Genomic DNA, 65,000 nt, shown 5'->3' on the forward strand with positions numbered 1-65,000 from the left:
ACACACATAAGCACACACACAACACAAACATCATTGATCTTCTGCATGGGCGGGGGGTGACTAAAATCTTCTGTAAGTAAAGTATTTATTCATATGTTAAGGTTGTTTTGGGAGGAATTTGCCGCCAGCAGCTACAACAACACACTGATACATCACTATCAGATAAAGCGGCGCAAGTTCTTTCACGCACATCAGGGTGCCGACGCTGCATTTGCACCGAATGCTGGGGATGTTTCAGAATCCATTGATAAACATTTGCCCAAAGGCCGACAATCATCAGCATCGTCTGGTGGAGGCTTCCATTGCATTCCGTAGCGGCAGAAGCCAAACAACATCACACTTACAGCGTCTCCTCCAGACAAAATGGTGTTAAGGCCAATCCAAAGCTACCCATTTATAAACATTTCTTTACAGCTTATTATTTATATTCTCCTGTTGCAACACAGCCTGAAATTGCTCATTAATAGAATGCGATTGGTTGAGTTGACCTCTGTTATGTCTCTTAGTTTTACCCAGGTGCTGTCTGCTGGTCCGGTTCTCTCCCTCGTTCAGGTTCATTGGAAACACCTGGGAGAAAGTGGAATTGATGAATTGATTTCTGTGTATCCGGATGTATAAGTTACTGCTGATTCTCTTTGCCTCTACAGATGTAAGTAGAGTGATTTATGTGGTTTCCATATTATTGGTATTGTGTTAAGTCGTAGCTGTGCTCTTCTGAAATGTCAGTCGTTGAGTCATTTGTTGATAATCCTGCTGAGGAATTAGTCTACTCTTATACAAAGGGCCATTTGTTGTAAGAGGCAGAGTATTATCTAAGTGAGATTAGCAGTCATAAGACACAGCTTAAAGAAAATATTATAGAAACTTTGAAGGCCATTTTGACTGATATGAGGGTGCTTAAAGTTAAACAGGAGCAAGAGGAGGGGCCCTGAGGAGCTGGATGCTCCTCCCTCAGACTCTCTCAGTCCACTTTGAGGCTGTAGGATGAGTTAACATAAAGTTGGAGTTATTAAACACGAAGAAGCAGAAAGAGTTGAGTAAATGTAACTGTGTCTCGTTACGGGGCGCTTCATCAGCTTGTAAGCTCAGGTAGAAGCGTCCATGTCAGTCGACGCATTCCGATGCTTTGTACTGAACATCTCTCCCTTTGTGATGAGGGAGACAAACTGTTGGAAATGGTAGTGACACTGATTACACCCCGTTCCCATTCTCATTCCAATTCCCATTCCATTCCACGGTTCAGTATCAGTCCCAGGCCTGAAGGAACACAGGTCAGTTAGGGTCCTGGGACAGTGTTATTGATGCCATCTGAACACTGGAATGGCTGTGAAAGCATTGGTAAGGCCTTTCTCCATTTTTGGGCTTCCCAAAGTCCTCCAGAGTGATCAGGGGTCTGACTTAACCCTGCGTGTCTTTGCTTGAGTCCTTCAGCAGCTCCACATTCTCTAGCGTGCATCAGCCAGAGCATCAGGGTGTTTTGGAGAGGTTCCAGCAAACTCTTATGTTCATGTTCTGTGCTTATTGTTTGAAGTTGGGGAAGGACAGGGGAGAGGGTGTGCCATGGTTGCTCTTTGCTGCATGAGAGGTTGTTCAGGAGTCTGCTGGGTTGGTCTTCAGTCTTTACTCTCTTTACTCTAGTCTGGAAACCGTTGTCACTTTGAGCGAGGCGACAAAGCCTGCAGGCTCGTTATCTTGGCTCATTTCTTGTAGAAGACAAAGTGTCCTAGCGTGACTCTCTCATTGCTGCTGATGGGAGGCGGCGTTCAAGATTGTGCCATGTTAACCTGCTCAGGGCAGATCAGGAGAGAGGTTCCACCGCTGAGCCCCATCTGTTCCTCCTCAAAGACGTCTAACTAAAACCACTGGGGTTATTCCACCATGGAGTCCTGGCACCACAGCACACAGAGGTTTATGTTGGGTCGGCGTCAGGCTCGGTGAAAATCTTCACAGATCATAACACTTCAGCGTTCCTCCACCAAATGAAGAACAAACTCCAACAGATAATGTGTCTGAGTTTGTTTCTACAAGCCTTTGACCTCAGAATTCAGCACATTGAAGGATGGGATAATGTGTGTTCAACGCACTTTCCCACGTCAAAGAGTCGCCTTGGCTGTAGATGATCATTTGTACTAAGAAATAAGTGCTCTTTTTGTGGTTTTTTGGTGTTTGTTTGGTGACTTTCAGCCTAGTGGTGTGTGCTGGTATTGCTCTCCTGTTCTCTGTCTCCCTCAGTCAGATTCATTGGAAACACCTGGGAAGCTTTAGCAGGAGCTCTTCTCCAGCCATCCTCTCTCCTCCGCCGCCTTGGCAACCGCTGGCCCCTTGGCAACCGCTGCCCTCTTTGACCTTATTTTCCCCGATTTTCCTCATCCCCTTAATTCTGTAAATAAATATGATTTTGCCTTCAAACTATTCCTTTTATATTTCATCTTTAACAACTTCCAAACTGCTCTACTAGTCTTGGCAGCGCTCTCGGTCTACATCTTGTTAAAGTGTGATTTGTGCTCTCCTCTAGCCAGCATGGATGACATCATCTGCATCGTGTAATCTCATCCAGGCATTTTTGAAGCGCTCTACGCTCGATACTCGCTATAAAAACGTATGATACATGGATGGAATTAATAGGATCCTGCCTTTGTGAAATTGATGTGACTCACTGCTTTATTCGGGGGAGCTCGACTTCTGACAACAGCTTATTCCAACTATCAGCTGCCGGATCGTTTACATGCTCGAGTAAATCGACTTATAATCACAACACGTACGGTCACACCAACGCCGATTGAGACGTGATCGTGGTGTTTAGATGATGTTGGGGGGGGAAAAAATCCATTTATTGCCTCGGTTGGAGCCGAGTCAAAAGTTTTAACGTGTGTATAAACATTATGAGCGAGTATCCTGGCGTTTGCTTGCAGGGAAATATTTGACATTTGCAGTCTGAGATCACAGCCGGTCGGGTTTTTGTTTACAACACACTGCAGATGAAAGTCGAGCTGAGGATTTCTCCCACAGTTCCTCAGAATGTATGAGCTGTTCAACAACTCAGCGTGATCTATCTCCTTCTCGTCGTCCCTGTTGTTGTACAGTTCCACAGCTGCATCCAGTTTGATATATACTGTACATTAGAGTGTGTGTTTGCGTGTCTGTGTGTGTGTGTGTGTGAGTCACGTTCGGCTGCGTGACCTTTGTAAGTGTCGGCTATAGCGAGGCCAGCTGTGCCGTTGTCTGTGTATGAAAGGTTTTTGGGAACCGTCGGCTGTGGCTGTAGAAGTGAAACTCCCAGTCAAGTGTGCTGAGGTTCAGCCAGCTCGGCCCAGCCATGTGAGGACAGCCAAGGGCATGCTGGGAAATGTAAAGCCTTCCTATGGAAAACCTCTTCCTACAGCGTCAACGTAATGGCTTCTCCATCAGGGGGCCGTGCATTTAATGACACTCTGGGACAACCTGGCTTTGAGGCTGTAAAAAGGGTGTTTATTATATGATCTGGCGTACAAGATTAGTATTTTGGGGGCGGGGGGGAGGGGGGTGAACTCAGAGAGTGTGTTTCAGCGTATTCTGTGGAGATAAATGCGTTGTATATGTAACAGGCTTTGCCAAATGTGTCATAGCGCATTAGGATCTTATTTATAACCACTTAATCCGCTGGGAAAAACTCGGACTCTGTTTTGAATTATATTTGATACATTGTTCTGCCGCAGCGTTCCCCCCTGTTCTCCAGGACACAACACCGTGCATATGGGACATGTATCGGCGTTACCTTAGAAACCCCCGCGAAAAACATTCTGGTGATTATATGTCAAAGAATAATAGGATGAGAGTGAAATGATGTACGAGGAGGGATGCAAACAGATGTAAGGGACACTCTGCAATTGCTTAAGCAGACGCGAGCAGCAGCTGACGTATAAACTGCAGCCAGAATACAGCAGAAGTGGCCCACACACACAGCATATACGTCTGTGAGGAGATGGTGCGTGACTTAGCGCGCCGCTGAGCTCAGATTGTTCAGCGAGGACACGCAGGGTCTGTGAATGTTTTCATCAGGAATAAAAAAACATGCAAGGGGCCAAAAATGTATGTCACTCTATACAGAGCGGCGGCAGAATTGAGGAATATGATGTATGGGGAGGACGGAGCCAAAGAAATGTAGGGTAATCCTCTGCAGTTTCAGCATCTGTCTCATGTGTTACTGTCACTGATGTTACACTGACGATGTTGACTACCAGACCTCAAAAGCTTTCCGTGCCTCCTACTGATTCCCAGGAATTTGTGTGTAAGCAAAGCAAAACACACACAGACAGACAGATGGACTAACACACACACACACACACACACAAACACACACACACACACACACACACACACACACACACTCACACATGTGCGTTGGCCTAATGAACATAGCAGAGCAGCAAGCCATTACACATACCTCATTCATTTCCCTGCACTGTTTGCTCCATGCACATGTACAGCTGCAGAGACGCAGACACATACGCGCATGCCCACATGTGCATCCTCTCAGACACGCAGCCTATCGCACACACACGTACACACACACACACTCAGGCACATAGCATCTCACGTAGTCACATAACCGGCAAACTTCCGCGCCGTTCCATATCTGCTTGTGACACTGCGTGAGCGGGAAGCCCGGCTGTGAGCTAACCCCACCATGTTTTTCTCGTCTCCTCTGTTATGCTTGGCACCTGTTGTGAGCCCCCCGCCCTCCTCTTCCCCCACCCCTCGAACCTCACTTGCACACACTCACACACACACACACTTTTTCTTCTTCTTCTTCTTCACCATGTGCTATTAATAAATCGAAAGAATCAAGAACAACATGTCTGCAGTCCTTTCTCTTTCTCTTTGTTTCATTGCACTTCTCCATTATTGGTGTTTTTCCTTTTCTCCTGAAGTTCCCATTGGTGTGTGTGCATGTGTGTGTGTGTGTGTGTGTGTGTGTGTGTGTGTGTGTGTGTGTGTGTGCGTGTGTGAATCTGGGCCTTTTTTTAGCTAGGGGAATGAAAAGCGAGACACTAGAACTCTGACAGATGGTGAAAAATGTGCGCTAAAAGTAGAGGCGTCACTTTTTTCCACGTGTTTCTCAGCTGCTCTGCCGGTAAGGAGGAGGAGGAGAAGGAGAAGGTTTTCTTCCTTGGAGTTTACATTAGGGGATAAGCAGCGCTGCATAAAAGAACGCACGTCCCCGTCGGTGTTGTTGTCTGCCAGCTCTCGTTTCCAGATAACTTTCCATGTAAGCAAAGCGTGACAGTAAAAAGTGTCTCTGTCGCTGTCACGCTTTAATCTCCCTGTTTTCCTGCTGCCGTCCTCTCCGCCCATCCCCCGCTCGGCAAAACCCTGCAATGATGACATGGGAGGCCGAGCTGAGCCGGGAGACGCATCATCCCTTTATTATCAGACTGTCAGAAAAGCCTGGTGGACGCTGTGGGCTGTCTGACCTCCGCCACCCCCCCCAACCTTAGCCCCGCCCACCATCACGGGCGAGGTCACGGGCGAGCAGGTGAAAGTGTTGGAACGCAGCCCAGGACAGGTGGAGAGGGAACGTTTCAGGGGGGGAAGAAAGAGGCCACGGTGCCGTCATCCTCCTCTCTCTCTCTCTCTCTCTCTCTCTCTCTCTCTCTCTTTGTCTCTCTCTCTCTCTCTCTCCCTCCAGAGTAGCTTCCTTCAAGAGTGTCTGCTGGCAAACACTCAGCGGCGACAAACAACTCTGGATCCTGCGCTGGGTGTTTTGCTTGGCCGCCTGGCTTATTTTCACAGAAAGAACATCTTTATTGATAAAACTTTGAGTGTTCGGACCGTCCGGAGATGTTTTGCTGGCTCTCTTGTTTGCTTTACCAGCCCGTGGCAGGAACACCGGCTCCCTCCTGACTTTGTGTGATAGACGCACGATTGAAACAATGATAGCTTTTGTTTTTTGGAAGAATGCGAGCAATTATCGCCACGCAAAACAACAAAAACAAGCAAAAGCACTACAAGATGTTCCTGGTTTCAGTTCAGTGGATGTATTTTAGAGGGGCTTCACTTCACTTTGTCCTCCATTTACTGTATGTGCTCAGAAATCAATGATATTTACTGTCAGCAAACATAACTGTTCTCTCTCTCTCTCTCTCTCTCTCTCTCTCTCTCTCTCTCTCTCTCTCTCTCTCTCCCTCTCTCTCTGTCTCTCTCCAGCTGTCAGAGCAGATCCAGGTGTTAAATCAAAGAGTGCTGAGCGGACGGTGATGGTGCAGGTACAGTTCGTCCCACACGGAGCCTCACAGTAACCTCTCACTGCCCTCTTTGTTTACGGGCCCTGAGGTTTGCAGGTGGCCAATCCCTCGGGATTAATAACTGACATGACTAATTAAGACGCAGGCCACAGCCGCAGCTCTTCCCCGCAACCCCCCTGACCAGAGTAGCTACGAAACACACAACCTTTCATTTTCGATCTTTAAAAAATTTGTCAAGTCAAATCAAGACAAATTGGTATTTGCAATAAGGGCCTGGCGGTAATTGCTACTAGGCAGCGGTTGATTCGCAGAGCACACGCGTGACAAACAGGAGGCTTGTAAGCATTAGTTTGTCTGGAGGAGCATCTCGCTGTTCCTCCCGGCCCTCAGACAGCAAAGCTAACTCTCGCTTTAATGATAATAATAAGACTAACATGGTATAGCCTCTCTCCCTCCGAGCCCACAATTACTAGCCTGGCACGCTGCGTACGCACACAGTCTGTCTGGGGAGCAAGCCGCTGGATAATACCTACTTACCTGTCACAGACGCCGCTCACAAACACGGTTTACATACAAATAACCCTGGAAAAATGTTTTTACGGCCACGAACACGTGCGTTCCACACATGTATGCAGAGCAGAAGAGTGATTTGTAGCTTAGTCTGACACCCAAAAGCTTCTAGTTAGGGTGAAACCACAGCTGTTACCTCATCTCAGGGATCATTCAAGAACGCCTGCAGGTTTTTTGCTTCCATTGTGCAACAGGAAATGACTGGTGATGTTTGGAGTTAATTGCCAATAAAACCCAGGCGGTTTTTGGGTGTTTCGTGGCTTTGTGTTTCTCACATTATTGCTCCTTTAATACATAATGGGGAGTCTAAATGTGATGCTTTTAAAGCTCTGCCTCTCCAGCGCTCATACTTAATACTCACTGGAAGGAGTATCGGTTAAAATATACAGTTTGATGTTGTATAATTAGAACATTTTTTGGCTTTTAGAAGGAGGAATTTCACACTAATCAGCCCTAAAGTGCGATACTGAGTCCAAGCAGGGAAGTGTAACAGGCCTGCATACATTTATCTCTCTGTCACACGCGCCTGTGCAGAGTACACACTAACACCAAAGGACCATAAATTCAAATCATTATCTGCCTCTTTGCCACTTTTATTGCTCAGCCTCATCCTGTCTAATTTGGTATTATCTGACTGAACATTAATCAGGCCCTTCCTCATTGCACACTTGCCCTATTTATCTCAAAGTCACCGGTTGCTGTTCCCCAGCCGGCGAGGGGTAGTGCCTTTTTGTACCATGGACTGGTGTCCGGTGAGGTCGCTGGCCGCGTGCCGTTGCACTTTGGTGCTCAATAATCCAGTGTGGGCAATCCAACCAGAGCAGGCTGCTTTAAAGAGCCACGTGGCACACACACACACACACACACACACACACACACACACACACACACACACACGCACACACGCACACACACACACACACACACACACACACACACACGTGCACACACACACACGCACACGCACACGCACACGCACACGCACATGCACACGCACACGCACACACACGCACACACACGCACACACACATACAGAGCGCATTTGTGACAAACTCAAATTCCAGGCAAAAGGTTGTGCATATCTCAGTAATATTTGGGACTTTTTGTGTCCAAAGTTCAAATTAAACAGATCTGTTTACTGTGACTCTTATTCAATCATAAGCAGAAGAAGCTACACTGAAGCAACTTATATTACTAATAAAGGAATCGAAGCTTAACCTCCAATTTTCACCATAATGAAACATATTCATCTCTGTAAATGTCATTTCAGTTGTGACTTTCAGCATTTGTAGAGCCTTAAAGGGATAAATCCAGGTGAATACTTATAAAATCTATAATATTATGGTTTATGCTGATCATAGACCATTGAACGTCACTCGGCTGATCCTACTTTCCTCTGCGTGTGTCTCACTCTGCTTGAGTCTTATTTCCATGTCATATCAGCTGTTCTTTTCCATTGTCTTTTGCATGCTTGTGCATATGTTCTCCACTGTGGCACAGTTTACTGGTCTCCCATAGGCAGACCATTAATTGCTTGGCGCCTCTCAAGAAAAAACAGGAAAAAAGAAAACAAAGAAACAGTTTTGTTAATAGCCTGCTGCAGTTGGCTGCTGATTTGGTCCTAGTAGTAATGCCAAATCTTTTGGAACACACACAAACATCATACTGCCACCCATCATTAGCAGAGCTCCGTGTACACAAACGTGTGTGTGGATGTGGATGTGTATAGCTGAGTGTGTGTGTGTGGGTGTGTGCAAGTGTCGGTGTTCGCATTTGTGTTTATATGTGTATGCTTGTTTTAGTGTATGTATGTGTGTGTGGATACGTTGATGTGTGTGTGCGCATGGGTGTGTACATGGGTGTGTGTGAGTTTCTAAGAAAAACGGAAACTTAGTCATCAACTGTGTCTGCCGGTACTGCCACTGTATTTAGAGGCACACACACACACGCACGCACGCACACACACACACACACACACACACAAACACACACACACACACACACACACACACACACACACACACACACACACACACACACAAGCTTAGATGCAGATTCAGTCACATATGCTGCATGTCGTCTTTGAGCTGAGGCGTTTCTGGACGTCCTCCAATCTGCATTACTGAAGCATGAGAATGAAAGTGACGGTCTTGGGGCTGAATGATGGTCGCATCAGAAACAAACAAGTGCTGCCAGCTTCCATGGCAGGTCGTGGGGGACAAAGGCTTAAGGCGGCCAAATGGCAACGCTTGGGCGTCCCTCTCAAGCAATTTCCCCACAAATATTTGCACTCTTCAATCGTGGTTTTGTTTGTGTGTTTGGTTTTAGTGTGCTGGTCTACAACAATGTCCCTGAGGTGTCTGTCATGTCCAGAAAAATAGACTTGTTTTCTGTATAAAGAAAGAAGGAAACGTAATCAAGAAAGTATTTTACGGTGAAACGTCCAGGGAATCGTTTGGATTTATTAGCTGATGAAAATTTTATCGTGAGCCAAGAGACAAATCCCTCTGATTCCCCCGTGAAGTGCACCGGGTTTTCACATTTTCAATCCTGCAGGCATCTTTATAGCAGCGAAAACAGGAGCTGCTTGAAAAAACAAAAGGGGGGAAAAAGGTCGAGGAGAGGAAGAGAAAAAGAGCAAAATAAAGAAAGAACTCTGTAACCCCGGGCCCTGGTGGAGAGGGCGAAAGAAACCCAGCTTATCTTGTTTATGTGGTGGAGGGGAGATAACTCCAATGCTCATCTGGCTGAGGAGAACATCGAAACATCCGCCGAGGCTGTATGCTGATACTGTTCACTGGAGAATCAGTGTGTGTGAGAGAGAGAGAGACACACACAGAGAGTATGTGTGAGCGAGGCAGCTGGACACACACTCTGGCACCGGCTCAATTGTTGCACAAAACTCCAACTCAACACTTGTCATTCATATTCCCATAATAACATCCATTGGGATCTGCGGACGGTTCTGTAGAAATGACAAAACGCGCAGTGAGCAGAGGTCGCTCTTCCCACACGACTGTTTGTCCCTTGTCAATCTGTTTTCTTTAATAAACTCTACAAGATTGCAGTTGCAAAACAAAAAACCAGCTGACATACAGGAGGAACAGTACATGCGGTGCTTTGCTGAGGTTTCTGCCGGTGTTTTAGGTCCCTGCTTGTATTTCTCTACCTGAACAGAAATGATTTTTGCCAGCCAGCCCAACAGAGTTATTTGAAGTGATGGATAGGTATGGATCACAGACTGCCTTGTAATTAAGAGAGATTGCTATTTTCCCCTCAGAATGGGCTCTCCTATCCTGATCTGTAATTATATGTTGTTCAAACATAGAGGGGAGTGTCCCTGGTTATTGTGCAGCACTGCTTTATACCAGCCTCTGCAACAGCCTCTACCACCAAGTGCCAGCATCACCGATTTTATGTATTTGGCACGGGAGTGTTCCATTCTGTGCTTCATCTATTTTAGTTAACAGTGAAGTATAACCACCCTGCAGAATGAGCGAATCAGCCACACTTTTGTAAGCGTCTTTGTTTTCGACGATTAGGTGACTGATGGGGCATGGCAGGAAGGCAGCATGCGTGTGTGTGTGTGCGCGCGTGTGTGTGTGTAGTCCCAGGTAGTGCCCCGGTGACCTTCACATAGTGACACCGATGTGCAATAATGATGAATGCCCTGAGAAAGTGAAGTAAGGACCCACCTGGATAATGTTAAAAACTCAGAAACCTTAAACGTTACAAGATGCTGACCTCGTTTAATTAAGTGCAGCATTTTGCTTTTAAACATTTACTGCCACCCACTTCACTCTTCCCACAACACATTCAATTAAATTTAGCTTTGAAAAAACATCCATGAATATTTCAACCATCCGGACCGTGATATAGGTCACCACGCCTGACAAATCCGTCCTTACTGACATTTTACTTTTGCACACGTTCTTTGCTCCAAGCCGAGAGCCCACAGAGGCTCATGTTTGACCCCTGTGAGTAAGTATAGCCCGGCCTGGCTCTGAACCACACACAGAGGAGTATATTTCTGTGTTAAGTTGTGACCCCCTTGTTTTCCAGTAAGAGGAAATTGTCATGCAACGGCCCACTGACCACACTGGAAACCACTTCCCTCTTTGTTATGATTTTCTATGGCTTAACTGCCTCATTTCCCATATTCTGCTTCTCTGGAATACAGTCTACACACATTTTTGTCACATTCATAGCCCTGTGTTTCTGTCATCTCTAACCTTGCAGTGGTATGTTGACAAAGACACCAAAAGCCTCAGAATTGCAAAACTGCAAAACTTCACAAATGGAACATCAACAGCGCTCTATTTCCATACCTGAGTGGGTTGTGTGTTTCCTTGCTTTTTAGGAAACAATTAGATATGGAGCCAAAACAACAACTGGCATTTGGATGTTCAACATACTGTATTTATGTGTCTCCATAAATAGTGATAAAAGTATATTGCAGTATATATAGAGAGAGAACATACTGTATAAATGGATGCTGTGTCGTTACGAGCAAAAATAAACGTGTTTAAGGAGAAACATGAATACTTTGAGCCTCTCCTCTTTCCTTTCCCTCCTTTACTTTGTTCCATAAAGACATTAAACTTTCGCCCTATTGTTTAAATGTCAGAAACTATGGTTACATAATTAGGAAAGCCTCCTCGCAGCTCTTGGTTGATTAGGAATCGACAATTAGGTAGTTTTGTGGGCCGCTGAAAAAGCACAATCCCCTCTTTATGCTGCAGCCCTGCAGTAAACGCTGTAGTAAAGCCCATGCAAGGATTGGGAATGAAACATATTTAACATTATGAAATGAAGCTCTTTTTTTGGGGGGTGGGCAGTGTCAGTGTGTGTTATTAATGAGAGGGAATGCAGGACGCATCACACACAGGAGTTTTGACCATTCCAGGGGGCTGGTACAGTTTGTCCCGGCCATGGTTTTTTTGTGTTATGACCCCCTTTTCTCTCCGATTCTCTCCCCTTCTCTCCCTCGCTCTCTCTCCCTCTCCCTCTCTGTCTTTCTCTCTCCCTCTCTCTCTTTTTCCCCCCATTCTCATTCCCTTCCCTCCATCCCTCTTTTGAGTCCAGAGCAATTAGAGGCAAAGTGGGAAAAGAGGAATGTGTGAGCACACTTTGTGAGAATCCAGAGAAAGGGAGAGAGGGAGTGCAAGAGAGAAAGTGAGAGATAATAAGAGAGAAGAATTAGAGAGAGAAAAATGAGAGAGACAGGGGAGAGGAGGAGAAGAAAGGAGAGGCGAAGGTCTGTCTTAATTGGCCTGTGTGGCCACGCTGGGCTGTGATGGCCTGCCCTTGCCAAACCCTGTGCCTCAAGAGTTGGCCTGGCCTTCCATGCATCCCGTGCATCCAGCCAACCACAACTAACTCTAGTGTGCTCTTTGGCAGTCTCCAATGTCTGGCCTGGGAGAGCTGTGCCACCCACATCTACTCTCCCCTCCACAGCTCAGGAGGCCTCTCTGATGGGAATGGATGCATGGGTTTGGGTTGATGATTTATTTGGCTCCACCAATTAATGTTTCTGTTATTTTGCTTGTATGATGCCACAGACAGTTGGGCTGATTTAGATTAAATTAGACCACGACCTCAAGAAGATGATTGCATGTACAGTATGTATTAGTAATACACTGCAATGCCACAACGGATTAGCCCAGCGCTTTCCATCTGTTTTCACCTCAGAGGGATCTAACAAGATCAAAACGTTTTCTTAATTACGTGTCACAGCGGTGTTAGTGCAGTTTCAAACATCTTTACGAGGTCTACCTAGCTGCAGCAGAAAAATAAGAAGGCGGAAAACAAGTATGTGGTGGCACATCAGGGCTTGTTTTGGTTGCTTTATGTTGTGCCAAACGCTGCCCTGTTAGGCACAGCGGTGACATGACGAGACCCGAGGGCCAGAGTCTCTGATTTGAGCCTTATCTCATCACCGTGCTCTGGAGACGCCTTGTAAATACCTGCAGGGAACACAGTCTCTCACACACACACACACACACACACATACACACACACACATATACTCACACTGCTGCAAAATAATCCTGTGAGAATAAGAATTTTATTTTTATTGCCGTGTAGACTTTTATAACGCTCCTGTAATGATGCATTTGTTAGTGAAGCAGGTAAACCTATAGAGCAGAGTTGTGTTGCCAGGTTGCACGTGTGTGCATGCATGTATGTCCGTGCGTGTGGGGGAGCCACCAGTTATGTTTCAGAAACGAGCTGTTTTGGCCCGTGTACAGCCGAGTGTGTTTCTCTCCTGGAGGGGGAAGAACTCCTTAGTGGGGCAATAAGGTTTCATGGGACAGGCAAAGGTAACTGAGCAGTTTATGACCATAAAACACAGGGGCTCCTCTACAATTGTAACCCACTAGCTTGTCCTGTTTCCTAGACATAATTTATACGTCGGTATATCGCTGTAAAATCCAAGAAAGAAATCAGATTTTCCACCTTCAAACACACAGTGCCACAGTATAACACAAGACCAGCGTCCAAGAGTGTTCCATTTCGGGAACAAAGCTACAATACTGTAAATCTGCCCGGTAACAGAGATCCACAAGCGGGTACGTGCATGCATGTCAACAATAAAAGGTTGTGCCATTTTCGGAGCGAGCATGTGATAATTTGAGACGTGTTGGTTGTTAAACTTAGCCACTCAAGTGGAGCTTGCTCCAGCAGTTAGGAAGCCACTGGAGGATGCAAGGGATGGATGTACGCATGGGTGTGTCAGAGGCAGCGAGAACAGGTTGGGTTTAGTGTAGCGTGCAGCCGAAGGAAGGAATGAGGAGTTGGTGTTTTGTTGACAGGCAGCCTGCTTGCTTCTCTGTGAGTGCTGTTTGGAATACCTATCACAGAGCGACAGACACATTCAGACAGACAGACAGACATGGAGGCAGGCAGGAGCGGAGACAGCGAGAAAGGAGGGGGCGCGGTGGCAGAGAGGAAGAGAGAGGGAGAGGGTGCTAAAAGCAACCGGAGATTCTTTGTACGGCCTGAAGAAGTCATAAATCATTTACGCGGCACATACAGTTTAAATGATATAAAAAGATCTGAAAAATGGCTGTCATGCTCAACTCTTTTCTTCTGACAGTCACTATAAACACGTGCTGTCTGTACATGCACACACTGAACACGCCAGCACGCCCACCCGCAAGCTGCAGCAAAGCAAAGGAACATCTGTAAGACGCTGGATATTTGATAAAATGTTTTTTATTGATATTAAAAATGAAAGTACATGAATTGTGCATTTCGGACGTTCTAGCGTGCAGAGGTTAAATCAATAAAATACACACAGGCTGAGTGAGCTACTGACACAGAAAAAGTCGCCATTGCTCAGCAAGATATCCCTTCATATTCAGCGAAAAGAAGTGGTTGTCTTTCACGCCATTCATAAGAACAATAAGAGTAGCCTCGTTGAACATTACAATAGTGAATGAATGCAGTCCTAGCAGGAAAACATAGAATAAAATAGAAACTTGTATTGTCTCTGTCTGGAAACAGGATTTCCATCAGGGGGAATTTCAGATAATAATAATAATAATAATAATAACAATAATAATAATAATAATAAATTGCACTGCCTGCTTTGTTGCACAACTGAAGTGAAATATAATGAGACAGGATGCAGCATTAATGATTGAGATCTCTCACTGTGTAGAGGAAAGAAGACATAACCTTTTGGCTTGACACCAAAATATGGCGAGTATCCGTCAAGTCTCCATTTCATAGGGAGGAGGAAACTGTAATGTGGCACAGAATTACCTAGTCTGACACGGGCTTCAGTGGTTTGTCACAGAGAGCTGTATCATTGCGGCCAGGTACGGGTAACAACCTCAGCTGCCCTCCCACAACAAGATTATCACTTACACTCAGCAACCACTCCACATCTCCCCCAGAGAGCACGATGGGTTTTTTGTTGGGTTTTTTTTTCCTGAGTGCTTTGTCTGCTTCGAAATGGTTCAGCATAATAGCCCTTCATCAAATGCATAATGGATGGATGATTGGAAGATTGTGAGGGGTGACCAGGAGTCTAAAAAACCGTGCCCCCCCCCCCCCCCTCTCCGTCCTGCTTCATTGTAATATGGAAGCATACCGTGGATGCATAAGATCTGGGCATTGTCAGAGAGAGAGAGACAGAGACAGACAGAGAGCGAGGGAGAGAGAGAGTGGTGGACACTGAGGAGTTGGGCAATGACGTGCTCTCTACAGTGACCTGTTGTCGACCTTTGATAGTTACTAGCGTCATAGCAACATGATTACCTCCAATTAGAGCATTGACATAATGACTTGTTTCAGTCATATGGAAGCTTCCCTAAAAATACAACCAGCTGGACATCTGTGGTCACACAATCTAACCCAAATCAATGGCACTGGCACAAGGGCACAAAATGCTCCTTAGAAGATCATAGGACACCATGCACAATTACAAAGACATGATTTAATGAAAGATCATTCCCCCGCCATCAATACTAAAGTGGCTTCAAAACATAGTGGGTTGAGTACAATCAATGTTGAACAGTTATTATCCAATAATAAAGTCACTCATGGATGCTTTAACCCTGGCAGGCTTCTGGAAATCCATGCAGACCAACGTATGCAGAGTATGTGCCTATTTCTGTGACATAACATGCCTAAGCAATCCAGGCTATGCTGCTGTTAAAATATTAATTTAAAGTAACTATGGCAAATGAAAAGGAAAAAAAAAAAAAAAAAAGATATTATTTTTTGGTACAAAGCATCTACAAAAAAGCATTACAACTCCAATTGGAAAAAAGAGATCATACAAAATAAATTCGTCAGTTGAGCATCAGTGCTATGTATATTATTTGGACCAATTTTTTCAAATATATTTTTATAACAAAATAAATAATGCCTTTATACAGTGCCCTTATTTGTATTTCAACAAATAAACAAAAAAGCTTGGCGGCTCATTACGCAAGATACAGCTCAGACTAAAGGAAAATAACACAACATCCCTGGAAACTAATTATATATATCTATATTTATATATATAAATTTATATATATATTGATGTATATATATATATATATATATTCAAGTATTTGTTTTCAGGCAAAAGCATGTGAATACTACTGATATACAATAAAAATAAAATGTTAGTTGACATTATTGCTGTTTTTTTCCCTTTGAAATGAAATTTTGTGCCTTTTTTAGAACTGTAAAATAACATCAATAACAATAACCATGGAAACCAAAAAAAGAAAAAAATGCCTAACTTGCAAAACAGGAATGTCACGGTACCAGAAACTGACAGGGTTTTCCTTTTTTTTCCATTGAAACATTGATATGAAAAGAAAAAAAGACAAAATAAAATAGAATCATCATTATCCCACTCGCTCTATGTCCACGCCATGTCACTTCCTGTCCAGAGCAGCCTGCGAAGCCGTGGCAAACAGGAAGTACTGTCCCGTGCCACAACTATAGCACTGTCCCAATCCAGGCCGGGTCCACGGTGTCCCATTTGCGTCCCCACACTGCTCCCTGTGTCCGGGCGGCCTCAGAGGGAGACGGGAGTAAGTGGGACCGGGCTCTCTCGGGTCCCCTCTTTTGCCGCTTAAGCTGGCAAGCTAGTGATGAGCAGCCGCAAGCACTCACTGTGAGCCGAGACGCCAGCACAGCCTCATTCTTCTCTCAGTGACACTTCCCCCTTTTTACTGCCACTGCCAGGAGCTCCCCCATATCCTTGAATTTCCTTTTTCAAAGTCACACTTTCCTTAAAACGGAAAGTTTTAATATTCATTCAAAGAAAAAACGTGTTTTTCAACCTCTTCTTTGAGTCCATCCCCAAAGCTAGCACCATGACATTTTTTTTAAGCTACACGTTCATTGTTCATAAAAAAATAGTGCCATTTTTTTCTTTACTTTGACGTAATCCGTGGCAATGTGCAATTTTGCAGACTCTTTTCTGCTTTTTGTTTGTGATCAAAAGGTGCTGGAACAGGAATCTAATTTTACAAAATAATTCCTTACAGTGTGGAAGTCCCTTTATAGTTAGAGGTGCAAACTAATAAGAAAAAGAACTAACAGAGATTTTCTTTTTGCCTCAGGAAAGTGTTGTGGAATGGATTCTTTCATGCAAGCTGCTCTTCACTTTCTGTTGTCTTCCACAAGGACAAAAAAACATTCCGCAGGGTGTCCTCTTGACACTTGCAAACCACAGACCTCTTTCATCTTCTTTTCTCCCTTTCCTTTTCTCTTTTACTTAAGGATCCACCTGAATTGCATTCAGCCAAATTGTTAGCTTTTGTTCGTCATTTGTGTTTGTGCCTTTTGTGTCGGTGACTGAAAGACAGAGGGGGCGAAAGACTTCAGACGGGAAGAATGTGAAGGCATGTTTGTGTGCCAGAGGAGGGTGGGTGGGTGGGTGGCATTAGAAAAAAGGGGGCAGGGGGTCAAGAAGTAGTAAGATGGGAGCAGGGGTTGGGGGGGTGGGGGGGAGGTGGGAGGGGTTGGATTGGTGGACTCGGACAGGGCAGGGGAGGTCAAAGAGGACTGCCACAGAAATGACGTCAGAGACAAAGCTATAATCCCCTAGTCTTTTTTTTTCTCTCCCTCCAAACTCTTGTCTGTGCAAAGGGCTGGCAGCGGGGCTCATTTGTGGTTGACATAGTTGTCCGTGGTGAGCAGAATGGGAGGCAGTTTGCTGGGCAGGCTGATCAGGGGCCTGTGGAAGACCGCCTGCTCCTGAGCCTTGATATTCTCCTCCTGCCTCCGGAATTTTCTGGCCCTCAGGATGGCGGGGACACCCCTTCGGAGCCGCTGGGCCGCCTTCCTCTGCCACACCTCGTATTTGGAATACTTCACGGTCACATGTTGCTTCCTTGGGACTTCCTATTGTGGCGTACGGGGGGAAACAGTAAAGAAGAAAGGGAAAAGAGTGAGTCAGTTCATTAGGTACAACACAAGGGGCTTCTTACAATGCAGGAAAAGGCCTTGTTTACTTTAGGGAAAAAACATTTGGGCATGTTGGGCTGCTCAGATGGAAATCAAATGTCACTCTTCAACCACCCTGAGCGTCATAACAGGCTCGGCTCGCCTCCAGCCTGTCCTTGTTTTGGTTCTCCTCACTGAGAGAAGCCTTCAACAAGTGCTTAGTTCAGCCTCTTTAGCATGCAGTCAAAGGGAAGGGCGGTCACTCATACATATGAGGGACAAGTCATTGTTCAACCGGCGATCCACTTAACTGACGAACCTCCAGGGGCCGAATAAAATAACACCGAAAACACTTTGTCATTTTCAAAACCTCTTTTCTTACGCAACCCGGCTCTTTGAAATGGTCTTAGGCGTTGTGCTGTGAGAGCAGCAGAGAGTGAGAGAAAGTGGGAGTGGTAGTGACTGAGCTAGAATTTATGCGTGAGGAGCCAGTGCTCCATATGAATGGCTTGTTTTGGTGCTGCCACTTGAAGAGTGTTTATCCCCCTTCATTCACTCCAGGCCTGCTCAATAGGCTAAGAACAGCTGGTCATTGGAGCAGGCTGTACCCATCAACTCTCCTTGCCCAGACAAACTAGGGACATGTCCCAACTAATTCTCCCCTAGCAGAGCAGCCAGCAATCCCCTGCGTATGAAATCCCTCACTTTCCTCGCTGACATTTGCGACGTGCGCTCATTTGTTTACGTGGAGAGGAATCTCACCCCACCGAGAGAGGACAGGAAAACTCCCAAGTCACTGAGTCACGGTGATCTTTCTACCTTCACGTAAGAGACAGCTGAAGTGATTTGAAGAGGTTTGGAACGGAGCCACGGCTGTGACTAGTGACTGCAGGGGAGACTTGAAACGCTTTGATGGTTTCCTGCCTGTTTGGGACATATTTCAAAGAGGCTCTAATCGCCAGGTCATGTGTTATTGACCACGCAGATCAAAATGCATGACAGTTTTGGGGAGCTTAGTGTTCCGTGACTAATAATCACACACTCGGAACACACTGTTTTGTTACGGACCATCAGTCTTCACATTCTCACAGCCTCTCTCTCTCCCTCTCTCTCTCTCACACACACTCACTCTCGTGTTCCATGAGTCGGACTCTGCTCTAACATTTCCTGAAGAGAACGTGCTACTGTCTCCATGTTTTCCACAAAGGTCAGCACTTTGGTAACTGCTTACAGTTGAACATTTAAGAAGATAAACCTGCTCCGGTGCGGGTTGCAGTCTGTTCTCAACGCCGAGAGCATGAGGGTAAAGCACAGAGACACCAGAGACGAGGGGGGGACAGATAAGAGACGAGGACATGCGTTCTTTCCCATACTGGTTGTGTTGCTGTTGTTATTGTGGACACGCACCTGTTTTAGTGCGGGCATCACGGGTATGACCTGTAGAGAGGTGGCTGATACGTCCCTTTCGGACTTGGCTGGTTTGGCGCAGTACTGCTCCAGCAGGTTGAGGTCACAGCTACGGAAACAACATTCCTCCACGATCCCACGGTTCTGGGTGCGCCTGTTGGTACCCCTGCTGGTGGGCCTACCTGAGGAGAGACACAAGACACACAAAGGGATGAGGACGGGCTTGAAGAGTAACTACCTTTACCGATAAAAGCAAAAGACAACCAGCACCAGTGATGACTCTAAGGTTGTTTGATCCATCATGGCAGTCGCGGAACAAAGAGGATAAATGGGAAAATCAATGTATTGTTTGTAGAGGATAATCTGATAAGTGCTATCTGGAAGTCCTTTAATGAGTAAATACACAAGTAAACACGCTGAGCTGCAGACGCCAGAGTGAAAAAGGGAGTGATGGGCACAGACAGCTAGGCTCCCAGACTGACCTTTGGGTGAGCAAATACATAAAATCAGAACTCTTGTCTGACCTTGTTCTTTGCCATGTCAGCAGAGATAAAGAGGGGGGGGTGAGGACAGAGGGAGAGAGAGAGAGAGATACCTGGAAATCAGAGTAAGAGCTCAGCAGTGAAAGAGAGAAAGAGGTATAGAAGAATAAGGTGGGGGGTGGGGGGGTTAGCATGTAGCACAGGGGAACACTATCTGAGATCAATAAAGGCCTTGTTTGAAGTCCTGCACCCGACACAATGTTGAAGAAATCTCCTGAGAGGGGCAGACGAGATTTGATTGCAGGAGAAGGAATGTGAGAGAGAGAAAGAAAGAAAGGAAGGGGTGGTGGTGGGGAGCTCATCTACGTTGGCCCAAATTGGATAATGATCTTTCTGATTGGACAGAAGCTTCCGTGGCAGGCCGGACACAAAGAGACGGCCTGTCCGTCAAAGGCCACAGGCTGCAGGTAGCACAGCTAATACCTCCCTGAGAAAACAACCACACTGAGCTTTCTGCGGGGGGAAGAATGTAAAGTTGCATACGTGCAGCCAAACCAAGTCTCGCTCCACACTGCAGACTAAGCACTGTTTCCCAGGGCAGAGGCTTATCCAGCGGAGGATTAACAGCTACCACACAATCTATTCACGTAAAGCTTACTGCAATTTTCCATCATCATTACAATGGAAGCAATGATCAAAATTGATGTTAATGATCCTCCCTCCAACTGAGGACTTAACCTGGCAGCAAAAATACAGCAGCGGCCCTCCACCGGACTCGGGGGGCCGAAGCTGGGCCCCGGCCCCCCAAGCCCCCGGCCTGGGAACACTGGTGCTGAGGTGACTGGTATGCCTCTTGGGTTTGCTATTACTTTACTGGTAAACAAGCAGGCCTTTGTGTGTGCCACTGAGTCGTGTAAATGTGTGTATGTGTGTGTGTGTGCCTTCACAGCTCTGCAGGCCTTTCATATGCAATCAGAGGTATGAGCTGAAGGCAGAATACGCACACTCAGCACAGCAGCCAGGACAAGGTCTTGAGACACATAAGCGCACAGCTGTCTATAATCTCTGTGTGTGTCTCTCTCTCTTTCTCTCTCTCTCTCTGTGTCTGTGAGTGTGTGTGTGCGTGAGAAAGAAAAATACCAAACAGGCATACCACACAGCCACAGACTGAGAGATAAGTCTCAGCTATCCAAACAGATGTGAGCGAATGAGAAACAGAGAAAAGGAGAGAGAGACTCGAAAATAACCATATAAAAAAATCGCGCATCGACATTTTTTTTTCTACGCAACAACTAAAAAAGTCCTAAAGCTTAGGGGACTTACTGAAATAGAATCCTCTGTCTTCACACACAAACTGCAGCGCATCCACCAGCTCTCCCCCACACAACGTCTCTGCTGAGGCCATTTCCACCGCGTAGAGAGTCAGAGCCAGTGCGAACAGCAGCGCACGACTGGATGAAGACATCTTCTTGACCTGCAGGGGGAAGAGACAGCAAACGCAACACCATGCAGGGTTTAGAACACGCACACACATCGGTTCGATACATGTAGTTTTATACAAAGGAATAGTAAGACTGACGTCACATTATTCCCAGCGCTGTTGTTGCGGTGGGTTTGTCTGCTGTTGCATTCTGTGCGTAAAAACCAGGACGCGTCCTTCACTCATGAGGCGTTCAAGTGTTCCAAACGCGGGTCGTTCTCCGGGTTGCGAACCGAAAGCGCGACTATTGCTATTGCGTGAGAGAACCGGTGATGCCAAATTAGCAATTGTATCTTATCGCTTTCCCCCCCCCGTCGTTGTTGTTGCACCTGGGTGGGAGAAGTGCTTATTCTGGGGGGAAAAAAGTTGACAGTATCTCTGATCGGCCACACACACACACGCTCTTACACAACTCGAGAAGTTGCAAGACCGGCTGCTCGATCACCCCCCCTCCCCCCCCCCTCCCCCCGAAAAGCCAGACTCAGCATATATTTTCCCCTTGCTCACCCTGGAGTGAGCTCACTGACCCTCACGCCTACCGCCCCCTATCTGCCTTGCAACCACCCAGCTGTTTGCGCCAGCGAGTCCAGCGAACGGCGCACCATCCAGACAACAGCACCAACAACACAATAATCTACAATATTACACCGATCAACTCGGCTTTCTTCGGTGCCATCGAGGGTGACCTGTTGCACATTTGGCGCAAAAAGATCTCACCGCTGTCGGAGCTTATTTCACGCACGATGTGAACTTTCTCTCCAGCAAAGCATATCAAATTGATGTCCGATTGCTCTTAAAAATGAAAATGCACAAATAAAAGGATGCAGGCAACACATCTGCTGGAGCCGAAGCGGTTATTTCACTTAGAAAAGCAAGCGGATCGCGTTGCAAGGAGACAATCGCTCTTTTAAACGCGCGGAGCACAAGCAGAGAGCATAAAACAATGTGTTCCCTTTTTTTTTGGTTACCTTCATTCTGCTGTTCTCCGTTCTTCGGCAGGTGTGGCAAAGTGTGTGGTGTCCGAGTCTTTGCTGGGTCTCCATGGCAGATGGCAGTAGTCAAAAAACGTTGGGCGGTTATTTGGTTTTTTGGAGAGATTGCAGGTGAGTTAGTTTCCCAGTTGGTGAGGCGATGAAGAGATGATGAGTGGAAAGCTGTCCCAAAGACTAGGCGACAGGCAAAAGTTGAGAAGTGTTATATACCAAAACACGCCCCTTACACCCCCCTCCACCCCTCGCTCCTCCTCTTCGCGGATGGTAAAAAAAAAAAAAACTGGTCCATAGACGTTTAATGGAAAAGTGCTTAAAGGGAGAAGAGAGAGAGAAAGAGAGAGAGGGAGAGAGAGAGGGACAGGGAGAGAGAGAGAGAGATTTCCATAGGCATTTTCCACGTTTACGCACTGTAACCTACAATCACAATGTTTACACACAGGACACAAACTGAACAAGAATAGACGGAGGCTCCAAGACAAAATGTCAATGTCTCCGCCCTCCTGTAATTGAGATTTACATTTGGTAGGGAACCAGTCTGACCAAGATCCCCAACGGTTCTCCTCTGACTCAGGCACTGAGGTTGGTAAAGGGCATTTGGATCACGGGGGACAGTTGTTGTGTGATTGTGTGTGTGTGTGTGTGTGTGTGTGTGTGTGTGTGTGTGTGTGTGTGTGTGTGTATGTGTGTGTGTGTGTGTGTGATCCCAAAGTGAGGAGTTCATTTCCTCCCATCAGTGCAGCTAAATGTTCAACATAAAATGAAATTATTACTGGGATGAGCAAACACATCTTGTAATTTGGGTCGAGGATGATGAATCACAAGTGATAAAAATCAAAGGTATCAGAACCTGAGATCATCATGAAATCAGCATCAAATAATGAAGGGAGGAGGGGTAGGTGGGGGAGGTTGAGGAAGGGAGGTGATAAGAAACAGATGTGGGGCCGGAATATAAATTTTGTTGCTCACACATTGCAAATTACTAATTAATACATCACCCATACACCCCGGGTGAAGCCTCACTATCCTTTCACAGAGTGGAACCTCACACAGATGTTACACAGCAGACAAAGGAGCTACAGAAATCAAGCTGGAAAATCAGATTTTACATATAGGAAAGCACTAAAAAAAATGTTTTTCTTTACTAAATTGTATGAGGGTTCCCTTATATGATTATAGATTGAGTCAGAGGAAAGGTTTGGATATGTCTTTAGACTGACACCTAGTGGCGATCTGCGGAATCTCACTCTCCGCTCTTGCAGTTGGTTTGAGGCTCTGCCCTTTTTGGGGTGTGGATCCTTCTGTGAAAACACATTTAGCAACAAGAATATACACTCATGACACATTAGTAACAATTACACGCTTGTTTTAACACACATACATGACTATTGTGGATCTTTGTGGTAAGGATTGGAGCGTGTCTCCCTCAGGTGCTGCTCATAAACAGCTGCTCTACTGTTTCTGTAGTGAATGTGAGTAATGCAATGTCTGATTTTAATGTAATAGGCTAAAATGGACTCTGCTGTAAATTCCCAGCTGAGGAAGGCACCTCTTACTAGACTGCGACCTCTTGTGGCAGATAAATGTAAATGTGATTTAAATGAACATTATTTCACAGATCATCTTATAGAAAGGTACAACTTGTTATCAGTTTAATTTTAAAATGTGAGAGAGGCGTTGATTCAGTTCCATGATCATTTTTCTAAAGCTTTTGACTCAATAATATTTACCTACACACCCTTTTACCCACACAATAGCTATTTAATATCACAAATTCCTGACTGACACAGTGTCAACAAACATTAGACACTCAACATTATAAGCGTCACAAAAGCAGGATAGTTGAATAGGGCTGTATTAGATTATACACAGATCTGTAACCCTGTGAAATGTAACACTTTCAATTATAACTGATTTCTAGATATGTTAAGAATCATTGTTTTGATAGTTGTATGTCTATAATGTTTAGATCTCCTAAATGATGAAAAACCGGACAGAAAAGTTGTTGCTCTTTTGTGATAGTTTATTTCGGTAGTTGTGTTGGTAGAAGCACTAATCAGCATTACATGGAAAGTTTGTTTTGTTATTTATTTCATTCTTCTTTTACATTGTAAGATGTAAACAAATGGCAAACAAGATGCAATACTCAAATACCAAATGTATCCATTTGAAAAATAAAGTTTTACATAGCAGGAATATGGTTAATCTAAATAAAATAATTCATATTATATGATTTACATATACAGTTTTGTCTTCCATATAACAGCAATTTCCTTTGTTTTCAAAATAAGCATTTCCTTCAGATACATTCATAATCACAATGCCCTCTAATGGGGTTTGGCTTTGACATTTTAAACAATAAAGGTTCACTTTTAATTTAAATTTCTTCACATTACAAAAACAAACAAATGATTTCACAACCAGTTTTGGAAACTTTCGGCACTGTGTACTGAGGTTTTAATGGTTTAGATCGAGTCCGTCAACCTGCCCTCCATTACGATTCCACAACTCATCATTAACAGAATAACACTGTAATACAGCACAGAAAGATGATCGCAGGTCAGACAACACAGAGCAGCAGCACAGAGCACATCAGCAGGAGGGGTCACAGACTCTGGTGTCATCAGGACAAAACCCCCAGTGCGTCTGTAAGCACCTTCAGCTCGTCCTTCACACTTTCCAGGCATCCTTGGATCTTCAGGGGGCTGTCCAGGACCTCCACGCTGCTGGTGAACGGGTCGAACCTCACAGAGAACGGACGTCTGATACCAGCCACGAACCCTCTGATCAAAGTGTGCAAAATAGACAATCAGTCAACAAATCAATCAGTAAAGAGTCTGTAAGATGAAGTGGAAGTTCCCCTGATATTTGGCCAAATTTCTCTATGAGTAGTTTGGCTTCCCATGCTCCCATTTTCTTTCAGTAGACTCTATACTTTCTGACACTGAATTGTCCTGCTTTCATCTGCACCACAGGAAGACAAGCGTGTGTACATTGATATCTATAATGCCACGTTTACTCAGCCTTAACCAACATTCCCACGCTGATATTTGTCATCCCGTATGGCAGAGATATCATCTGCTGTATCCTACAAGAGACCAAATACTGTCAAAACACTCACGAAAGCTACTTGTTTTGCAGGGCAACAGTTGAACTGTTTGCCAAGTCAAACTGCAGCGTTTTGCCACAGTAAGAAGGAGTCCATTAGTAACAGCTGTCTTCTGGCTGCTATGGCTGACCTACAAAAGTTTGTGGCCTCGGGGGTTGGCTGGCTGTTCTATGACCTTGTCCTTACATAACCCCTCTTGCAGTTTTCTTCCGCAGTCTCTTTCTTATTAAACTTTCTCTCTTTCTTTTGTCTTTCTGTAAGTTCTTGGGAACTTTCTTTGTGCGCGTGCAAACACACAAGCGTGTGACGCCGTACCTGAGTTTCTCTTTAGCGTTTGAAAAGCTCTCAGAAACAAAGTAGACAGACTGGTATGCCTGGTCCTGATAGGGCTGCACTGCGGCGGCCTCTGGATCAAACTCTCTAACCTCTGGTTCGTCTGACAGAGAGTGCTTGATGGGAGAGAAAGAGAGAGGGGGAGATTCAGCTGGCTGTTGTATTTATTGTCGAGGAGGAGTGAGAGTTAGGTAGAGAGGAGAGAACACACCAGTAGCTCGCCGTATGAGGAGAGAAGTCCAGCTCCGTACGCCTTCACCTCACCATTCTGCTTACATAAGCCAAACTCAACTGTGAACCAGTACAGCTGACAGGGAAACACAAACAAACAGAGTGTGAGAAGATGCACTCACGTTTCACATTACATATGATTCAGTATCGGAGGGAAAGATACTTACAGTGGACAGTTTCTCAATATCCTCCTCTGAAGCCCCCAGTGAGGCCAGACCAATGTTCTGCAGCAAACAAATGAGTTACTTTGACCAGAACATAAGAGCACAGCACAGAGAATGACATGTAAGTCTGCAAGCTCCTCAGTTAAATTGCACTGATCTCATCCTCACCTGTGAAAACTGAGCAAAAGTCCTATCTGCCAGCATGGGGACGTGACCCAACAGCTCATGGACACAGTCGCTAAAGATAGAAAGGCAGAGAGAGGGAAAGAGAGTGTGACACATAAGGGAAGATGATTATTGAGGAAGGAAAATTGGAATTAAGCTTGTGTTTTGTATTTTACTTAGGCAACATGGAGGTTTACATAATGGAATAGCAGATTTGGGCTGAGGGACAGTTAAAAACAATAATTGGAGGCTTTATGACTGGAGGAGTTCCAGGCGTACTCACGGTTCTGGGGAGTGCATAGGAGAGGAGGGGTGGCGAATGTACTGCGTGCACTGGAACACCCGGAACGCGAGACTGGCCAGGAAATCTCGAGCCGAGAGTAAACCTGCCACTGGACGCAACAGGAACCCTGTACGCTCTGAGTGTGTGTGTGTGACAGAGAAAGACAATCAAAGCTTGCAGTGATGGATACACTGTTGAACTCTGTACACAATCAATGTTCCCTCCATAATTCCTCCTCCCCTTCTTGCCTTTGAGGAAGTGAGACACATCTTCCAACTGAGGAATGTTGTCTGGACTGTACCCACTATGCCGTTCCAGCAAGTGGAAGGCCTCCAGGTGTTCAGTGCAGGCATGGGTGCTGTACAAATCCCTCAGGGTTGTGTAGACTTCCCTCCTAAAGATGGAATTGCGAAAGGTTTTGTTTTATATCCTTAAAAAAAGTCTAAAATGCAGCAACACTGAACGCTTCAATAATGATCCAACAATACATTTAAGCATTACGTATAAAAGTGACAGGGGATCAGAAAGGCACACAAACTATTCAACTTTTAAATTATTCATGTAAGATAATATTTAATAGTAGAATACTTGTTATGCTCAGACGGGCTGAAGTCTGCTGTGAAAGAATTCTCCACCTGTCACTAATTTACCAAACACCCATGAAAGGCAAACCATGCCTGGCTGAGTCACCGGCGCTAGGAAACTGACTCAGTGGGAGAAAGAATGCACACACTGATGTTTCATGTTATAAAACTTTAAACAGTATATGAACTGATGATGGAGAGTTCAAATCAAACGCCTATACAATGATTTCAATAAGTAAGGGGCTCTTACCATGTGCCGATTTCCTCTTCTGTGTATTGCACTCTGGGTATTTTCTCCCCTCTGAGAACAAAAACATTCAAATTACGACTGAATATCAGCAGTATTGAAGTAACATACATTTTCCTTTTTGCTGACTGAGCACCATTAAATCAGATGCAATGTATCTCACTGTCTGTATTTGAAGGCGATGTCCCCGATCATCTTCCTCCTCTGCCTGTAGGCCATGTCCGAGTAGCCCTGCGCCACACAATCGTATCAACCACTGCAGTAACATTGCATACGGCCAAGTAATATGAATTTCATCTAATCATACTAGACTACTGGTGAAGTAAAGTACTCACAGGATGGTCATGATCTAAGTCTGGATCATATTTCGTGACCAGATGATGACATCTGTCCAAATCTGCAATTTTCTTTGGAAACCAATGAACTAGTGCATCAAAGGGGTGAAAGGAAACAGGCAAATCCAGTTACTCTCATTTTGTTATTTCATCTGCAATTGACAGGATATGTGTCCAAACAAAAGGGCTTTACCTCTGACTTCTTTGGTGGTTTTAACGTCCTCTGCGTTCCTTTTAATGGAGCTGACGAGGGTGCCGACGTCGGAGAGGTGCACCTCACAGCGGACACAGTACTCCAGGCTCTCCAGGTTGTCCTTAGGCTTCCTGCACGGCCGCGTCTCCAAATGTTGAATCTTGGCTTCGAATGTCTGATGAGTTGCAGTGAAAGTAAAAAATAAAGGTTGGTGGCATACAATTTCTGCTTAATTCCGGGGAAAGACTGAAGACATCATGTATCTCTAATACAGTATGTCTCATATCATATGTACAGGGAAATGGAAGTCTGCTGCTGTCTTCTTTACACAGAAAGGATTTTAATCTGATTCTGTCCAATTGTAAACTTCACAGATATAAGGTACATATAGGAGCAATGGTATTGATGATTGCAGTAATTTTGGAATTAAAATTACACTGAAAGGAGCCGTAGACAATGATGGTATTGGTTAATACAGTTAATACAGTTTTAGACACATCAAACCCATTGGTTAAGATTAAGTGTGTGCCATTCGTCTTATAGATTTGCTGGCGTTGTCATGGTCACAATTTGCAAGGACTGTAAGTTTGTCTCCCAAATACAATAACATTACAAAAAAACATGTTCTTCAAACCTGAGTGTGTGTGAGTGTGCAGTGAGCAGATGGATGATGATGATGATGACGATGATGATGATAATGATGATGATGATGGTACCTCGAACACTTTGAGGGTCCGTGACAGCGCGGTGCTCTTGGAGGTCCGCAGGGTGAAGAAGAGGTTGAGCAGCGCCTTCCCGTCCTCTTCCTCGAACACGATCTGCTCGCTGGCCTCCGCCGCTTCGGCCGCAGCTACAGCAGCTTCTCGCTCTTTACGCGCATCTTCGATTAAACTTTGCCGTCTACCCAACATCCTTTGGGACTGTGGAGAGAAAGAAGCAGTCCAGTTTAGAGCGAATGTTGTATTTCAACTACTTAAAGGGTCACTGGTATGTGTGTGTGTGTGGGTGTGTGTTTATAAAGAGAGAGACCATTGTGGTGATATTTTAAGGTGGAATGTGTGAATTGTGGAGCAAACATAAGGAAAAACCTATTAAGTGCATTATTATATTATATTTTATATTACATTATATTATATTAAGTGTTTGGGTATTAGAATGATTGTGCTCTGTATTTCTTTGAATTTCTCCGAAAATTTGAAACTTTATTCGCGTAATATTTCGACTATTTTCTCGAAACATTACTTGTTTTCGAACTCTTTTTTTTTTTTAAACAAAACAGTGGCCCCACACAACAACATGTGGTTTTGGATAAATAAACAGGAACGCTTATCTCCAAATTCGTACCCAGACAGCAATGACGTCACCTTACACTGCACAGCACTATAACCCAGTAGGAAATGTACTACGGTATATATTTAGCCAAGCCGTCTTTCAATTGCTAACCACGTTTTCCGTTAATGTATATGATCTGCTGCGCACCAGGCACCGCCGCTGCGTAATGGCCACCTCGTAAAGTCTCCGTGCGTAATACTGCATCTTTGAACTCCTTTTCCCTCTGAAGTCATGACGGCAGAGTAAGTTAGTTAGTTACACGGTGCGGAAAACATGATCAACAGATGTACAGATGTATAAGCGGCCCTTGTTCTGGTTCTTACCGTGACAGAGTCCGACCTCTCCAGCTCGGATGCTGCCCTGCGGATGCTCTTAGTGGAGGAAGAGGAGCTGCTGGAAATGGGCATCTTGAGGAAGCGGATAGACTCTGTTGTGTGGCTGGCTTCTTCTTCTTTTTCGTCAAAGTGTGAATGTGTGTCGCTGTAGTTGTTCTCCCGGGTCGTGCTGTGCGCTACAGAGCTGTTTCTTCTTCTTCGTTTTTTTCAGACGCTCAGGTTTCCTCTTTTTATGGAGCCATTTGTTGAATCGTTTCTGACGTCAAACACACGTTTATCAATAAACGCGCTGCATGTAAGGAAAGCGGAAACTGGTCCACCTCCAGTTAAGCCCCACTCACTTTACAGCACGCTGGTAGGAGCTGTGGGGAAAAGAAAGTTCATTTTCCAGTCCAATTTTAGAGCTTAGGGGATGGAGCCCTTTGGCAAGGCAGAGAGTGAAGTCTAATAATAACCCAGTAAGATGCTGGGCTATACTGGAAGTGACCCAGCATCTACTGGAGTAGTGTCAAAGCACACACATCCACTGATAACACACTGATCCTGCAATTGGTATGTATACCCTATTTCCCTGAGTCCAGAAATACACACACACACACACTTAGACACATAGATAAGCAGCAGTGTTTTAAAAGCAATTTGCAGGGATTGGAGAATTGGCATTAAAAATGTGATTATGTCTTTGTTCGGCAGCTGCCGTAGCTTTTTAAGTGAGACTTGAGAAAAGACCATGACAATAGTCTCGCTTTGTTTTTAAGATGATATTAGGCTGATTTTGTAATTGAGTGTTTGTGGTGTCATGGAAATGATTTGTCTGATGGTGAATTAAGAATTTGTGTCGATCATAACCTTTGTGATAACATTTGTAACAACAGACATTTGTGTAAGAAGGTTAGTGCTTCAAAAATTTACAATAAAAATGTGTCCAGATTAATACTAATTATAATAATGTGGTGATTATTACAAATCACTTGTCTTCTTCTCATCCTTCTTGTTGTAATTCCTCACAGATGTATATGAAACCCTGACAGCTTAAAATGGTGAGATGTAAATCTGAATTGTTCCGTCTGCTTTGACTTGATTTAATTGGTGCTACAGGATGTGACATGGAACAAGTCATTTGTTTTTACCCCAAGAGGAAAAACATCCACCAGATGGTAAAACAGAATCAGGACAGACTTACGAAATAAACGTTACTTTTGCCTTCTGTTTCTGCTTTTTCCTGCTGTAATTCAAACATATCATGCTTGAAATATGGACCCACTAGTACTTGATAGAACATGACTTGATCACAGGGCTTGGCCTTACGTAAAGGTTAGACCACAGAAAAGTCAACTGTGGAAAATTAAGTCACTTTATCAGCTCAATCCAATCTCCACAGCGCCACAGAAATTTGATTTTGAGCAGTGGAGGAAAAAAAAGAGAGAAACACAACCGGCAGGAGAGAGAGCAACACGTTGTTTTCCTATTTTGTTCCTTACCTCAGCAACAACCACATCAAGTGAATTTGTACCGTTTATGGCTAAAGGCTTTGGTGGTTAACATGATTGTGAAGTGATCTACGGTGCCCGGAGGCGAGGGGAGGTAAAGCGATTATCCGGAGACCTTTGGCCACATGCTGCCACAGCCTGCACAGCCTTGGTGCAGGGAAGTAATGGACCCTAGTGTGACGCTTCCCCCCCCCCCAACCTGAACACACAGCAGGGAAATGCTAAAGAGCACTGTACTGACCTGGGGCACAGATGACGGCAGACGCTTCCTTTATTGGGGGGGAGAGAGAGACTGAGCGTAAAGGACAGGAGATAAAGCAAACTGACATTAAGACATAAACCGCATTTCCATGTTGTTTAAGCCTATTTTCTGCAATTTAATATGGTATTCTCTTCAGTATTATCTTGCCCTTTGTTGGAAGTGGTATGACATAAAAGGATGAGCCTCAGGCAAGAGAATGACATTTATTCAGAGGTTTGAACAATAATTATCTTTCTGGATTGCCCTTCACGTGTAATATTCAATTAAAGAAAAACTGTAAAACTGGCTGCAGGGTAATTTATGTGATGTGTCCGACAGATAATGAATTTGTATTGTTTCAGCTAAATTTGGCATACACACACACACACACACACACACACACACACACACACACACACACACACACACACACACACACACATCTCTCCCAGCAAAAAAGTGTGCATTTGTTGTGAAATGTAATATTCTTATTAAGTGAGTTCAGGAACAAAAACATAAAACAGCAATTGTATTAAAAAACCACAAGAGACTTAATGAGTGGGCTGTAGCTCAGGGTTTGTCCAGGAAGAGCAGAGGAGCTACTGGCTGGATCAGGATGAAGATAAATAGATATTGCTCCCTGCTGCTGCCTCCCAATGTCTGCTGCCCTGTTCAGCCCAGTTTAACAAGACTACGGCCAATTACTGCTGGTTTGAAATCGCCCAGAGAGAAAAAGCTTCAATCTCTTCTGGAGAAACTCAGCGTAATATGATAAGGAGCATTGGTTTAATAGGCATAGAAAAATAAAAAATCTCCTCAAAACAATGAATATTGTCTGTGTAAGAAAGTTGTCTAAAATATCTACTTCACCTTACAGTTGTTATCTAAACAGCAGGCTCATTTTCTGGCTTTATGAACTCTTATCAGAAGGAATTTAAAGCTGAATTTGGACAAGGAAATATGTAGAATCCACCATTGTGGTCACATAAATAGGACAAACCAAGATTTTTAAATCACATTTTTAAAGTGAAAAAACTAATTAATCTTGTCTGCTTTTGTCATTCACCATTTGCCATCAAGGGATTTATAATTTCGGACATACCAAACGCACACACACACACCTTATTTGTGTTGTACTGTTACTCAGCTACAGTTCTCTCTGCTCCTATGCAGTGACTCATCACTCATCACTGATTGAATCGACCCCCACCCCTGTTCATGCAGGTATTGAGGTGGCCTTTTGTTTTAAATGTTGCACCTGAAGAGGTGATATCTCTCTGCCATTCATCCCTCTGTGTTTATCCAATTCCATAGTCTTTTCTGGAAGTGCCAATGGGTCCACAAATGACACAGGGATGATAATTATTACCATTATGTATTGATTCAGCAGCAGCTTTGTGGCATTGTGAGTGTCAGCTTTTCCCTGCATAATTGTGGGACTTCAGACGGGCTAATTGCAGCTAACACGACCAGCTGGGCAATTATTCATCATCCTCCACATTTCTTTTTTTCTCTCTCACTACTGCACAATGGTAGTGACCTTTGTGGTTGTCATTGGACTTATCCGATTGATGACGAGAAGTGGAAGTGCACAGTAAATGTTCACTTAATCACAATAATGTCAGGTCAACGGTGCTATAATGGCCGTATCAGCATGTAGTGCACGGTGGATGACAACCTCTACCCACATGAATATGTGAATGTGTGTGTTTGTCTGAACGGTTGTTTCCCTTTTTCTGTTAACATATTTTTGTTAGAATAACAGAAAACGCAAGTATGAGATTGTAGGTGCGAGAACGACAACAAAGGTGTCGGCGATGATGTCGTTGTTCTTCACTGCCAAAGGAAAGTCTGACATTTCCTATGTTTTCAGATAAGGCAGCTCCAATGCACCACTACCTCCAGCTGTTTGTTTTGAAGAGATTTGATATTTAAACCTTTCAAATTTGATGTTGAAGAGTGAAAGTTTACAGCTGTGATAATTGAGTTATCATCTGATGTCTGTTGGATCAAACTGAATACTGTCATTCTTGCAAGTCCCAATATTATTGCTGATATGAAAAGAAGGGCACCAAAAATATCCCATGTGTCTTGATTCCATGTAAGTCATGAAATGATGCAGAAAGATAATTTGTTATCCTCTTTTTTTTAACAGATCATCTGTGACTGGGAATGGCTGTGCCTGTTTTTCTACGTGTCAAAATACAGCTGCCAAGTGGAATGACTAATCACACAGAGTGCGCCTCCATTGCCTCTGTCGACATGAACAATTTGACAGCGACTGCATAAAGTGTTCCTGGGGTGGGCGAGTGGTTGAAGTAGTGATGTTCAATTGTCCATGCAGACTGCCGTCATCACGCTGGTGTCATGGTGGCCTGAAACTACAGCGTTGGCTCTGACACAACCAAACACACCACAGGCTGTCACCCTGAGGACCAAAGGTACAGTTGTCCTGTTCACACTTTCCTTTGTCCTGCAGATTATTATAGATACCATACAATATGTGTTCACAAACAAATGCTCACACCCACTCACTGTGAAAATGTAATTTAATGTAATTCTATAATGGCTGAATAGGACGAGTTTATTGAGGATTTCCAATTTTAGCAGAACTGAATGGATTTTCTTCATTTTCCCCTTGAAGAGAACAAATCATCCTTGCCAACAGTGAGTTTCACATTATTTAGAAAAGGAACAGCAGATTACAATAATACAGGCACAAAGACATTTAAAAGCAAATACAGAGGAACAGTTTAGATGTCAAATTAGAGACAGATGATGTCTTAAAAGGTTATCGTTTCCTTAAAAGAGAAGTAATGGCTTTCATTTTCACAAGCTGTTTGTTGTTGCTTCCTTCTTCTTTCTTTGAATGCTCTTTTGCACTTTGAAGGACAGCACTTTGTCCCCTGCCAATGGAAAAAGCCTGATTCTGAAATATAGGTTCACACATAACACACGCATTAATAAAACAATTTGCATGTTTGCTTTGTGAGGAGTGTTCACCCCTTTGCGCACACGATAGTTTGCTTCTATTCTCTTCAAAACAAATCCTGAGAGGACATTTATACAACCCAGCACCTCTCTGACCTCACTGAGTGTCCCAGAAACATCAACTAGTTTGTGGATAAGAAGTAGGCTAAGCACCATGTTAGAGCCTAACCCCAACCATTTGTCCTGTGTCAGGGTCAGAGAAGCAGCATAATGACGTGGTAACATCACCCATTGCCCCTCCAGCAGTGACACACAGTCTGGAGAGAGTCCTAATCAGATTTACCTTTCCGTAATGGGCCCCTGTCAGCCACTAGCCCAGAGGGCCAAACTACAGCAACTCATGAGAAAAAAATCAAGTCATACAAGCTTTGTAGCATTTATACAAGCTTTCATACAAGCTTTGTAGCATTTACACAGATGATTTCACTCAAGTAACAGTTAGTTGCTTTGTCTTTTTCATTGTTGTGGAGCAAGAACTAAATACTTTTTTTTCCTCCCCTTTTCTTCGTGTTTGACCTGTTGATGTCTGAACACAATCAGTGTCTCAGTAAGTGGAGATATCAATACGAAGGGCTTGACAAATAGAACAGAACATGTACTGTCCACTGTGAGCAGATCTGTGTCAGTAATCTCCATGATTGTATTATGAGCAGTAACTCTAAACCAAAATCACAAAAAAATTTCATTTCACTTCCTTCTCAATATTTAACTGTTTGGCTCATCATTGCTTAGTTTATCATTGAAAAACAATGAAAGCCCAGTCAAACAGAAACAAAACACAGGGCATATTTGCAGATAAGTTTGTATTAATATTAGAAATGATGCAACATGAAAGCAAGCGTGCCCTTCACAGAAAATCCTCAACTGTCAGAATTAGTATGGAGTGAATGTATAATGTTTGTTGTCAAATTTGTGAAGCTGAAATTATAGGAAGAAGCAATCACACAAAATTGGTCATTATCGGTGTGTGTGTGTGTGTGTGTGTGTGTGTGTGTGTGTGTGTGTGTGTGTGTGTGTGTGTGTGTGTGTGTCACAGAAGGTGTTACGGGTTGTTTTTGTTCGTGGCTAAAAGGTTTAGCTGTCCTTACAGAATCAGAATGACAAAGACCGCAGAGGACAACAAACAGAAAAATAGAACAAACAAGATGTCACGAATGAAATTGCTTATCGGTGCAGATGAAAATAAATTGCTCTCAAATCGTGTAAAGCGAGAGCAGAGACCGCAGCGTGCCATAAGTTGGATTGATTGCTCTGCTGAATTTGTTACACGGACACGGCCTTCTGACACAACCACCTCAGAGGAGATATAGTAGTTCCGCTTGCCATTTTCCTTCCCCCCCTCACCCAAGACCACCTCCTGTGAATAATGGCCGCAGCTGTGTCGACGCTAGCCATGTGTGTGTGTATGTGTGTGTGTGTTCATGGGTCTCAATTTTGATGGCTTTTTACACTCAACGTGCGTGTGTGTGTGTGTCTGTCTGTCTGATTATGGTGTACAGATAAGCCATTACCCATGCGTTAGGAGGAGAGGGGCTTAATGGACCACAGAGGATGCAGAGACAGGATGGCTAGTAAACGCTGTCCCGTCCTCCTGGCAATATCAATACTGCCATCTGAGTTTGGCCACTTCATTCACAAAACCAATACCCCAGTGGGATGAGGTGAGCTGAGGCAGACCCTGTTGTTACGTGTCCAATCAGTGGGAAAAAGGCGAGGGCTATCACGGCAACTACTTTCTTCTCTATTCTTGTGTGTCTGTGCAGGTGTGCAAGGGAAACAACATACGAAGAAGCCAGACGAGACTAGAGAACAAAGTAACCCAAATCTTATTCCAGTTTCCAAAATAGCCAATAAGCAGAGCAGTTTTTCTTACAAAACTGAAAATATTGATTGGGGAGCTTTTAAATGATAAACAGAGCTGCAGGATGTACACCAATCTACCAATCAATGCCCAGGAATTGAGTAATCAATGCACAGAAGTTTGAGGATTATTATACACAACGGTGTAATCAATCAGCAATCATTCATTAATTTTTTTTACTCACTTATTTCTATTCACGAGGGCTGGAGTCTATCCCAACATGCATTGAAGAGGAAGGATAAAAGATAACACAGCCACCAAATCAGCAACCTGTCATCATAAACGTTCTTGGCCATTTGTAGCTGTGGAAAATGTTGTTTAAAAGGGCAAAAATGGGCAAAAATATCAACATCACATCATATATTACATTCCAAGAAGTATTTCAACAAGTTTATATGTTGCCTGACATTCTTCTTCACTTGCAGTGGCCATTGTCTAAAATGTGGTGTGTAGGCTGCAGGGGCGTGTGATGATACACAACATTAGTTCAGCCAGGTGTGTGCCTCAGCCCACTCAGCAGGCCAGAATACAAAGGAGAAAGGAAGGGTGTAATCTGTGAGTTAGGTACTTGGACTAAAACTGTAAAACACAGCTTTTCAAAGAGCTGCAGGTGTTACTATTGTTTTATCAATATCAAAGGGCCTTCTATAAAGAGTCAAACAATTCTCAAAGGCATTCAAATCACTAAATTTAAAGTTATTGTTCTTTGATTTTATTTATTAATTGCCACTCAAAGGTCCGACCACATTTGAGGTGGCTGAGATCCACTTTCGATTCTGTGTTGCTCTCAAATAACAGCAAACATCCATCCATCCATCCTTCCAGCATATCTAAAATGAGTGAATACTGTACGCACACTTCTAAGCCCATAGTTCATCTCAAATGCTACATAATGACGACTCACTTCTGAGTGCTTACCCTACTGGTAAATGTCACACTGTGACAGGCATAAAGCCTGGTCACCAGTCAAACGAGGCCCGAGGCCCTGTGCTGCTGCTGTCACTTCCTCTCAAGCTGTCTTGATAGTAAACAGAGAGGAGGCCAGATTTAGTGACTTTCTGTATGATATACCCAATAGGCTATAAGGGTTGATTAATAAGTTCTGAGCCTGTTACATAAGGAAGTGAGAAATATATCTATCTTGCTCTCTCCAAGACACACACTCATTTTGTAATTATTTGTATTAGTTTTATAGATCGCTGACGTTCTCTCTCCTTGGTCTCTCTCCTGTTTGTTTAACTGAGCCGTTACCATCAAAATGAAAGCTGTTGGACATGACACACTTCACATCAAAAAGACCGATTGTGAACGTTGGAGTGTGATGTGGGCGCGTCTCCTCTGATACATAGGTGTGTGTCTATTGGTATGTGTGTGCCTCTAGTGAGGGCATGTCTCTCCTGGTGTGACTTGACACTGTGGTTGGTTAATAGTTTGGTTAAGCAAATTGTGAGCTCCAACACAGTATATTACATACATGGCAAACTATCATCCAGATGAAGCACATATCCAACACTTAGTAATGTCAGTAATGCTCTGCTTTATGAAGGCCCGTAAACTTGTCGTTGTTTATATTCCAGTGTACTAAAATGCCATCTTTTGGGCTCCATAGCCACAAGGTACATCCATTCAATGTGGAACAACCACAATCCTCTGTTGATGGGAGTGGAGCAATTAAACTTAAGTTGGCAGTTTTGTGTCTCAAATCTGTTTGATCAGTCGTATTTTTGAAGGGAGATTTTTTTGTTTTTGTTGATGGAAAATAACTTTATTAACCCTTTGAGGTTGGTGTATGTACATGTGACTATAAAGTCAGTGTGTTGTGAAACATGGGTGGATGAAGCCCTCTTGTGGTCTAAACATATTCTGGAAAACACACAACATACTAATTACAGTCCAACTTGTTTAGTTATATTTTTAGATGCACCATGTTTGTATATACTTCTCAGTCACACATACATGTTAATCATATATATCAAGAAGTAGCTATAGTTAGTAGAGGATAATGGGCAATAATGTGAAATAAGGGCATTATAGTGAGCAGCCCCCTCAGCTGGCCAAAACAGGGACAACGCGATCCAGACTTCAATATCGACCTGCTGCTTGGTCTTTCTTCCAAGATTAAGCATTTTCCATTTTGTGGACATTTCAGATTGACTAATAAAATGGCTGTCATGCAACAAACAGTGGAGCAAGAGTGATCAGAAAAAAAGACAAGGGGAAACATGTGTTTTAATCTCTGTAACTGATGCACCCTCATTAAACGAACGTTTCCTTTGCTGAGATGTAAAGGCTGAACTTCGAACTTACGCGTGTCAAACCTGCTTAATTACTTTTCACATAGCGTGTTTATCTCAAAGAAGCGGGTGATTGAGCAAGAGATGCGTTCGCGTCAAATACAAGTTTTTGCGGAGAGCCCGTGAACGCCGCACGGTGTCGTTCTGCGCCCAGCTGTCCAATGACGTTCGAGGATACTGGGGCGCGTGCGTCGCTCACTCGTAGTGGTGGAGATTCGGAGAAGACTCGTGAAAAAGGCGACCAGGTACAATTCCACTCACTTAGAGGTAAAATCTCTCTGACTACCACCGACTTTCCCGTCGCTCTGTCGCTCGACACGGTGTTGTTATTCAGCGTTAATCGTGACGGGTTAACACGCTAATATGCCGGGCGCGAGGTAAAATGTCTTTGGCTCGGGTGCGTTTGTTAACCCGCGAGTTTACCTCTGCTAGCTGGTGTTAGCTTGTCCATGCGGCTAGCACTGATTTAGCAGCTGTAACGTTAGCGGTCGGCTTAGCCTTTCAATATATCTTGGTGTTTTTTAAACACTACTATTATTAACAATGTTACTGGCGGTAGGTCGGTGTCTCGCATGAATCCCCCCGCACTCTCCCCGTAACCTAGCGCGTTGTTCGTAGCACGCTGGGTCGTAGTTTCTCGCCTGTTAGCCAGTTAGCTAGCCCGGTTAGCTCCTGTCAAGATAGCTGTGGCACCGCCCATGTTGTTTGTGTGATTGTGCTCGGTGGTCGCCCAGACGTCAGCGTGTACGGCGCACGGAGCGCTCGCTTTACTTATGAGTGACCGTCCAACACGGCGGTAGTCGGTCTGATTATCGACAGGCCTCTTGTGCACAATTTGGTTATCAAATTTCAGCCTAGCTATCGTTAGCATGTCAGTGCGTCATCGGCCTGCGCTCCACAAAGCCAGTGTGTGTGTGTGGTCAAAGTTAGCTCGTGTTATAATAATTTAATTGGGTGTTATAAGTCGAACCAATCAACTCACGCCGACTCTATTCATCACTTGTACAGTTTTAAATTGGCCAAACGTGTACTCTTGTCAGCCTGACTGTTGCTCAATCACCACTATGACTCATGACTGTTTGTGTACTAATTTTGTTTTTTTATTTATTTATTTTTGACAGAGGAAAAACTCGCCACGTGGTAATGGACGCCAATAAAGGTAATTTAGGTCTTAATTAGATGTATAACTCGAAGAATACATTTGTGTTCAATTAAAACGAATAAGAAAGTTGGAGAGATGGGGTTACAGGACGGAACTGCACGAGTGGAATAATACTGTAGCACTTTGTTTGTTTGTTGAGGCACAGATCAGACTATGGAACAAGTGAAACCATTAACGTTACTATTTCGTCAGCATCTGTTAATTAAGCTTTGCAGTCTCAAAACTAAACTGCAGATGCTGTGAGGCCACAGTGAGATGAGTAAAGGCTGCTGTAGTGGCTTGTTGTCTTGCTTTCTCTTCACCATAGATGTGTCACTTTGTCACACACTCAACAAGACCAGGATTAGAAGTCAAACAAACAGTCTAATACAGTAACTTCCTGCGTTTCAGACTCTTAAACTACTTAAATAGACAGCAGTAATGTTTTCAAACTAGTTACCATACCTGTTGTCTATATTACTAAATGTCCATCTTTGGTTCTCACAGCTGGTTTGTAAACTGAATCTGGGGTATGACTTTCTCTATTTCATTCCCAGATTTAGCTTATTCCGGTTTGTTCGGATATAAAAATGAACAATTATGTGTTATCTGATTTAAGTAGGGACACCCTATCCTGGTTACAACACACAGTGACTTTCAGGTTATTGTGCTCACACACTGTCTCTGTGTCCTGGTAGCTGTAATGTGTAGTTTTTGGTTTGGGGATGTGAAAGTTTTAACTGTTGTAACTGTTCTGGCAGCTAAAGGAGAGCAAGCGCTGCAAGTTCCACCTGGGCAGATGGACAAACCTGACTGCTTTCCCAACATGGAAAGGTCAGTAGCAGTCTTTGCTTCATACGATGTCCATGTCATGTCTGCTCAATTGCCATGGTTTCAACGTGTTTGTGGACACATTGATCGAGCGAGTGTCTCAGATATAACCTGTCTTTCAACTCCTTCTGCCTCTCTCACCATGAACACTTGACACAAATCTATCAGACTGAATACTTGTCAAGTGACTTTCAGATGCTATAAAACATCTCGAGCTGCTTGTTGGCCGGACAACCCTGTTTGATTCTCCACACAGTTGTTTGCATAGTTATGAGTAATTTTCCAACGGTGCTTTATAAAATGCCAGTTGCAGTAACATTCACTTGACACAAAAACTGTCCAAGGTCGTCCTCTGCTTGTGGAGAGGCCAAACAATACTTTGTCAGAAAGTGGTAGGTTTGAGATGCTGGATTATTATTGCTGCTATAACAAATAATGGATAAATGCTGTTCTTCTGATCCACAATTCTATTTTGCCACCAATAAATGCATTTCTCCCTGACCGTGCTTTTCCCCCTGCATAGTCTCCTCCCCAAAGCAGTGAAGAGGAGAGTCCATGCTCTGAAGAGGCTACAGGTGCAGTGTGCCAGCATAGAAGCCAAATTCTACGAGGAAGTCCATGAGCTGGAGAGGAAGTATGCCGCCCTCTACCAGCCACTCTTTGACAAGGTACTGTCCATTATATTTAATGCAAACAATTGATACATTATTTATTTTTACTTAATTGTAACATCAGACTCGTTTGTTTCTAACATTTGTAATGAAGCATATGAAGCAAAGATGAGAGAGAAATAGTTCTTGTTCCCTGCACTGGAAGGACTCAGCCTCTTATTCTGACCTGAGGTCAGTGAGGACACGTCCTCGGTGCTAAATTGAACACTGCTGCAACGAGTAGTCAACTGTTCTTTGGTCAGTACGGCTATTTCCAGAGTCAGTGACAAGAACCGTCTCGGTCAGACTGAAGGCTGACAGCTGTGATTCAGCCACACCTGTCTGCTCTCACTCTTTCTCTGTGTGTGCATGTCTGTGTGTGGGTGTCACAAGGTTTTCATTTCAGTGAGTTTAAAAAAAGGTTTGAATCTCACAAAAGCAGCGGCAGGGCAGCCTTCATCTTCCTGCTCTTCAAAATGTCTGTATAAGACACGGCAGATACAGCAGACGTTGAGCCACTGCTACACACACGCCAAATGGCCATTAACCCGCCAGTGCCCTTCAATGTAAACTTTAGAAACCAGTTAACCGTCCTCAGAAAGAGGCGTGTCTTTCACGGGGGTGATATTCTTCACAAGACTTGTGTCCTGTAGCTGATGCCTCTGTCCCTGCTGTGGCACTGACAGCAGCCGATGCAGTACAAAATGTCCTGGATACTTGTTAACAAATTCTCCAGTCCGAGTTTCGGATAGCTTTACGCTGTATTTTGTGTCACAGAGACGAGATTTTGTCACTGGAACGGTGGAGCCCACAGATGAGGAATGTGAGTGGCAGAGCGACAGAGAGGAGGAGGAAGATCTCGCTGTGAGTACACCTTTTGATTAGTTTGCCTTGAAAGCCCACTCCTATTTGTTTGTCTGAATATTTTAGACTAAATCTGGGTGCTACTGATGTTCTGCTTATAGGAAGAAGTAAAGAAAAAAGCTGCAATTGAGGATGAGAAGAAGGAAGACGTGACGCCAGAGGAAGACCCCAAAGGCATCCCTGAGTTCTGGGTCACTATATTCAAGAGTGTGGACATGCTCAGTGACTTGCTACAGGTACATTTGGAAAGAGCCTCTGAAGGCGTATGGAAGCCACATGTCTGCTCTGTGCCATGAGTGGTCTCTAACATGATCTCATCTTCATCATTAGGAACACGACGAGCCCATTCTAAAGCACCTGAAGGATATTCAAGTCAAGTTTTCTGAGCCTGGACAGCCAATGGTCAGTACCAAAGTGTCGTGCATATAAAACATGTTTGTAACTCATCTGCATAGATTCACAAACTCTCAGCTTCGTCATAACTGACTCTGGTGTGAAATATTTTCTTGCTCAACAGAGTTTCACATTAGAGTTCCACTTTGAGTCCAATGGTTACTTCAACAATGCAGTTCTCACTAAAGTATACAAAATGAAGTCGGAGCCCGACACTTCTGATCCTTTCTCATTCGAGGGACCAGAGATCATCGAGTGTGAAGGGTAGGAGTCCCAGCATGCAAACATGCTTTTTACAATGTGGTTTCACTCTACATCCAACTTCCTCTGTGCATTTTGTTCTAACGTGTCCTTGCACTCTGTGTCTTCTGTTATCTCCCCTCCTTTACGTCTGTAGCTGTCAGATAGACTGGCACAAGGGGAAGGACGTGACGGTGAAAACAATTAAGAAGAAGCAGAAGCATAAAGGCCGTGGCACCGTGCGCACCGTCACCAAGCAGGTCCCCAACGACTCATTCTTCAACTTCTTTAACCCCATCAAAGGTGAGAGCACAGATCTCAATCATTGGTGAGGCATCGTGTTCATTCCCATGAAGATGGGAGGAAATGCTTTACTTCCTCTGGAGATCTCAGATAATATTGCAACACCACATTAACATGTCCGTCTCGATTTTGTTAAATTAACCAACCGAGACATGCGTGTTCTGTCTCGTCCACTCACATGCTTGTTTGTACGGTCTAGCCAATAACTGCTCTTCTGACTGAGTGACAGATGAGGTGTAGAATGACACACTCTGTAGACTGACAGGGTCACAAGTGAGCGAGTCTTCCTGTAGAGGGCGCTGGCGACAGGCTAAACTTCCCTGTGGGCATTTTGATGCAGTAACGCCTAAACATCCATGTCATGTCTTGCAGGCAGTCATGACATTGTGCTTAAACTAACAGCAGGTGGCGGCATAGTGCCTCTTCTTCATGAGATGTGGCATGGTGGAGAGTTGGCTGTAGCTCTGTTGCACTCTGCTTTGTGTAGATGGAACGGTCTGTCCGTCATTGGACTTTGTGACTTAACTGCAAAATGAGCTCTTTGGTTTTGCTATTAATTACTTTCCTCCTCTCGGTGGTTTTAAACCCACAGGGCTCCACCATTAACACTTTCACTGCTGGGATCCTTTCTTGAGTGGCAACAGGAAATGCCAAATATAATGTTTACTAAGTGAGAATACTGATAACATTTGCAAATTACACGTCAATTAGCTTTGTTTGGAGGTGGTAATGGATTTTACATTAAGGAATAATTGTTCAAGGCTCGGTCATCAGCCTTGTTTTTCACTATGCCTTTTGTTAAGCAATGTAAAGAAGTAAAAATAATCTAACAATAGTCCTGAGAGTGGTTGTTCTCCTCACGTGACTCACTCCCCCTTAAAGCATTAGTAAATAAGGCAGCCTCCACCTTTATTTGTTGACTGAATCACCCTTCCTGTGCACTCAACTTTCCTGTCAGACATGCCTAGACTGATTCTGACTGAGCTGTTGACCCGATCACTCATTGGCTGAGCAGACGCGAGCGGTTACCGGCTCACTCGTAAGCCGTCGTAGCTCAGTCTGAATAGCGCCGCGCTCAGGTGTGTGTGAAGTTGAATAGGCTGGCGTTTGACAGCTACATAAGAGAATACGTTAATACTCATTGTACGCCTACAAAGGACATAAATGTGAGATGATTGCCACGCAGCCCGTTCATGTGGCGGTGTGATTCTGCTCCTGCTCAGTGCTTATTGTGTTTGGTTGGATTATAGAGATATGAAAGCTGATCTGCAGGGGAAAAAAGCGCGTGTGTCACAAAGTGGAGCCAGCAGACGACACTAGAGGAGGGCATGCTCGCCTCTTTCGCCATGGCAACGCCGGCCACATAACAGCAACTAGAGAAAGTTAACTTTAATTGATCAATCATACGTTTCCCCAATGAATCTGTGAGAAAGCATGTGAGGAATGTCTGTGGCTGAGCCTGACCAGGACACCTTCACTGCAGAGTGGAATGCTGCTGTGCCACCTCCAACTGTCAGGCTCATGTGTGTGTTTGTGTGTGCGTTTGCTCCATTTCACCATTATGTGTCTGACATGTTTACTTTTTTTATTTTTACAAAGGCACACAACGGTATGCTACTTTTGAAATAACGATTCTAATCATTGATCAGTTGACAATGACAGGTCAATCAATCAAAGTGACATGCACCACTTGGTATGGTATCTGTGATTTAACAACATTGAGATTAGATTTCATGTTTGGATATCTGTTGCGGTTTTTGCCAAATATTCCACGGGGATGATGTCATCTTGAGCCACTTTATGTGAAGGGTGGAGGCTGACAGCTGTTTGCTGCGGCGCTGTGATTTCCTGTAAATGACGTGACCTCATGCTGTGATGTCATGCCTGATGATGGCTGTTACCTTAAATGGATTTTCAGCTGTTGGTCGTGGTTCAGTGTCGGGTTTCTGGGTTCAGGTGAATTGAAGTGTCTTGATGCTTTTGCTTCAGTTGTGTTAATGTGTGCTGTCCTTTCCTTTACAGTTTCAGAGGGAGAGATGGTGAGTGACACGCAGTTTGCCTTTCCTAAAGCAACACTCCCTCATTGCCACTCGTCTGTGACTTTCCTGAGATGTTAAGTTGTGCGTTTGTGTTCTTGTTTTGCAGGACGAAGACTCTGAGTTCACCCTAGCCACAGACTTTGAGATCGGCCACTTCTTCCGTGAGAGGATAGTTCCCAGAGCTGTGCTGTACTTCACCGGAGAGGCACTGGAGGATGACGAGAGCGTGAGTGCCTTCCCCTCACACACTCACACACAAACGCGTTGAAAGATGGGAAGCTTTCAGGATGGAGAAATATGAAGTCTAATGCACCTTAATGTCACATGTGCTCTTTTTGTTTCTATTGAAGTTTGAAGAAGAGGAGCTGGAAGAAGGAGAGGAGGAGGTTAGTGATCAGACTTTTACATGTATGCAAAATAACATGTGCATTAAGCCGCCGTGACGCCAGACTGCTGTACGGCTCCAACATGAGCACCAGGGTTTGACCTGATCGATTCCTTAAACTCATCTTGCTTGTTTTTAGGATCAAGATGAGGAAGGCGATGATGATGACGACGAGGGAGACTACGACCCCAAGGTGAATATGCACCTTTTTTTTTCCCCCTCCCGTCTGCCTAAATTGAGTGTGTGTACAGGCGCAGTTGTCAGATATGGCTTTGAAGCTGAACGTTGATTTGTGTAGCGGTGTCGTCTCAGCCACACTGTGTGTTCTGTGTGTTCTGTGCCACATTTTGTCATCGTGGTTACCTATTATGCGGCAGCCTCACAACCACTATGACGTCGCCACACACATGTAATACAAAAGAAAAGACTCCCAAATTTAAATTATAGGTAAACCTGGAACAGTAAAGCCTTTTCTCCAGTTTAACCCTTTAGTCTTTGCCACCAATAGAGTTCACACACTTCTTCAGATCTATGGGACAGTTTGTCTCGTTGGACTTCGACGTAGACTTCTTAATTACTTGACAAGGCCAACTTAGACTCTCCTCGCCTCAGCCTCAATGTCTTCATATTCCTCACGTAATCGTTCCTGCTGTCAGCGCGAGTCTTTGATTGTCCCTTAGGCATGTTTGTCTCTATGTGGCTCTGGTAGATTTGGGGATATGTGATGCCTGCTGTTTGTGAACGTGTCGGTAAACTTGTGCATATTGTCTCTCCCTCCCTGAATTCCCCTCCATTTTGCAGGCATAATCACTCATTCTCACCCCATGCATTTGTAGGTAAGGGAGAAATAAGGATGGCGTCCCACGTATACATTTAATACTGTGTCGTCCATTGGCTTTGGTTCGTCATTCTCTGTAGTCGGCTCTCTTTCACTTCCTTTCACTGCGTCCTTAATTCTCCTAGTACTCTCAGGGGTGTAACATGCTTTACTTCACCCTCCTTCCTTCCTTCCTTCCTTCTCCCCTCAAACACTTGTTTCTCCTCTAGTCCCATCCCCAGTTTCTAACAGTTTTCACTTTTCTGTACAAAGCTGATCTAGACACTTTGCTTTCTTTGTTTACGTCTATCTGTCTGTACCTTAACCCCCTCTCGGCTTTGATTTGTCCGCCCGCCGTCTTTCCGTCCGTGGCTGATCTCTCCTCTCCCTCCTCACAGCAGAAAGCCGAGCCCCAGCCTGCCGAATGCAAACAACAGTAACCGTGGTGATCAGGGGGAAGACGGCGGAGACCTGCTGTCCATCAAATCAGCCCCTTAGCCAATCAGCAAGTCTTCTTACCCTTGCAGGCTCCGCCCCTTTAAAGAACTTTCCATCCGAATGCAATAGAACACAGCCAGAGTTTTTAATACGTGCATGACTTCTTCTTTTGTCTTGCGTCCCCCCCCCCCCACCCAGTCGCCCTTTATGTTCGGCTTCATTTATACTCAAAGCAGAAGTAACTCGACTCTAGTTAAAATCCAGTGGCGTCACAGGGAGGCGGCGGCGAGCGTGTCGGAGTAGGTTACTACCGCCAAGAGCCTCAGAATATCATGAAGACGGGAGTAAGATGAGAAAAGAAATGGATCCCAACATTAAGTTTCCATTGAGAAGATCAGTTACTCAGGGTTTTATAATGCCAACAAAAATAAGTGTAAGTTTACCAGGAAACTGCTGAGTTTGACTTCAATCTGTCACTGGGGTTGCTGAAGTGTTTTTTGTTTTTGTTACAGTTCTGTATTTTTTTTTTTTGGTTAGGAAGACACAATATATCATTTTGAATTTAATTAACCGTTTTGTTGTTTAAATGTTCATCGTCATGTCATTGGACTATTTATTCAGGCGTGGTCGGGCTGTGTGACCGCGGTGCGTTTAGGAACCCCCCGCCCCCGGCAGCCTCGCCTCCTTCTCATTGGCTCGAGTCTCATTCAGATGAGATCTACAAAATGTGTATACTGCCAAATATGTTTTGTTTGTTTGTTTTCCTCTTTTTGTTTTGTTTTGTAACATTATCATCGTCATTAAGAAATGTAGTCTGCATTAATATTGCTCAACGCTGCCCGGATGTATCGGGCTTAACAAACATCTAAACAGAGTGCTTGATAAGCGGCCGGTGCAGAGGCGCCTATACGGTTTCTTACACCGCTCCTCCTTTAGACCCTGAGACGCTCGCCACTCCTGTTCATTTATGTAATCACAACTTTTAATGGAAACGTTTTGAGAACTTGTTGTGTAATGAGTAATTGTTAGGCTGTTGGAATTGGCACTCGGCTCATACTGTTGTGTTTTTGTTTCTCCAGTCCCAAGTGTCTCAGGTTCTCTGGACGTTTCATTCCGAGCGGCACGACTGAGCCTCAGTCTGCTGGCCGGCGGTGTAGAGATTTATCTGTATTTATCTAGCACTTACAAATGTGGTTTAGGGTCAGCGACGGGACGGACAGGGCGCAGGACGTTTGGAGAAGGGAAGTCATGGAGAACCTTCACATTTATCAAGAAGCCAAAATGAAAGACAAAAACGCCCGCATCTGCCAAGTTTCTGAATATTGTGTAATCTCGTTCAGCAGTTATAAGGTTAAAGAACACGTGAGGATTTCTGATCTTGTCAAACGAATCAAAAGAATGTTTCTGTAAAAACAAACAAAGAGGTTGCCAATGTATTTTACTCAGCACTTGGATCAGCACTTGGCTCGGTCGGATGCCTTTACCCGGTAACGGCTGTGAGTGACAGCGTAACAGCTCCCCCCCCCCCACCCCCTTCTCTTTTTATAAAGGCTGCGGTCTCATCTTCAAATCTACCACATCGGACCGCGAGCCGGCGATGGCCTTACCTGGTTCTTACTCACAATTTGTTACTTGCGCAATATTTCTTTTCAATTTGTACAGAGTTAGTTAAAAAATTCTATTAAAGTTGTGCAACATGGAAAACACTGATTTTGTGCTGTGTGTGTCTGCGTCATGTGGTGCACTTCAAACATGATTGATAATGGGGCTGATGACGTTGAGGCTGTTGACACACTCCCCTCCTTAAGTAATTACTGTTTAGAACCTCTTGAGCAAGGCACTTGTCTACCAAACTGACAAAGGAGGTTATCTCCATCTCGGACAGCGATTACTCAATTTTGTGCAAATGTCTGACGGCAGGCTTTCTATTAATGAGGGAGAAACTCTAAACTCTGCAATGATGAGGGTTCTCTCGAATGCAGGAATGAATGTAATTGGACATGCCTGAGATAAGTATGCCGAGCTGAGATGCAGGACTTGACCCTGGTGAGCCTCACACACACCATCGTGACTTCATCTCTACGCAGCGGCAGGGTCGGTATCCGTCCCGGAGGAATTTGCTCCCAGCCTGCATAACGTCGGGGCAAGGCTGGCAGAATGTCTGGAATTCTGTCTTGCAGATAGGAAAAGCATGAATGCCCCTCTGAGAGATCTTTGTAATGCATTGTGGGAGATAATGTCTGCGTGCTGAGAGAGCAGTTGTGACGCTGTGTTATAGCAGCATGGGGTTTCTGCCAAGTGCTGAAAGATGTGGTTTCTTGTGCCGTCACCTTGTCCAGTGACACTTCAACCTCACTGTGAATGTGCTTCTTAGGGAGCGGAGGTGTCAACATGTGGACGTGTTAGAAACCATGAGGAGTGTGATTACAGAAGCCAAGCAGGTTGGGTTTTAGGCCTGGGTTGTTGGCAGGTTATCTCCAAAACTTAAAGACAGTATTGATTGAAACATGGTGTGGTGGTTGCACAAGATCCAGGGGAGAATACATTCAACTATGGATACTGATCAACCATCTAACAGTAAGTTATGGATCACATTTCCCCTGCATACTCCGGGCCAATGTGCCTCCCTATGTATTGGCATTTCCATTTTTTTTTAGATCCTCCCACAATTCTGAGTCAATTGTCATAGATGTAGAACATCTAATCGTCTATTTTTGTGCTGATCATCCTCTAATCAATAACCTGTCAAATTCCATAGAGAGACGGACTCCTAATTAGGACGACTCGGCCTTGGCGGAGGTACAGTAAGCGCCCTCGGAGTAGGCAGCAGCGCATTCTGATCCTTCACATCTCCACAGTGAATAAACCACAGACTCACACTCTATCCAGTGTCTTACTGTAACTTTGGGGATTTGGCCCCCGCGAACAACACACACACTATTCATGCCGAGGCTGCTGTGTGGGAGTCTGACGGCCGCCTCGCTGTAACAAGGAGTCTGATTGTGCGTGCGTGGAACTAATTGCCGTCAGTAACTCGGCGAGGGAAATGGAACCGTGCAGTGGGGCCGCACCGACACAATGGCTTGATTACATTTTCCATGCTAACATTGGGCTTTGACTGAACACTGGATGTCCTAAGGTGTCACTGTCACACCAACTTAATGTAGTAAAATGGAGCCGGAGCCCTTGACCCAAGGCATTAGTTTGCAGTCGAACCCCACAAGGCACCGACTTGCAGGCCGGCTGTTACTCCTTGTGGTGAGGATGAGTCAGACACGGAGGATGGAGGAAGACTTCCAACAAGATGGATCCGTAAAGCATGAAGTCATAGCCCAGAAGTACAATAGTTGCCTGTTTTAGAGTCCTTTCCTCTGCTCGCCACAGAATCTTCCACAAGCTCATATGATGTCATCTTCTCCTGCTAAAGCCCAAGTACTTCCTTAAAAATATTACAGCCCTTGCTTTCTCCCTTGTGTCTGGCTCAGAAATGATCAATCAACCCTCACAGATGGACACGATACTCAATAAATACTAAATAAGTCTGTATGTATTCGTCTCTAAGGACATTTTGAGTTAAATCAGAGCTTAAATGCAGAAACATCCTTGTAAATAATGATGGTTTCTAATCGCCTTCTGCTTTTTTATGAGCCTGATTTCTCACTTTTGCTCCAATTTACCAAGTTCTCACAAGCTCTTCTTTTAAATTTATAACTTCAGAGTGCAGCAAACACAGCGCTGGCTTTAGTCCGACTGCTATGATGGAGAGAAAAGAGAAGAAATGTGGAGAGAGGAAGAATGGAATGGAATGAAACAAAGATGAGTATCTTTGTTTTAATAATCTCTGGAGATCTTCGACATACACCTACACACTGTTCTGAAGCTCTGCTCATATCAGGCTGCTCTTTGTGTGTGTGTGTGTGTGTGTGTGTGTGTGTGTGTGTGTGTGTGTGTGTGTGTGTGTGTATATATGTATGTATGTCTGTGTGTGTGCACCTGTATTTACACAGAATGACCAGAGGATTGAGTGGATGCAGTGTGACCTCGCCTTTAAGGAGTGCCAGGTCACGTGTTCAGTCATAGCTGCAGGAGTCAGCTGGTGGGGGTCTGAATGTGATCCTCTGCAGGCCTCTGATTAGAAGATAGTGGGAAAAGGTTGTGTGTCTGCACGCATTGGCACTGCTGAAGTGTCCTTGAGCAAGCCACTGTGTCCTCACTGTCTGCACTTGGATCCTCCGTTAGAGCGGAAAAGCATCTTTCCATCCTCCCTCACTTGTGGTGGTGCTGACCAGTCGGAGGGGGCGATTGATTCCTCTTCCTGTTTTGGGAGCCTGGGAAGAATTGAGGATGTAATGTAGAAGGAATGAGTGTGTTGACATCAAAAGGGGCTAAGATGTGCCGAGCGGAACAAAGGAAACCATTCACACTGCTCGGTTTGTCCCCAAATGACGTCCTGCTCCGTCTGCCATCCTCTCATCTTTATCCACATGTGTGATTAAGTGAATTAAGTGAACTGGCAGCCTGATAAAGAGCCCATTACCTCGTCCATCTGATAGTGTTACAGGTGGTGCTGACACACACACACCCACACACACACAGCTATACACACAGACCACTGAGTTCTCATTATCCAGAATCCGGCGATCTGTAATCAGTAGTCAGAATTTGATGTTTCCGGGACGACACACACACACACATGCATGCACACGCACACGCACACTGGACACTCCTCCAGTGTCATCTGAGCCTCCTTCCAAACTGTAGAAGCCACAAATGGATAAAACAAAACATTTCTCCTCAGTTTGGCTTCAAACTTGTGGCGTTCTCTGGATGTTATAATGCATATTTCATTCTTAGACTTAACTTTATTCATTATGGCTGAAATGGGACTAACAGATCCATTTTTAGGCTGATTGATGGCCTTGATTCTTTCAGATGTAAACCCTGTAACCGCTCCTGGTTGCACCTGGTGTGTGTGGCCGAGCTCTCACGGTAAACACAGATGAACCGTTCAGAAGGATCCGTGTCCTTGGGGAGGCCAGGCTGTGACTAAAACCTGTGTGTGTGTGTGTGTGTGTGTGTGTGTGTGTGTGTGTGTGTGTGTGTGTGTGTGTGTGTGTGTGTGTGTGTGTGTGTGTGTGTGTGTGTGTGACAAACACAATAAATCCTTTCCTGCGTCTCGGGCCAAAGTTCCTTCACATCACCTTGTCAGGCTGCTGTGCGTGGGCGTCAGGCGGTGGAAAGACAGAAGACTTTTGGCCGCTGGAGCTCGTAACACAATTCATGTATTCATTTCTTTGAACTGCTCGTTCTGATCCCAAGAGGTAGGAGAGCTGGAGTGTATCCCAGCATGCACTGGGCATGTCTAATCTACCTGACTGGCCTGCGTCCACGGGGCTGTGGGAGGAAAGTCAGGGTGATGCAGGAGGAAAAAAGGCAAACAGGAAACTAAAGTTCTCTGCCAGTGAAACTCCACGCGAGAGCGGAAGGTTATGGGGTCTGATCCCAATCCTGATCCCAAATGGAATGCTTTGTTCAAAAGTAATAAAACAAAGCAGCGTTATCAGAAAACTTCTCAACCCAAACCGGGCAGACGCACACTCGCTTAGTTTATCTGTGTGTGTGTGTGTGTGTGTGTGTGTGTGTGTGTGTGTGTGTGTGTGTGTGTGTGTGTGTGTGTGTGTCTGTGTGTCTGTGTGTCTGTGTGTGTGTGTCTAGAGGTATGTGCGATAATGAAACAATGGTTACTGTTACCGAGCCAATCTTATTTAGTTTAATGGCCGCCTTGGTATGTGTGGGAAAAAAATATGAAAAAGCTTCACGCCCCGATCGGAGCGGCGTGACATGGCAGAACGCCTCAGCCTGGATTTATGAATGAGCAGGGGAACTGGGCGTGGCACCGCAGCTGAACACCGGAGCGCTTCACTTCCCAGCACAGAGAGAAAGACAAGAGAATATGAAACCGGTTACATAACGAGAGCAAAGGGAAAGGTGTGTGTGTGTGTGTGTGTGTGTGTGTGTGTGTGTGTGTCAACCTAGACCTTTCCATTGCCTTATAGGTGTAAGTAAAAGCAGCTTTTTCAGTTGTTAACATCTAATTCCTGTGCGTCCTGCGGCTCTTTGGCTCTGTTCCCGGGCACAGACTTGGTTGTGGTTCTATAGAGAGACCGGCGGTGAACGCTGCATTCCTTCCAGAGAGAGAGAGAGAGAGAGCTTGCAGACGTGCATACCTGCCATTCTTCATGCCGTCAAATTGGCACAAACGCACAGGTGGTGGACTGTCAGAGCGACTCGTCAGATCACATCTCCAAAACATTGCACCTTTCCCTTCACAGAGCGGATAATTAATGATGCAAACCTCATACGCCCTGATAATGAAGAGGAAGCTTCCTGTGCTCAAGGCGCCCAGAGGCCCCAATGCTAAAACTGGACGATTAATTATAATTAATCCTAAAGAATGTGACACACACACACACTCTGGAGGGCACGGGGATCCACTGGTGTGTGTGTGTGTGTGGGAGCTTGGAGGTGATTTATATTTTGGTCAAATTTTCCAAAAATGTAAGTGTGGCTCCTCATCAAATATCTGGTTTGATGAAATCATTTAGCGTCTTTATTTCTGGCATCATAACTGCCAAAGCTCCCGCTGAGACCCGATGCATTGCGTTCTGCATTGTTCCCCCAACCGCTCCGCGTGCAGCATTGTGTTTTGGCCCCGCGCTCCACTTATCAGCCATTTGTTCTTTTTCCCACGCTGCTGAATGCCAGCGTGGCCACAGACACGCACACGCGGGGCTTATCTGAACAATGCCTCAAATAGCTGCCGGGTCTCATCACAAGGGCATGTCACCCAAGAGCACAAGGTGTGTGTGTGTGTGTGTGTGTGTGTGTGTGTGTGTGTGTGTGTGTGTGTGTGTGTGTGTGTGTGTGTGTGTGTGTGTGTGTGTGTGTGTGTGTGTGTGTGTGTGTGTGTGTGTGTGTGTGAGAGAGGCTAAAGTCATAAACGTGTGGCAGTGAGCAGCTGTTACCTGCTGGCTCTGCTGTACTTGTCAGCGGTTCATCACAGTCAGATCATCCATTGTTACGCCTCACTATGTATAGTTCAACGGCTTTCTCCCGCTAACATGATGTGCGTAAAACATACTCTGCATAAACACACATCATCTTCATCATCTTCATCATCATCATCATCATCATCATCATCGAATTCATGCAACTGTGTGGAGAAACGTGCATGACAGCAGCTACCAGGTCGAGAGAATCAGTTGATGACGAGTTTGTCCTGCTTGAAACTGTGATCAGTAATGCATCAATGCTTTTCTGCACATTTCATTTTACAAATTAAACTGAAAGATTTTGGCCTCAACTTTATTAAGAGTAATCTGTGTCAAGAAAAAATGAGTTGTAATGTCATAGTTTATTGTAATTGATCATTTCTCTGCAAATAAACAGGGTGTTAAAAAAAATCAAAATTCCAAAGTTAAAATATTACTATTTAATTAAATATTACTATAGAAATAAAAATAAAAATAAAAATAAAAATAAAAATAAAAATAAAAATATAAATAATAATAAAAATAAAAATAAAAATGAATAAAATGTTACTGTTAAATAATTAAATTCATTAACAATTTGATTAAATTAAAAAATTACAATTTCATAACAGGAATATTTCAAACAAGTTTAGAATCCAAATTCATTTTAATTGTAAAGTATTTGCATAAACACACAATATTAAAATGAAAGCTGCTTTATTGTGACTCAATCAAACATGGATCTGTGATTTGTCAGTATTTTGTTGTGCAGTGAGTCACAGTCAACATGAGAGCAGCTTCATGCCCAGACAGGAACTCTCACTTCTGGGTCTTTCTGGTCCTTCCACCTGCTGTTCTGTCACACCCATGAGCCTCAAGTCACACTGAAGTAAACAAGGCTGGAGACACGCAGACAGACGTGTCCCCTAGCACACAGACAGACGTGTCCCCTCGCACGCAGACAGACGCGTCCCCTCACACACTCCTCCATCACATCACATCTGCTCTAACCTTTAATCCCTTCATCTGACACGCTGACATTTCACTTCCTCTCTCTTTTGTTTCGTCTATGCGGAGAGACGGCTGCAAGCGGAGGACAGGACGCTAACTCCAATCCAAGGTTGTCACACACACAAGCACACACACACCCGCAGGGAGATCAGACGAAACGCCCAACAACTCCAACTCCCTCCAGAATGAGATGTTCTTTCCCACAAGGCTGAGACACGTGGAAACACACTCCCGAGTCAAATTAAAGGGGCCACGTAACTCTCAGAGCTCTCAAACACCTGAAAGTAGCAACACCTGGGTTTGGCTCGCTGTGTGTCGTTGTGAGAAATTCCAGGATCTCAGACAAAAACAGAAGGATGTCGACCTGGGAAGCTTGAATCCAACCAATCGGAGATGTTTGGTCTTTAGAGCTCCACCCAGCAAGTTGTCCTGAACCACCAGAGAGCACCAACCAGGGAGTAGGATGGTCCAGGGACTGGGTCATTTTTCCATGGCGATATTAAGCACTAAGTTCGGTATTTGTGTAAATTTTCACATCAGGTGGTTTCTTTTTCCTTGTGTTTGTCACCAACATGTACCAAGGGCAACATGAGTGTGTTCACACACCATATTTCAGAGTGTATTGTTTCACACACCCACACACGCACGGAAAGAGAGGAAGACACGCACACCTGGCTCTCCTTTGGCAAGCAAACCAAAAGCAAGACACTCCGCCACACGCTGAGTCACTGCCTGGGCACGTCTGCAAGTCTTCACCGCAGTGCTACACACACACACACACACACACACACACACGGTCAGGCAACAGGGAGAATCTAAGGTGGTGGTGGTGGTGGTGGTGCCCTTTCTCCCTCACCAGTCTCCAGCATGTTGTTGAGTCAGTGCCACAGACGTGTGTGTTTCCTTAGTTTGAAATGTGTCACCACACACACACACACACACACACACACACACACACACACACACACACACACACACACACACACACACACACACACACACACACACACAGGAGTTAGCAGACTGCTTGACAGAGTGTGTGAAGTGACTCACCATGGTTACTGGCAAATGTCTGTGTGCCTGTCGGGTGTTGATGTGTAAATCACCATGGGTGGTCCACTAACTCCTGGGTACATGGAGTGGTTTGAGTCCCAGTAGGGCATCAAAACATTTAGGTAATGAGTGTGTGTGTATTTGTGTGTGTGAGGAGTGTGTGAGCCTAACCACACTTCACTTCCTGAGGAAACGCGTAGGGATTGTTTTTCCAAAAGGAGACAGATAAAGAGGCAGACACAAGAGACTGAAGTGGGTGCCACCTACACACACACACACACACACACACACACACACACACACACACACACACACACACACGGGCAAAAGCTGGCCTGAGCTGGACACGGAGGTCAAGGAGGTTGTGTGTGTGTGTGTGTGTGTGTATGTGTGTGTGTGTGTGTGGTTGACCCCAGGCAAAGCAGGCTAGCGTCAGAACGGACTGTGAGGTTGGACGCGATGACATCTGCCTCATTTCCACCTCCTCCTCGTCTTCCTCCCCCTCCTGCCTCTCACAGGCTCCAGGAGACGAGACACACACACACACACACACACACACACACACACACACACCGATACACTCATACCAGAGATTAGTGTTTTATTACACACTTTTCATTTCCATTTTCGTTTACTGTCAAAGCTGTTAGACGTCTGTTTGTGACTTCTTTCTTTCTTTCTTTCACCAGTAAAATGACTTATTGGCTGTCTATCTATTTTTATCTCCCCCTCTCTCTCTCTCCCTCTCTCTCTTGCTCCCTCTCCCTCGCTCACTCTCTCTCTCTCTCTCTCTCCCTCTCTCTCTCCCTCTCTCCCTCACTCTCTCTCTCTCTCTCTCTCTCTCTCTCTCTCTCTCTCTCTCTCTCTCCCCTCCCCCTCTCTCTCCCTCTCTCTCCCCCCTCTCTCTCTACCTGTCACTCTGGATGCCACCCTGCCCTCTGTGACCCCTGAGGTGAAGCGCTGATGTCACAGTGGAGTCACAGTGGAGTCTGATGAAACCTCGGCGCTCTGACAGGAAACTGAGCCTTTGGACTGTTTGACCCCAACAAGGAGGTCAAAAGTCTCTTTCTTTGTAAATGTAAACGTACTGCAGCGCTCTAACTCTATTCTATTTCATTTTAACAAACTGTAATGTTCTTCTCTGCCTATGTCACACACTTAGACCTGCCTCATGTTTGAATCTATATGCTATAGAAACAGAAACCTGAATGGAGAATTATTTAGAATATTACAGATCAGCTGTTAAAGGTAGGACACTGGGGGGCAAAGCTGGTTGAAACATCTGCTAATGAACCTTTTACAGAGTGATTCACTCTGCACACCGGGCAAATATTGGGTTTGATCTCCACAGAAGGATGTGTTACTAATTAACACGCTGGCGGTGTAATCAGCTCCACGTTAGGACTTCCTCTGCCCCGCCACAGCTTCCGCCCACACACACACACACACACACGCACACGCGCACACACACACCAGCCTCGAGTTACTCCACAATTCAAGGCAACTGTTGATACATTCCCCAAAGCATGTGACGTCATGTGGGAAGGGCTGAGGCCGCGGCTCCGTATAAAGAAACCTCCCCACCGCGGCTCACCCTCAGCGTCACTCTGGATTAACAAGCGCTCCTTCCTCTGGGCTCCACAGAGCAGGGAAGCAAACACACGCACACACACACTTTCTCTCTCACGCATACGGGAAACTTAACCGTCAAATTCTTTAAAACAATGAAAATGTCAGCGGCGGAGATGTGCCAGGTCCTGAAAGAAGGAGAGCTGGAGAAGAGGAGCGACAACCTGCTACAGTTCTGGAAGAGGAAGACGTGCGTGCTGACCACGGACAGCCTGAACATCTACGCCGACACGCAGAAGCGAACCCGGGGCAAAGAGCTCAAGCTGCAGGCCATCAAGAAGGTGGACTGCGTGGAGCGCACCGGCAAGTTCGTCTACTTCACCATCGTCACCACGGATAATAAGGAGATCGATTTCCGGTGTTCGGGGGAGGATAATTGCTGGAACGCGGTGATCACCATGGCGCTGATCGATTATCAGAACCGCAAGGCGATCGAGGACTTTAAAACGCGTCAGGACAACGAGAGCGCGTCTCCCGGGCAGCAGGAGCGGCGCTTGGCCCGGGCGCCATGAGACCGCGGCGGAGCGGGCGGGACTCGAACCATGAACCATATGGTGAGACACGGACCAACACACAGCATTCAGTGAAACTAAACTAAAGTTGTGTTGAAGATTTGTATAACCACGACTGATCATAAGGAATTTAAGTGTTAAAGTGTCTTTTTATGTCGTTTCCCCCTCCAGTGTCAATGTGGACCATAGATAAGTAATAAGCGGACCAAAAGGAAGACGAGGTCATCCGGTCCCGGAGATGAAGGATTGCTCGGGCTGAGCTCTAAGAGACTGAGTCTGAGAGGACGGACAGCTGATCTTGACACCCGACAGACATACGGACACGAATTTCAACAGGAATGAACCCTTGAATCGTCAAAACAATTTCAAGTTTGCTCTCCATGGAGGAATGACTCCTAAAACCATGCAGCATATGTTAATTTATTTGTTTCCAGGAAAAAGCTTTACTGGCAAACAGCTTGTTGTTTAAATTATTTACTTTTTCAATATGCCATTGTGTATTTATTTGAATAAATATTCATGTTTTTGACATAATTGCGCGCTCTCTCTCTTTCTCTCTCCGATTTGGATTGGTGTTTATTCTGAGGTTCTGGTCTGTCGGTTGTCCACACTCAAGGACACTTCAGCGTCTTTTCAACAGCAGGATGTCTGAGTAAATGCCAGGCATGCATCAGTGAAAAAGGAGTGGAGGACAGGAAAGTCCCCTTCCTGCTGCAGTCAGGTGGAATGTGATCTTTGTTGGCACTGGGAGGGCGTCATGCTGGAGTCATACCTCCAGAGCTGATAAGTCCACTTTATCGCTGATAAGCAACGTGGATCCGGTCAGAACGGATCACTTAAAAGCCTTAACGGTGCCTTTGAACGCACCTTAATGACTTCCAAAGGTGTGGCAGGTTTACAGGCAACTCCGGTTCTTCGGAGCTAAAAAATGCCGAATTGTTTCTTCTAAAACGTCAGAATTTGATTGATTTGCTTTAACGCCGACATGTCTGAACGTTCCATACAGAAGTTAAAAGCTCTCGGCAGGTGTTCGTATATTATGAGAAGCCTTTGTGGCCTGTTATCGGGCGTCTTCAGACATCAGAGACACTTTCCGGTCTGATATCTTTCAAAAGGCTGACATTATGTACACACCTATGTAATTACACACAGAGCCAACATCCATGAAATCATTCAACCCCCATAAAAGAGTCATCATTGATAAAGTCCAGCTGAACATGTTGAGACACCCTACTCACCCTCTCTGCCCTAGCACGTATGCACACACACACACACACACACACACACACACACCAGCGTGACACTTGTGGGTCCCGTGGAGTGGAAGTGTGTTACGAGGGTCAGAGGTGACAGAAAGCTGAGTATCTCCCCAAGCAGTAATGAAGTGTAGAGCGCCGCCGCCGCTGCCCCCTCCCCCTCTTCCTCCCCCCGTCCTGTCCCGTCCTGTCCGTGCGGCTTTGAAGTAGGATCATGCTACAATGAGCGAATCAAAGGGTGAGCCTGATCTGAGGAGTATTACCGGAGCGCACGGGCTTCCTGTCTAAATATACTGCTCTACAAATTGGCACCACTTTAATCTCTCTCTCTCTCGCTCTCTTTCTCTCTTACACACACACACACACACTTCTGGCCCGTGAACCAAGGGCCACACGCACACACTGGGGAGGGGGTTACAGGAGTTGAGGTGTGTGTGTGTGTGTGTGTGTGTGTGGTGTCTATTTTTAGTCTCATTCTTGCCTAACTTTGTCCATGTGATCCTGGGCAGCGTTTCCAGGCTGAAGGTGGACGCCACAAAACGGAACTGACCACGAAATGTGACGCTACATCCTCCTCACTGCATGCACACACACACATTTACACACACTGTCTTCCTCTTTGCATTTCGCCTGTGTAAACAATCTCAGCGTGGCCTTACATGTAAGCATGGCGTCGTCCCTCCATAGGCTGTCATTATGGCGGCGAAGCGTGGGGGGGCAGACGGCAGGGGGGCGGAGCCTGTGTGTGCCAGTTCTACTACTACTACTAATAATGCTAATACTCATACTGATACTAACACTATAAACATTGTTGTATGTTTAAACTGTAAAACTAATTAAAACTCATAATAATATAACTTCCTACATTACTTTATAACAGTTTACTGATTGTTATCATAATTAAATAAGAATGAAAGAAATGATTATGGACTCATTTGCAGTGGAATGATCTACACTGATAATAAATGGGTGTGTCAGACATTTTATATTTATCAGTGAAGGTAAATATTGTAACACACATATATGAGTCATGGAAATGTCCCATAGTATTCATAAAGATGAGACAATAATCTTTAAATGTGATTATAATGGCTTGAGATTGACCACTAATCTTTTACTGGCGGTCTTCCTTCTGATCTGAAGTGTCAGAAGTACAGATGAGGCGCTGCCCTGTAACACTGACCCCTATAGCAGGTGGAACACTGCATTAAAGGTTCCCTGCTGTGGCCCCCTGCTGACCTTTGCCCTCCTAGGCAGCTGTATCACATGTTAACACACTTCACCTCACACTTAAACAGCCGCCCTCCTGACTCACCGCGGCCTCTCCCACGCTCCTCACAGGTACTGCGTCGCTTCTTGTAAGCCGCAGTGACATCACGGTTTCTCTCTTCCCTCGTCTCCTCCCATCGCCGGCGTCCGATCTGACGCCAGCAGGACACAACACGGGCGGATTTCGCGTAAATACTCAGCTTCTCAACCCAAACAGCGGAGGCCGGCAGGATGTTGGGGGGGAAAAAGGCTTTTGGAAGTGTTGTTTGATTACAAGCAACCTTGGAGATCCTTCCCACATTTATTGTGTCTATTGCCTTGCGTGTTATAATCACTTCCCAGAACTGAGCCTCGAGTTTAGTTTGTGTATAAACTTTGGTGCATTTAAAGCAGATTTATGGATTTAACCTACAGTGCTGTAACCTGTCTGAGTTGTCTCCTCGTGATGCAGGTCTCAGGTGAGTGCTTACCTAACGCATACCTCAGTGCTTAGCAAATTCAGACACACCCTCAGGTTATGGTTTAGGCTATAGTCAGCTTCAGTCTATAGTCAGGAGTCAGTGGATTAGGAAAGGACAAAGAGATAGAGGAGGCATCCATGTGACTTACGCTTGTGTCCACTGCTGATTCCCACTTAATAAAGGTCATCTGATTCCCAGATCTGGTCCTGGTGATAAACCGGCTGAACCCCCCCCACCCCTCCCTCATCCTGTCCACAAAGGCGTCATTCTCCTGTCATCTGTACCCATAACGACAGTGTTTGTGTTTTTTATTGGACATCCATATTTGTCTGCTGAGTCACGGGGGAAATAAGTTCCCAGATTCACCTCTTCAGTTGTTTCTGCCTACGCGTGATCGCCACGCAACAAACTGATAAACGCAATCCTATTACGCAATATTGGATTCAGATAAGATCATAACAATATGAAACTGTTTCCATCTTAAGAATGCTCTTGCAGGAAAGTTTTAAACTCACTGTGAAGTTTAGATTGGATTCATTTAACCCCACAGGAACTCAAGATGGCGTTGTGTTCTGATAACAACTCACAATAAGTCTGTTGTTTATTACTATAACTGAATTTTATCTCCAGATCACATAAAGATAGAGAGTAATAGTCTGGAAGTAGAAACCTTACATATGTCAGAGGAATGTGATGTTTTCCCAAAGACAGATAGAATGTCTCCGGTTAGGAATCTTATGAATGTGACACCTCTCATGTCTAAGATGCACACACACACACACACACACACACACACACACACACACACACACACACACACACACACACGCACACGTGCACACGCAAAGTATTGGCTGAGGCCGTATTGGCCAGAGAGGGATCGTGTTGCTCAAGACCCAGCTGTCCGGAGAAGCTTCAGACAGAGCGAGGAGACGCTGTGAGGAATGTCTGCGAGGCGGTGAGGGGGCGAGCGGGTGGACGGCTGAGTACGGAGGACGAGACAGCTACAGGAGTACTCAGTGTCCCCAGACGGCAGCTAAACACAGGAAACTAGAGACAAAGTGAAGGCATGAGGTCGAGAATGTGATGTGACACGGTGAAGGAGGTGAGAATGGAGGGTCATCACTAATAAATCCACTGAGTGAAAACAGAGAGGCTGGATTGGACCCGGAGGTGAAGCATTGCCACGTTTGACACGTCCCAGTAACGTGAATGTGGGTCGTTTCTATAACTACTGTAACTATGACATTAACATCACCCTACAAACCAGATATGGGCGTGTCCTAAAAGCCCAAAATACCCAGCATGCCACTTTTCATGTTGTGATCCAAATCTGTTGTGTTATGAAGAATCTGTCCTCAAAAATGTTCTCCTTCGTGGGTTTACTTCTAGTGAACTTCCACAGATGGGAGAAGATTCATGCTGCTTTCAAGTGGTATAGGAAAAAACTAATTTACAACTTGTAAAATGGCAAACGGTCGATGAAGTCGCCTTTACAAGTCGTGAACTCTCCCTGAAAGAATTTGACGTTCTTCCTTACGAACTTCATGAATGAACAAAAGCACTTTTACTTCTGCACCTTCAGCTGCTTAAGTATAACAGTAAGATGTGGATGTGGAGAGCAGCAGGTCAGAGTCAAACCCAGGGGAATAGAGCAGCTGGGGTTCAGGTCTGGAGCTGGTCTGCGTGGTCCTGGTCTGCTCGCTGTCTAACCGGACCCCCGAGGGGAGGCTTAGTTACAGCCACCTGCCTGAGTGGGTGTGTGAAGAGGAACACATTACAATAACATTACATCTCCCCCCTCCAATGTGCAACACAGACTCACACACTCACACAGATCCAGTGTTGATCTCAAATGTTGATGTCTGGGAAACAGCCGCCCGATGAAAAGCCTCCTGTTTGATTGTTAATGTGATTACAAACTTTTAAGGGTCTTGAAATTGAAAGAATGATGACTCAACATAGTGGGAATAGAGTGATTCTCAATATTGATGCCAATTTCTTCATAAATAACATTCTCAGCTGCTTCGGGGCAGATTGATGGAATTGTTGTACGTACATAAATAAGGTGAGAAACTCGACAACCAATAGATTTGATTAAGCTGATTCAGTTTTGATATTTCTTAAATGTTCACAGAGATAAATCTGGAAAAATATCCCATTTATCGTTGTTATCAGAAAAACAACGAGATTTTGCTGTAGGATGTCTCAGCCTTGGTGGAGGTATGCGCTCTAATCTCACCACAGCTGTGCTTTGATTTGACTCAGAGGTTGTACCTGAGTAATCTGGTGTGTGTGAGAGTGTGTGTGTGTGTGTTTCTTTTCCTCTTGTGTAAAGTACTTTGGCAGATACTATTTGTCACAATGATCTACAGTGAGAGAAAAATCAATAATGGACCAGGATTCAGGTTTGTTAAATTGTATCAGAGTGTTTCCTGTAGCAAATAAGAAGGCAACATGAGCAGATGAGCCTAAAGACAGCAAAGTGAAAGTGGAATGAAAGAGTGTAATAAGCTGTAATGAAGACCTCGGGTCCAGAGCCCTTATGAGAGCGGGAGAAAAATGAGTTTACAGTATATATTACACAAGAGAGGCGAAGCAAGTGAAAGACAAATAAAGATAAATGAGCACATAAAGGGAAGGTGGGAAAATTCCCGGGGAGAGAATGATAGAGGAAACAGAAGAGGAGTTTTTGTATGCGAGGAAATGAATGGTGGAATTCCCCCGGTGCCACGCCAAAGCAAGCATACCAGGCCACAACCCAATCAACCTCAGCCAACAGCATCAGAGAGCCTCACCTGCTCGCCGTCTTTACCTGCAGGGGATCACCTGCAGAGACAAGAGCAGCCATTATGTCCAGGGATCAATCTGTCTTTGAGAGAGACACAGATACAAACACAGAGACAGAGTGACCAGTGTCCAACAGGAAGGTTACATTTGTTTTCAATCATCTGGATTTGCAACTTCACGCTGTAGTGGAGGGCGGACAGACACATCAATCTTTTCCTAACTTTTAATACGGAGGTTATGTGTCACACCTGGAAAGACATATGCTCCATTTTGTCTCTTGTCCAATGGGGAAATTAAAGGCTGCATGCGTGAAATCGACATTCTCAGTGTGAGAGAACCGCAAGACGGAGGGAAAGTGGAAAGTCCCTTTACTGCATTTCAGGTTCTCACACACACACACACACACACACACGCACACACACACACACACGCACACACACACACACACACACAATGCATTCCACCAGTCGCCAGATCCTCCGTCTTGTTTCTCTGGCTTGGCTTCAGCTCCCTGATCATTTCCTCAGAAATAGTATTGACACACAGCAAATGCCGCCATCAATCACAGACGACACAACAGAGGTGCATTGTTCAAAGGACAGTGTTCAGGGTGGAGCTGATATGATGATGGAATCTACTGGATGTTCACATGGGCTGACACATCTGGATGGATTGATAGTTTAACTGCTATTCTGAAAGGTTTTGAAATGTGATGATGATGAAGTATGACACACACAACAGTACATTGATCCTGGTGCTGCCTGGTGCTGCCTGGTGCGACGTCTCTGCGGCTGTGAGTGGCTGCTTTATAAACGCACTATAGAAGGAGGAAATGGGAGGACGGAAGACTGAGACGGGAGGAAATCCTGTTTTTCATGGCTCAAGGGTCTTTCCTAAGGAGCAGGGAAGCCCACAATGGCTCCCTCTGTGCACAGGGCCCAGTACAGTAGCAACTTTTGCCAAAGAGGCTACGGTTTTACGGAGGGTCGCCGTTAATCAAGTTAGACGCTCAACGCTCGGACGGCACGCTTAAAATGCAACGCAAGCGCACTTATGGCAAAGAATAATCAGAGGCATTTAGACGCACAGGCCTGGAAGAAGACCCCGTAGAGAAATAGGGAGCAGTCCACATGCTGCTCCAACACAAAGCAGCTTCCTGTGAGAAACATCTCAGAGCGCCACCCTTAAATCTAAGAAACGGTGAGAATTCGTAATCATTTCCAGATGCAATGCACATATCGGTGTGATTGACATGTTCCCATATGGCAAACAAAAATACTGGCTTTCTGTGATTCAAACTTGAAAATGTAACCAAACAGGAAGTCGCAATGATGTCATGGTCTTTGGCTGTCATGTGAAATGAGCACAGTGCACACAGTATGTTAAATACAGACGTGTCTCCTGCACCAAATGGCTAAAACATCAGGCCACATGTCCGGTTTTGTCCCCAGTCAGGTACACAGACATGTGTTCCCGCCATAAGGGTGGCGCGGTGGGAGCAGGGGCTTGTGGGAGGGCAGGCGAGTGAGGTTTAGGTTTACACAACCCCCAAGGAAACGTGAGGAAATGATTCCAGCAGAGAGGATGGAGGGGAAGATTGGGTTGTCACATTAATACATAAAGGGAGGACTGATGAAATGAAATG

At 44.9% G+C, this 65,000-nt stretch overlaps 4 protein-coding genes and 1 long non-coding RNA gene across 10 annotated transcripts in view; 3 read left to right on the top strand and 2 right to left on the bottom strand.

Moving 5' to 3' along the window:
* LOC142989775 (uncharacterized) overlaps nt 1-7,762 on the top strand; it is a 15,953-nt gene extending 8,191 nt beyond the window's left edge. The window contains exon 3 of the long non-coding RNA XR_012960713.1: nt 6,187-7,762. This is a non-coding gene — a long non-coding RNA (uncharacterized LOC142989775). The remainder of the gene's footprint in view (nt 1-6,186) is intronic.
* Nucleotides 7,763-14,682: 6,920 nt separating this feature from the next.
* Nucleotides 14,683-22,255, bottom strand: igf2b (insulin-like growth factor 2b). The gene is made up of 4 exons (XM_076170577.1): nt 22,034-22,255; nt 20,909-21,059; nt 19,104-19,285; nt 14,683-17,654 (listed from the first exon to the last, which is right to left on the bottom strand). The coding sequence occupies exons 1-4, from the start codon at nt 22,106-22,108 to the stop codon at nt 17,415-17,417; spliced, it is 648 nt and encodes a 215-aa protein (XP_076026692.1). The 5' UTR covers nt 22,109-22,255; the 3' UTR covers nt 14,683-17,414.
* Nucleotides 22,256-23,299: 1,044 nt separating this feature from the next.
* th (tyrosine hydroxylase) lies at nt 23,300-29,706 on the bottom strand. The gene is made up of 13 exons (XM_076169432.1): nt 29,354-29,706; nt 28,415-28,618; nt 27,699-27,873; nt 27,506-27,594; nt 27,334-27,401; nt 27,174-27,224; nt 26,588-26,733; nt 26,340-26,475; nt 26,060-26,129; nt 25,895-25,951; nt 25,708-25,803; nt 25,479-25,612; nt 23,300-24,837 (listed from the first exon to the last, which is right to left on the bottom strand). Exons 1-13 carry the CDS (start codon nt 29,435-29,437, stop codon nt 24,678-24,680), a joined length of 1,470 nt encoding a protein of 489 aa, XP_076025547.1. The 5' UTR covers nt 29,438-29,706; the 3' UTR covers nt 23,300-24,677.
* Nucleotides 29,707-38,409: 8,703 nt separating this feature from the next.
* Nucleotides 38,410-48,049, top strand: nap1l4a (nucleosome assembly protein 1-like 4a). 6 transcript variants are annotated; one of them, XM_076171930.1, is made up of 15 exons: nt 38,451-38,508; nt 39,359-39,401; nt 40,145-40,217; nt 40,738-40,882; nt 41,642-41,728; nt 41,830-41,964; nt 42,059-42,130; nt 42,246-42,385; nt 42,519-42,664; nt 44,687-44,703; nt 44,810-44,929; nt 45,054-45,089; nt 45,228-45,281; nt 45,890-45,924; nt 46,307-48,049. In XM_076171930.1, the coding sequence occupies exons 2-14, from the start codon at nt 39,386-39,388 to the stop codon at nt 45,893-45,895; spliced, it is 1,047 nt and encodes a 348-aa protein (XP_076028045.1). In that variant the 5' UTR covers nt 38,451-38,508; nt 39,359-39,385; the 3' UTR covers nt 45,896-45,924; nt 46,307-48,049. The 6 variants fall into 6 exon arrangements, with proteins under 6 accessions (XP_076028060.1, XP_076028052.1, XP_076028068.1 ...); XM_076171923.1 differs by having other exon boundaries at nt 38,452-38,508; nt 46,304-48,049; XM_076171945.1 differs by lacking the exon at nt 45,890-45,924 and having other exon boundaries at nt 38,410-38,487; nt 39,364-39,401; nt 46,304-48,049.
* Nucleotides 48,050-57,038: 8,989 nt separating this feature from the next.
* phlda2 (pleckstrin homology-like domain, family A, member 2) lies at nt 57,039-58,113 on the top strand. Its single transcript, XM_076169361.1, has 2 exons — nt 57,039-57,621; nt 57,751-58,113. Exon 1 carries the CDS (start codon nt 57,163-57,165, stop codon nt 57,577-57,579), a length of 417 nt encoding a protein of 138 aa, XP_076025476.1. The 5' UTR covers nt 57,039-57,162; the 3' UTR covers nt 57,580-57,621; nt 57,751-58,113.
* Nucleotides 58,114-65,000: the final 6,887 nt, after the last annotated feature.

The sequence above is a fragment of the Genypterus blacodes genome, unplaced genomic scaffold (assembly GCF_046128005.1).
Source record: "Genypterus blacodes isolate CSIRO-AG114 ecotype Tasmania unplaced genomic scaffold, CSIRO-AGI_Gbla_v1 ptg000015l_1, whole genome shotgun sequence".
NCBI lineage: Eukaryota > Metazoa > Chordata > Actinopteri > Ophidiiformes > Ophidiidae > Genypterus > Genypterus blacodes.

Excerpts from the sequence above, each read along its gene's own strand:
- igf2b (XM_076170577.1), bottom strand. The coding sequence starts at position 22,108 with ATGGAGACCCAGCAAAGACTCGGACACCACACACTTTGCCACACCTGC. Across the intron at positions 21,060-22,033 it reads CGGAGAACAGCAGAATGAAG|GTCAAGAAGATGTCTTCATC; the intron begins GTAACCAAAAAA and ends TTCCCCCTGCAG. Across the intron at positions 17,655-19,103 it reads TGATGCCCGCACTAAAACAG|GAAGTCCCAAGGAAGCAACA; the intron begins GTGCGTGTCCAC and ends ACGCCACAATAG.
- nap1l4a (XM_076171945.1), top strand. Across the intron at positions 41,729-41,829 it reads AGGAGGAGGAAGATCTCGCT|GAAGAAGTAAAGAAAAAAGC; the intron begins GTGAGTACACCT and ends TTCTGCTTATAG. Across the intron at positions 42,131-42,245 it reads CTGAGCCTGGACAGCCAATG|AGTTTCACATTAGAGTTCCA; the intron begins GTCAGTACCAAA and ends CTTGCTCAACAG.
- th (XM_076169432.1), bottom strand. The coding sequence starts at position 29,437 with ATGCCCATTTCCAGCAGCTCCTCTTCCTCCACTAAGAGCATCCGCAGG. Across the intron at positions 26,476-26,587 it reads TGTGTCTCACTTCCTCAAAG|AGCGTACAGGGTTCCTGTTG; the intron begins GCAAGAAGGGGA and ends ACACACACTCAG. Across the intron at positions 25,613-25,707 it reads CCTCATACGGCGAGCTACTG|CACTCTCTGTCAGACGAACC; the intron begins GTGTGTTCTCTC and ends TCTCCCATCAAG.
- phlda2 (XM_076169361.1), top strand. The coding sequence starts at position 57,163 with ATGAAAATGTCAGCGGCGGAGATGTGCCAGGTCCTGAAAGAAGGAGAG.